Source organism: Thamnophis sirtalis, unplaced genomic scaffold (genome assembly GCF_051295495.1).
Source record: "Thamnophis sirtalis isolate CommonGarterSnake01/CBP01778 unplaced genomic scaffold, rThaSir2_p1.2 scaffold_13, whole genome shotgun sequence".
Taxonomy (NCBI): Eukaryota; Metazoa; Chordata; class Lepidosauria; order Squamata; family Natricidae; genus Thamnophis; species Thamnophis sirtalis.
Window position 1 is genome coordinate 4,950,410 of NW_028261393.1, and position 71,350 is coordinate 5,021,759.

Here is a 71,350-nt window from a genome sequence, read left to right on the forward strand (position 1 = left end):
CCTCCAGAAGTTTTGAATGCCCCAAAGTTTAAGAAGATGTTGGATAGCCATTTGTCTGAAACGGTAGAGGGTTTCCTGCCTAGGCAGGGGGTTGGACTAGAAGACCTCCAAGGTCCCTTCCAACTCTGCTATTATATTGTATTGTAAGTTTGGCACTTGACGGGTCAATAAGAAATGCTTGCCTCTAACGCCCTTTGCTTTTTTTAACTGCATTGTTTCAGTTATCAAAGTAAAAAGTTGTTTGATGTTAAAACGCCTTATTCCACCTACTTGCACCTAAGGAAATCGGAATGCCTTCCCTTCTTTTTTTTTTCTTTTTCCATTTTTCTTTCCCTCGTTTTCCCTTTTCCCTTCTCTGTTTTCCCTGCTATTTATACTTTTGTCTATTCTTTGTATGCTATATTATAAAGGATTTTTTAAAAGTATTTTTAAGTATTTTTTAAAAGTATTTTAAAGTATTTTTAAAAAGTATTTTTTAAAGTATGGGGGGGCGACTAATTGGCGACGTTGCCACCCCGCGCTCCCCCACCTCACATTCAGACCGGAGTGAGTAGGGGGCTCGTCCCTCTTTGCGCGCAAAAGCCCCCCAGCGGAAGGACAGCGAGTGAGCCCCGCGTTTCCTCCCCAAAAATCGGCCTTTTTGCAAGGCGAGTGGAGGGGTTTGGGGGGGAGAGAAGACCCGCCTGGCTTTCCCTCTTTGCACGCATCCCGCGATCCAGCCCACCTCTTCCCTCTACCCTCTCTTCTCTACTTCCCCGTCCTCTCTCCTTCTCCTCTTTCCACTCCTTCTCTCTCTCCTACTCTTTCCCTCCCTTCTGCTTCCCTCTCTCTTAACCCCTCTCTTCCTCTCTTTCCTCTCCCTTTCGCTCTTCCACTCTCTCCACTTAGCTTGCATGTTTTATTTCAGCGTCTGAGCGAGCTCCATTTAATATTGATGGTATTAATAACTACCTTACACTCCAATAAACATCTTTCATATTAATAGTTTTACAGACATTCTCCTTTTAAGTAATGGAATTGTTGTTTTTGTGTCTTTGTGCGTGTGTGTGAATTGCCTATATAACAAAAGGGGATTCACAGATGAAATGTGAAACGGCAATCTGGTTTAACTTCGAAAATGATTTAAATTAAGAGACAAAGATGAAATATTAAAGAACGGGATGGGAAATTTGGGAAACACATTTAGGGATGGAGCTGGTGTTGTTGTAAGGGGTTAGGAATTAAGGGCGATTCGAGGTGTTGTTTATGTACTAAGCAGAAAATAAATTTAAGATTAAAAATGTGGAAAGGGAATAATATGGCTGAAATTGGAAACAGAGATAGGATGTAAAATGGATTGTGTATATGAGAGGATGGGAAAGAAAAGATCCGGACAGCCCTTTGTTCGTAAAATATGTTAAAATTTGCAATAAAAAATATAAACCTTGGAGAAAGAAAAGAAAGGTCGGCAGTTCGGCGGTTCGAATCCCTAGCACAGGTCTCTTGCGTCAGCAGGGGGTTGGACTAGATGACCTCCAAGGTCCCTTCCAAATCTATTACTGCCTCCCCTCGGCTCGTCCAAGCCGGCGAGTCGTGGTAGGGCAGAGCGCCCCGGAGCCGGCTTCTTCTCCTCCTCCTCCTCCTCTCTGCCCGGGATCCTATCTGAGCTGCGTGCCCGTTCCCGGGCTGGCAAAGCGGACGGATCGGGTCCCATCGCTGTGGCTCCTCCCCCGGAAGGCGTGGCCACCGGGCTGGGTGGGGCTGGGCGCCCGGTGTGCCTCTCTCGGCCGGCGGTTGGGGGCGCAGAAACCACTAGGCGCTGCTTCCGACGGGTGGGGGTGGTGGAAGGCGAGCCGCGCGGGTGGACGGCGGAGCGGAGCATGGAGTGGCGGGCAGAAGGGGGGCGCCGCCGCCCTCGGGACCCTCGCGGATGGACGCCCTCCAGGTGGGCGGTGCACTTGGCAGGTAAATAGGGGTGGCGTGGAGGGGGTCCCGTCGGGTCGATCCTTTGAAGTTGGGAGCTCCAGATGTGGGATGGTTGGTTGGTTTTTCCCGGAAAGATCCTCTCGGGGGGGGGGGGGATTCCAGAAAACCCTTGGCTGACCGTGGAAACGCCGTCCCCGCCCCGGATAGCTGCGGCTGGATTCCAGGTCAGGAAGCCCTGGCTGGAATCTGACCAACTTTCCCGAGCTTTAACCGAGATCCCCCACCCCCCCCCACCCCGATCGTTGGTTTGGCTGGCTGCCGATCGGGAGAGTTAGGGGAAGGGAGGGGGTGTCCCAAGCACATCTGCAAACAGCTGGCTCTCAAAAGAGAGAGGGGGGGTCTTTCGTTTGCATTTGGCCCGCAGAGTCTGCTGAGAACTGAATCCTTTGGTTTTCCTGGAAATTCCCTCTCTCTTCCCCCGTTGCAAATTTTAAAACATTTTTTTATTCTTATTCCTTCTTTTCTCTGTTATCTGCTGTCTGCGCGGGGAGCGTGCTTGTTTTTTTTTACAGTATTCAATCGGGTTTCAAGGTTTGTGCAAGAACAATTATCCCAAAAATAGCGTGAGCAGCATAGAAATTCGATTCAAAGCCCAAATTTAACTGGGGGGGACCCTGAGCCTATCCTGGACCATGGCTTTTGTGGGGGAGGGCAAACGACCAATTTTTAATCCTTTCCCGAGCCCCACAAGTTGGCGAGAGAAGCAGGATGCCATGATAGAGGGCATTTGGCATTAAACACAGGTGCTAAATTCTCGTAAACTACCCTGCCTGAATATATAAATAAAAAAGGAGGCTTAAAGGCAACCTGCTAAGTTGTTGAACTAAGTGCCCACGAGATGCTGAAGGCTGCCAACACAACAGGGCTAGAAATCCACGGGGGGGGGGGATTCGAACTCTGTGCCGCCCTGTTGCTGGGCAAGCTTAGCCTGGCCTGTATGGAGCCAGCCATTCAAAGGATGAACCTAGCACCCACTTTTAGCCCTTGTTCCTGGGGGCATTTTTTTAAAAAAAGCGTTAGCAAATCCAAAGGGTATTTTTTTTCTACTCTGTAGACATAACCATCTGTTAGTTGTCTGTGGCAGAACACCGAAGTCGGGGTTTTGTTTTCGCGTGTCGGGAGTATTCGTCTTTCAAGGGAAATCCTGACCATTGCGGGGTTTGTTTTTTTAAATTTCAAAAGGTTTATTGGCTGATCAAAATATAAAATGCGGGAACACGAAGAAAAATGAAACTACAGTGGCCAAATAAGGGAGGAAAGAGAAAGAGAGAGAGAGAGAAATGTGTAGGGAAGCCAGGGAGAAAAAGAATAAAAAGGCATTGATTTCCGGATAATTTTTGTGCAGTAGAATAAGGGAATCAACCCGAAACCTCAACGTTTTACTCGGATAATAATATGTGTTAGGGACACGGTGGCTCAGTGGCGAAGACGCTGAGCTTGTTGATCAGAAAAGGTCAGCAGGTCGGCGGTTCGAATCCCTACTGCTGCATGAGCTCGCGTGACTTGTCCCAGCTTCTGCCAACCTAGCAGTTTGAAAGCATGTAAAAAATGCAAGTAGAAAAATAGGGACCACTTTTGGTGGGAAGTTAACAGCGTTCCGTGCGCCTTTGGCGTTTATTCATGCTGGCCACATGGCTACGGAGACGTCTTCAGACAGCGCTGGCTCTTCGGCTTTGAAACAGAGATGAGCACCGCCCTCTAGAGTCGGGAACGACTAGCACATATGTGCGAGGGGAACCTTTACCTTTAATAATACGTAAAGCACAAGCCAGATCTATAACAATAAACATAGAAAATCCTGAACATTCAATAGAGGATCTTCTCCACCCTGGATTAAATTTAGAACTACCACCAGTAGATCTACCAATCTCTCTTCTACGAAAACCCCCGTGTGTATGAAAGTGAGACATTTGACTAGGCTTTCTTGACAATAGTTGTCAAAGATGGATTCAAAATAGCCAGGCTACAGTCTCATTCCACCCCCCACCCCCACCCCATCCTGGTTTCAATTTCCAGAAAACTTCGCCCTGAGAATGTGATGAGGAATGCAGGAATGAAGGTCCACCATATTTGGAAAGGACCAGGAGGGAGGAATCTATTGTGAAAAGAAGAGGGGGGTGGGCAGGAGAAGGAATACACAGTGGATTTTAGATCCTTTAGCTCAACTATTTGATACACATTTGATGTGTTGTTTCTGTCCGTTTTATGCACTATGTTGCATTTGGCTAAAGTGTCTAATTTTCTTTTGACCACCACCACCCCCAAAAAATAAGCACTTGGCCTTATTCTCGGGGAGAATATTATTTTTGAGGTGCAGGACGCGGCGAGCGTGGCCACCTCATGGCTGCTGCTGTGTTGCAATATTTTTTGGGGGGGTCTGATTTTCGGGGGAGGGCTGATTTTAGCGCGTGCACTCGAAAATTGATTCGATACACATTTGATACATTGTTTCTGTGAATTTTATGCACTACCTTGTGTTTTGCTACCACGTTTCCCCAAAAATAAGACAGGTTCTTATTTTCTTTCCCCTCCTCTCCACTCCGAAATAAGCACTTGGCCTTTTTTGGGGGGGGAGGTCTTATTATTTTTGAGGTGCAGGAGGTGGCGAGCGTGGTCACCTTATGGCTGCTGCTGTGTTGCAATATTTTCGGGGAGGGCTTATTATCTGGGGAGGGCTTATTTTCAGAAAAACTGGGTACACCGGATGAAATAAGCTCCCCTGTCATTTTTTTCTTGTTTTTCTTATTTTTATATTTCATAATTTTCTAACAAGTATTGTGTTTCCTCCTTTTCTCTCCCCCCCCCTCTACTTTCTAGCTTTCATCCTCGGTTCTTCCTTCCTGTTGGCTCAGGGCCAAACAACCATCTTTTACGACATCTCGATCCTGACGAACCCACCAGAGACGTTAGAAGGGCGGACGGTCAACCTGAGCCTCAAACACAAGCCGGCCAATTTTGCGTTCTGCAATTGGTACCGAGCGCTCGATACGAAAGAACACGTGATCGTCACGCACTACCTACCGCCACTCGCTGGGAACACGACAGGGCCTTCCTACACCGGGCGTGAAGTTGCGGGCTTCGGCTGCTCTCTGCTCATTCAAAACCTAACTTTGAATGACTCCGGAGACTACGTGGTCACCATGAATGGACCTTCGGTGCAAGGGAAAGGCAATGTAAAGATACAAGTCTTAGGTATGGTTTACCTTCTCTGGTGCGGTCTAAGAGCCGAGGTGGCGCAGTGGTTAAATGCAGCACTGCAGGCTACTTCAGCTGACTGCAGTTCTGCAGTTCGGCTGTTCAAATCTCACCGGCTCAAGGTTGACTCAGCCTTCCATCCTTCCGAGGTGGGTGAAATGAGGACCCAGATTGTTGTTGGGGGCAATATGCTGACTCTGTAAACCGCTTAGAGAGGGCTGAAAGCCCTATGAAGCGGTATATAAGTCTAACTGCTATTGCTATTGCTATTGCTAAACCCTTTCTGTTTCTGCTGAACCTTGGAAGAGCTGTCGCCTAGTCTTTCCAAGTTCTGTTGGAATGCTTCTTGCCAAGGACTGGAACACTCTCCTTCCTTACTCAGCACAACAGAGTCCGAAGGGACCCTGGAGGTCTTCTAGTCCAACCCCCTGCTCAAGCAGGAGATCCTATACACGTGATGGCAAAACCTATGGCACGCGTGCCACAGATGGCACCCGGAGCCATATCTGCGGCAGTGGTGGGTTTCAAATTTTTTTAGAACCTCTTCTGTAGGTGTGGCCTGCTTTGTGGGAGTGGCCTGCCGGCCATGTGACCGGGTGGGAGTGGCTTGTCGGTCATGTGACCGGGTGGGAGTGGCTTGCCGGCCATGTGACTGGGTGGGAGTGGCTTGCCAGCCATGTGACCGGGTGAGAGTGGCTTGCCAGCCATGTGACCAGGTGAGAGTGGCTTGCCAGCCATGTGACTGGGTGGGAGTGGCCAACTTGTAAAACGTGGTAAAACTCACTTAACAACGCTCTTGCTTAGCAACCTAAACGTTGGCTCAGAAACTCTGGCATTTGAAGCACGCAAGTCTTAAAGGTGTCAAGTTACAAGACCCTCGCACCCCTAACCCTTTAGAAAAAAAAACCCAGGGGTTTTCAAACTTGACAGCTTTAAGACTTGTGAACTTCAACTCCCAGAATTCCTCTTCCAGTCATGTGGGCTCAGGAACTCTGGCATTGAAGTGTGCAAGTCTTAAAGCTGTCAAGTTCCAAGACTCTTGCACCCCTAACTCTTTAGAAAAAAAAAACCCAGGGATGTTCAAACTTGACAGCTTTAAGACTTGTGGACTTCAACTCCCAGAATTCCTCTTCTCGCTCTTCATCTTAGTGATTTTTTTTTAAAGTGATTTTATTAGAATTTATAGGCCGCCCTTTTCCCTGAGGGAACTCAGGGCGGCTTACATAAAATAAAATCTTGATGATGTGCGGACGGGCGGGGGGAGGGAGCTGGAACCGGTTCTAAACGGCACTGTAGATTTGTGGAACCTCTTCTATAGAAGAGGTTAGAACTGGCAGGAACCCACCCCTGATCTGCGGGCACGAGAGCCTCAGGTCAGGTCCACTGCACATGCGTGTGTCCCTCCCACCAGCCAGCTGATTTTCAGGTACCTGCTGGGAATCACATGCACATGTGTGGGGGGGGGTCATGCACGTATGCACGGGGTTGGGGGGATGCGGCGCAAAAATCCCAAAATTTTTGAAACCCACCACTGCCACCCCCCCACACACAGACTGACAGAGAAAGAGAGAGAGGGAGAGAGGGAGGGAGGAAGAAAGAAAGAAGAAAGAAAGAAAGAAAGAAAGAAAGAAGAAAGAAAGAAAGAAAGAAAGAAAGAAAGAAAGAAAGAAAGAAAGAAAGAAGAGTGAGAGAGAGATGAAAGAAAAAAGGGACAGAGAGACAAAAGGAAGGAGGGAGGGAGGGAGGGAGGGGGAGAGAGAGAGAGAGAGAGAGAGAGAGAGAGAGAGAGAGAGAACGAACACATGGCTGGCAAGCCACTCCCACCAGGTCACATGGCTGGCAGGCCACTCCCACAAAGGAGGCCACACCCACAGAGTAGGTTCCAAAAAATTTTGAAACCCACCACTGGCCTGCTTGCTTTTTGATTTAGCACGATAGCTGAAACCAGCCAGGCTGTTACATGTGGTTAGTTTCCACCACTGTTTGTTAACAGACACGGCCGGCTGGGTTTGTATGCTGTCCCAAACTATCATTTGCAATGACTTCCCGTGACATACTACACCAAACTAAATGAAAGAGAAGGACTGAAATGGTATAAGGCCATGATGGAGAACCTATGGCATACGTGCCAGAGGTGGCTGCACCCAGCCCTCTCTGTGGGCAAGCGCACCGTCGCCCCAGCTCAGCCAGCTGGGTTTCTAGCACTGTGGTGCGTGTATACATAAGCACATATGCGTGCACCTTCAGGTTTGGGCACCTAAAAGTTTCGCCGTCCCTGGTATAGTGTTTCTTTCCCAAGCAGGGGGTTGGACTAGAAGACCTCCAAAGCCCTTTCCAACTCTGCTATTCTGTTATTGTTGTTATGTTATTATCTATGAGAGCAGGTTTCCAGTACTTGTGGGGCAGTTACAAGGAAGAGGGGATTGACTGATTCTCTGTCCCGGAGGCAGGGCAAGTAGTAATGTGTGGAAGCTAGTTAAAGAGAGATTCTAACCTAGAACTAAAGAGAAATTTCCTGAGGGTGTGAAAAAGTTGTGAGTGCTCCATCACTGGAGGTTTTCAAGAAGAGACTGGATAACTCTTTGTCCAGAATGGTATAGGATCTCCTGCTCAGGCAGGGGGTTGGACTAGAGGACCTCCAAGGTACCTTCCAACCCTATTATTATATGTTCCAACATGTTATGGTTTTGCTAAGAGGGTGAACTCGGCTGCCGTGGCTTCAGCCGCAGAATGTGATAAAGACTAAATACGACTTCACTTAGGTCAGGGTTTCCCAACTTTAGCAACTTGAAGATGTGTCAACTTCCCAAGTCCCAGATTTCCCAGTGCCAACTGGGGAATTCTGGGAGTCGGAATCCGCCCATCTTCAAGTCGCGAAGGTTTGAGAAACGTTGGCTTAGGGCATTATACAACCCCAGTCGATCTGTACACAGAGGAAAGGAGATTCGGTTTTGGGATCTGGTTGAAACTGCTCGCTGTTCTGGAGAAATGAAGTGAATTTCAGGAATGTTGAATATGTTGTCACCTCCAGAATTGCCTCTGGGATGAGCTTAAAAATCTGTGTGATGGAGAATTGGGCAGCAAAGAGATTGAGGTGCTGTTTTTAAACCTCTTTGGTTGATTCGAGCCGAGGTGGCGCAGTGGTTAGGGTCCAGTATACTGCAGGCCACTTCAGCTGACTGTTATCTGCAGTTCAGCGGTTCTAATCTCACCGGCTCAAGGTTGACTCAGCCTTCCATCCTTCCGAGGTGGGTGAAATGAGGACCCAGACTGTGGGGGGCGATATGCTGACTCTGTAAACCGCTTAGAGAGGGCTGAAAGCCCTATGAAGCGGTATATAAGTCTAACTGCTATTGCTACTCACATGATAGATGAGTGAAAATTCAGTTGTGCTTGCCTACATAGAATATAGAACAAGAGTTGGGAGAGATCTTGGAGGTTTTCTTCACTTAGCCTTCCATCCTTCCAAGGTGGGTCAAATGAGGACCCAGATTGTTGGGGGCAATAGGCTGATACTATAAACCGCTTAGAGGGGGCTGTAAAGCACTTTGAAGTGGTATATAAGTCTATGCGCTATTGCTAATGTCTGTTAAAAGCTATCTCAAGCCACTTCACAACATGAAATTAGCGGCCTGCGTTCCGTATCAATTTTGCACGCACAGATGTGACTCCCATCCAGATACCTCTTGGTGATGAAAATCCTGGCTGGAGACCCATCTTCTACTTCCCCAACTGCAAAGCTGTGGTCCAATGGACCATACCCCAAATAACGTGTGAGTTATATTTTAAGATGTTGAGACTTTAGAAAGAGGGCAGAGAAGAGCCGCCAAAATGATTAGGGGGCCAGAGGCTGAAACATATATAAAGAGCAATTGCTCGAATTGCATATATATATATAATATATATATATATATATATATATATATATATATATATATATATATATTTGAATTGGATATAGAGCTGAGGTGGCGCAGTGGTTAGGGTGAAATACTGCAGGCCACTTCAGCTGACTGTTATCTGCAGTTCAGCGGTTCTAATCTCACCGGCTCAAGGTTGACTCAGCCTTCCATCCTTCCGAGGTGGGTAAAATGAGGACCCAGATTGTGGGGGCGATATGCTGACTCTGTAAACCGCTTAGAGAGGGCTGAAAGCCCTATGAAGCGGTATATAAGTCTAACTGCTATTGCTATATGTCTAGTTTAATGAAAAGAAGGACTAGGGGTGACATGATAGCAGTCTTCCAATATCTCAGGGGTTGCCCCAAAGAAGAGGGAGTCAAACTATTCTCCAAGGCACCTGAGGGCAGAACAAGAAGCAATGGGTGGAAACTAATCAAGGAGAGAAGCAACCTAGAACTAAGGAGAAATTTCCTGACAGTTGGAACAATTGATCAGTGGAGCAACTTGAGACTGGACAATTGCTTGTCTGAAAGCATATAGGGTCTCTGGCCTGAGCAGAGGGTTGGGCTAGAAGACCTCCAAGGTCCCTTCCAACTCCGTTGTTCTGTTACATTTCCTGGATCCAGCAGAGCCTCCAGCACTGAATGTCCACTCAAAAATAACGCACAAGATCCAGCATTGACATAATATTAAAACCAAGGCAGAAATTGGATTTCCTGCTTGGTTGTTCAATACTTGATTTCCCGCAATTAAGACACAGTGTGGGCGTCCACTGAAAAGTGTTGTGTTGGATGTGATTTAAGTGGGACACCAGACTTCTTTTCCAATCGGCTTCTTCGTGCAAGGTGTTAATTTATGTTGCTGTCCTTAAATGCATGTGTGAAAGGACACACACACATACACCCCACTCACCCCAAAACTGCCTGTTGCTGAGCAGATTCTGTGGAGAGAGCTTGCTTTGACCCGTTAAACTCTACTGGTGAATCACTGGTCGCTTCTTGGTTCAGTATTAAAGGCTGCCTTTGTTGCTCTTGAGTTTTTTTGGACTCCACAAAATGATCCTTAAAACACTAGACTTTGGGTCCTTTGGGGTGTTGAATCCGGCTTCCTGATCAATACAGAAAGCCAAATTTAGATATCCTTAATAAATGGCTGTCTAGTCCAGCATTTTCCAATTGTGGCAGCCTTTAAGATGTGGGGACTTTAAAATTCCCCAGACAGCATGCTTGGATTTCAACTCCCAGAATTCCCCAGCCAGCATGCATGGATTTCAATTCCCACAATTCCCCAGTCAGCATGTATGGAGTTCAGCTCCCAGAATTCCCCGGTCAGCATGTATGGAGTTCAACTCCCAGAATTCCCCAGCCAGCATGCATGGAGTTCAACTCCCAGAATTCCCCAGTCAGCATGCTTGGACTTCAACTCCCAGAATTCCCCAGCCAGCATGCTTGGACTTCAACTCCCAGAATTCCCCGGTCAGCATGCATGGATTTCAATTCCCACAATTCCCCAGGCAGCATGCTGGGAGTTCAACTACCAGAATTCCCCAGCCAGCATGTATGGAGTTCAACTCCCAGAATTCCCCGGTCAGCATGCATAGATTTCAATTCCCACAATTCCCCAGGCAGCATGCTGGGAGTTCAACTCCCAGAATTCTCTTGCCAACAGCTGGGACTTCAACTCCCAGAATTCCCCTAGCTACCCGTGGCCATTGTGCATTGGCATTCTAGGAGCTGAAGTCCACATTGATCTGGTCCTTACTGGAGCATATGAAACGCAGGGGAACTTCCCATCCTTGTAACTGGATCTGCTATCAAACTGCTTGGCTTGTTAGGACGTTTTGCAGCATTTATGAGGTTGAGATCCCCTCCGATCCCGTGATAATATTTCACATCCAGTTTTAACAGGAGAAAAAGAAACGTCTAAAGGAACAAAGGATGAGTGAGGCTAGGTGTCTGCCTCAACAAATGTTCTGCTGGTTTGAGGAAGGACAGGACCCAGAGATCATTGCCACTGGTAGCTTCGGGTTAATGCATAAATGTTACTTCTTTATTCCGGAGAGAAATCTTGTTTGAATATTTCCGCATGTTTGAATATTTCCAGATGGGTTGACAAGGCCACCTTGTTGTCTAACACTAATGTTTCTTGAATTGTCCGCCTGCATTTGTGAAGTTGAAATTATTGTCTTTTAACAACCCCATAATCCCTTGCGGGGTGCAGTCTGGGCAAGTGAATGGAGCTAGCAGAGCGTTTTAATGGCCGGATGCCTTTCCCTGTTGCCATTGCAGAGTTTTGTTCGGCAGATATATTCTCATCATGCCCAGAGAGAGAAATATCTGCCTCTAGCTAGGATCGAACTCACAGCCTCCTGAAGGTGAGGAGAGAGCTCCGCTTCTAGGCCCACCCCACCCCTCATTTGTGAAGTTGGAGTGTGTGGGGGGGTAATTCTGTTGAGTCTGAGATTTCTTCGGCCAAGCCTGATGCCCTAGAGGAATCCCTAAAGAACTGCAGGTTTTAAAACACTGAATGTCTCATCCATGAATCTAACAAGAGCTGAAACGTTCGGAGTTCTTGGAAGAGCCTGGAGTATTTCCTCTCTCTTTGGAAGGCCTTCTTCCTCTTTCCGCGTGGCATTGCTAAGCTCTCTTCCTTACTGTCAAGACCAGAGGTGGGGCACTATTACAGTATGTCCCTTTTATGACGTGTGGACTTCCAACTCCCAGAATTCCTGAGCAAGCATGGATGATCGGTTTTCCTGGTCATTCTGTGGCTTTTTCTCTTTGTGTTTGGCTATGGCACACTCCTGCCCAACTGGCCTCTTTTCTCTGCTTTTCCAAAAACCCTCCATGCCAGCACCAAAGGAATAGCCAGATCACAGCCCCTTCCTCATTTATATTTATGCATTTATTTATTTGTATCCCACCTTTATTGTGGTTAGAAATAACTCAAGGTTGGGCCGAGAGAAAGTGACTGGGCCAAAGTCACATTAGCCCCCTGGTGATTGGCTTAAAGGCACCTATCTAGTTTTCGTGCCTATGGTGGGACTAGAACTCCCAGTCTCCTGGTTGATTGGCTCAAAGTCACTCAGTCAGCTTTCGTGGTCTAAGGCGGGGCTAGAACTCACTGTCTCCTGGTGATTGGCCTAAAGGCATCCCATGGGCTTTCGTGCCTGTGGTGGGACTAGAACTCCCAGTCTCCTGGTGAGTGGCCCAAAAGTCACCCAGTCAGTTTTCATGCCTAAAGCAGAACTAGAATTCACTGTCTCCTGGTGTCCTGCCTGGTGCCTTAACCACTTGATCAAACTGGTCGCCCTTCCATCTTCTTCCTTTGCAGCCCCAAATCCTGCCCTCCCCTGTCTGTCATAAAGCTCTTGCAGTTTCTACCAAGGGTGGATGGTGAAGAGGAACAATAGAAGTGTGGGTGTTCCTATCAGGTGCTCATTAGACTGAGGAGTGAGTGTTTGTGTGTGTGTGAGAGAGAGAGAGGGGGGGAGGGAGGGAGAGAGGGAGGGAGAGAAAGGGAGAGACACAGAGGGGAAGAGAGACACAGAGAGAAAGAAAAGGAGAGAGATAGAGAGAGAGAGGGAGAGAGACAGAGAGAAAGGGAGAAACACACACAGAGAGGGAGAGAGACAGAGAGAAAGGGAGAAACAGAGAGGGGGAGAGAGACAGAGAGAAAGGGAGAAACAGAGAGGGGGAGAGAGAAAGGGGGAGACACAGAGAGAGGGAGAGACACACAGAGAGAAAGAAAGGGAGAGAGATAGAGAGAGGGAGAGAGACAGAGAAAAAAGGAGAAACAGAGTGAGAGGGAGAGAGGGAAAGGGAGAGACACAGAAAGAGGGAGAGAGACACACACAGAGAGAGAAAGAAAGGGAGAGAGACAGAGAGAGAGGGAGAGGGGGGCAGAGACAGAGATGGAAAGAGAGAGATGGAGAGAAAGGAAGAGAGACAGAGAAAGGGAGAGAGACAGAAAGAAATGGGGAGAGAGAGAGAGAGAGAAGGAGAGAGATGGAGAGAGAGAGATGGAGAGAAAGGAAGAGAGACAGAGAGAGGGGAGAGATGGAGAGAGAGGCAGAGACAGATGGAGAGAGAGAGAGAGATGGAAAGAGAGAGAAAGATAGATTTTATTTCTTATATTAAATAGTACAACAGATCTTCAGTTAATCACAAAGTTGCTTGGGGGGGCCTTGGGGCCAGTCAGCCTTAAGCCAGCCGATGCTGCAAGCTGGTTCTGAGAGAAACAACAGAGGCTGTTTTTCTTCTTCCAAATCTCAAGAAAAAGTGAGGGAACGATGAAAAAAAAAAAGCCCATAGCTTTGATCGCCTGCTGCTTTAGATAAAGCAACCACCTCTTCAGCATATGCTCCTCTTCAACTTGCAAGATGCTGAGTCCTTTAGTTCCATGGGCCCCATTGAGAGAGCCCCCGCCCCCTCCTTTCTCTGCATTTCTGCCTCTGTCCTTCCCCAGAAGGAATCTTTGCCGTTGTTTCGGCTGCCAACCGCAGTGTAAATATAGGAGAATTGTTTGGTTAAACAACTGATGTCCTTGCTCGATGTCCGGAATGTTCTGTCTCTTTTGAGAGAAGGAAAAATATTTGTAGAACTTTGCCTTTTTCCTTCCCACCGTCCCCCAAGATGTGATGGCTGAGAACCCACCACTTCATTCTACTTTTTCATCACTTGGTTAAATTTATGTGTGTCCGTCTCACTATCCAAAGAGTCTTTTTTAAAGAATATTTTTTTTATTCTCTTACATACCATTTTAAGTATACGTCCACATAATTGTTATTCTTCTTTACATTTATCATTCTTACACATTTATTTCACTCAATAGGTTATAATATACAGTTTGGGTTGCTTTATTCACCATTCCTTCCTCCTGTTGTAACTCCACCTTATTTTCCCTTTCTTTTCTCCCTCCCTCCCTTCTCTACTTTCTTCCTTCCTCCTCTCCTTTCCCTTCCTTCTTCCCTTACCTCTCCCTTACTCCTACTCTTCCTCTTTCCCTTCCTACCCTTCTCCTTCCTTTTCTCTCCCTTCCATCCTCCTTTCCTTTCCCTTTCCTTTCTCCCTCCCTCCCTTCTCTACTTTCCTCCTTCCTCCTCTCCTTCCCCTTCCTTCTTCCCTTACCTCTCCCTTACTCCTACTCTTCCTCTTTCCCTTCCTACCCTCTCTCCTTCCTTTTCTCTCCCTTCCATCCTCCTTTCCTTTCCCTTTCCTTTCTCCCTCCCTCCCCTCTCTACTTTCCTCCTTCCTCCTCTCCTTCCCCTTCCTTCTTCCCTTACCTCTCCCTTACTCCTATTCTTCCTCTTTCCCTTCCTACCCTCTCTCCTTCCTTTTCTCTCCCTTCCATCCTCCTTTCCCTTTCCTTTCTCTCTCCCTCCCTTCTCTACTTTCTTCCTTCCTCCTCTCCTTCCCCTTCCTTCTTCCCTTCCTGCCCTTTCTCCTTCTCTTCCTCTCCCTTCCATCCTCCTCTCCTTATCTCTTTCTTCTTTCCCCCCGTCTTCCTTTCATTCTCTCCTCCTCTCTCCCTTTCCCAAAGAGACTCTTTTAATAGTAGTGGGCAGCTTCTTACTGTACATTAGCCTTTGGTGATCTGTCAGCCTCTGGGTGCATTGAGTTCAAGTCCCATAAACCACCCACCCAATCCTCACCCAGCGTTGCTTTTACAAAATTTGGTGTGGAAGGTCTGAAGGGTAGCGTTGTTTCAAACTACTACTATAGTAATGAAAGAGCTTGTTTGGGCTAGTGGTGGAAGTGCTGGCCCAGAAGCCAGGAGTGTGAGTTCTAGTCCTGTTTCAAGCTGGCTGGGTGACTTTGGAACAATCATCAGGAGACTGGGAATTCTAGCCCCATCTTAGGCATGAAAGCCAGCTGAGTGATTTGGGGCCACTCAGCAGGAGACAGTGAGTTCTAGTCCCACCTGGGTAATTGGGACAATCACCAATCCTATCTCCCACTTAGCCCCACAGAGTTATTGTTACAGGGAAAAATTGGAGGAGGAAGGAGTATTAAGTATGTTTGCCATCTTGAATTATTTATCGAGTAACAAGGGAAGGGAAGGAGGAGAAGGGAGGGAGGAAAAGGAAGGAAGAAAGAGGAGAAGAGAGAGAAAGGGAAGAGGGAGGGAAGGAAGAAGGAAAGAGACAGGAAGGAGGGAAGAGAAAAAGGAAGGAGGGAAGGAAAAGGGAGGAACGAAAGAAGGAAGGGGAGGAAGAAGGAAGGAAAGAAAGAGGAAGGAAGGAAAAGAAAAGAAAGAGGAAGAAAGAAAAGAAAAGAAAAAGAAAGAAAGAAAGAGGAAGGAAGGAAAGAAAAGAAAAGGCATTTTAAGTGCCCGAGGAAGCATTAGTGAAATAATAAAATCAATATTGTTCCAGTATTATCTCCAGGTCCTTAAGAAAATGCCTTTGCAACATTTAGACTGTATTTTCAAGGCTAGCGATTGTATTCTGTTGACCGAGAGAAGATACTAAGGGTTGTACGAGCGAGTTCTCCTTATTTTGAATGTGAGTCCGTTAACCAAGACGTGGCAAAGGAGGAGCAGAGAAAGATCTTGCTTCCTGTTCATTTGACGAGTTCCCTTGATACTTCAAACCTGGCCTCACTCTCTTTTTCCTTCTTCTGTTCTGGAGACAGATTCCGCAGAAACAATTAGTCAAAAGTTGGGTCAGCAGTTTCGGGAAACTGGGGTCTCTCAATAGGGTTTTACACAATGGTTAGGACAGTGTTTCTCAACCTTGGTGACTTTAAGTCCTGTGGACTTCAACTCCCAGAATCCCCCAGCTGGGGGATTCTGGGAGTTGAAGTCCACAGGACTTAAAGTCACCAAGGTTGAGAAACACTGGGTTAGGGCTTTTCTTACGAAAGCCCATGGAGATTCGCGCTACATTCCCCCCCCCCCCCCGGCCTGCCGTTGCAAAGTCCTGCACATTCCTTCTCTTTCCTTGTTTTTCATTAACCCAACAGCTATTTTCTTTTTTTAATTGGCTGGCACCAGGCCTAGATAATGAGACTGCTGGCATCGGGGGCATTGCCCAAAGACGCAGACAAGAGCGTCCGTAGGGAAAAAATTAAATTGGACAGCCTTTTGAGATCCAGACGGGAACGGCACCCGTTTGGCTGGCAAGGGAGAGAATTGAGATTTTGTCCGAGTTTGTTGCATAAATTCAAATCCAGAAAGCGTGCACAGATAACTGATTCAGCTGGATTAATGAACTTCTTTATATACATAAGGCTAGATGAATAAATGTACAATACCAACAGGTGGTTCTTCCAAGTAAACGCAAGGCAGGAGAGTTACCGGCAAACGCAAACAGCTAGCTTCATTTCAGCAGACAAGCCCAGACAAACTGCTAGTTTACTTCTCAGAGCAGCTGACTGCTTAAGTTTCGGTTTCAATTCTCTGCACAGACTCAGATCTGTTTAAGTTCCCATTGGCTGACTTAGTTGCCATGCCTATTCATTGGCTGACCTTGTTCCCATGCCTCTCCCAATCATGAATCTTTTAACAGATTGATCCCAGGTGGTGCGTTGAAAATGAAACAAGGAAGAGGCGCTCATCTATTATTTATTCAGAAATGGCCCTCCAGAAGCAATTTATTCTCCTTTCTTTAACCAAATCCGTGATGAATCTATGGCACGCATACCACAGTGGCCAGCAGAGCCCTCCCTGCGGCGTGCCAGCCATCACCCCAGCCCAGCTCCACTGCGCATGCGCACACGCCCCCACCAACCAGCTGGTTTTTGTGTCTCTGCCATGCATGCATGGGGAGGCGGGGGGCATGTGGGGGGCACTTGCATTGCATTTGGGGGGCTCATGCAACCGCCCACAACTCATTTTGGGCCTCATAGGTTTCCTGCACCATCCTGGAAGCCAAAACGGGGCGCAGGGGTGCCAAGCAAGGCCTCCTGTGCCCCGTTTTGGGCCGAGAAAACCTCCTGCACTAACCTGGAGCCCAGGTGGCGCAGTGGGTAGAGTGCAGTACTGCAGGCCACTTCAGCTGACTGCTAAGCTGCAGTTTGACAGTTCAAATCTCACCGATTCAAGGTAAACTCAGCCTTCCATCCTTCCGAGGTGGGTAAAATGAGGACCCAGATTGTTGGGGGCAAGAGGCTGACTCTGTAAACTGCTTAGAGAGGGCTGTAAAAGCACTGTAAACAGAGTGTAGACACTGTAGACAGAGCTGAGGTGGTGCAGTGGTTAGGGTGCAGTACTGCAGGCCACTTTAGCTGACTGCTAAGCTGCAGTTCGGCGGTTCAAACCTCACCGGCTCAGGGTTGACTCAGCCTTCCATCCTTCCGAGGTGGGTAAAATGAGGACCCAGACTGTGGGGGCAATATGCTGACTCTGTAAACCACTTAGAGAGGGCTGAAAGCCCTATGAAGCGGTATATAAGTCTAACTGCTATTGCTATTGCTACTGCTATGGAAGCCAAAAATGAGCGAGGGGAGGCAGGGCTGATGCACAAGAAGGGGGCTCACAGTGCATTTTGGGGGTTTGTGCATGCCCTCTTTAGGCACTTGGCACCGAAAAGGTTAACCGTCACTGAACTAAACAATAACTTTTTCCTCTGTCGCTTGTTTAAAAAGCCTTTAAATTTGAACCCGTAAAATTGTCTGCAAACGTATAAAGTCACTTTTTAAAATTATTTTTGGCCTGAGTTTTCATAGCCAGCCCAGCCGTGTTTGTCAACTAGGGCAAAAAAAAATAATTAATCAGAGAGCAAGGAGTTTATTGTCGCCAGAGAAGTGCCGTATCCTGCCGTGGAATTATCACTTTTTAATCATGAACCGCGGAGCTTGGCAAAATAAACCGGAGGTTTCTGGTCGTGGTTAGAGCCCATTCCGTATGCGAAGGATGAATCGGTTTGCTCAATTTGAACGCCAGACCCAAATAGATCAGCATACAAGCTAGTCCTCTGCTTGCGACCACAACTGGGATCAGAATTTCCGTCGCTAAGCAGAGTGGCTGTTGAGGGAGTCATGCTTCATTTTGCAACCTACTTTTTATTTTTTTGCAATGCTTGTTAAGCCCTTAATAGCAGTTAGCAGTTAGACTTATATACCGCTCCATAGGGCTTTCAGCCCTCTCTAAGCGGTTTACAGAGTCAGCATATCGCCCCCCCACAGTCTGGGTCCTCATTTCACCCACCTCGGAAGGATGGAAGGCTGAGTCAACCTTGAACCGGTGAGATTTGAACCGCCGAACTAGCAGTCAGCTGAAGTGGCCTGCAGTACTGCACTCTACCCACTGCGCCACCTCGGCTCCTCTTAAGTGAACCCAGCTTCCCTCGTTGACTTTGGCTGACTCATCTGGAAAGGTTGCAAATTGTGACCTTGGGACATTGTCACTGTAGCAAATACATCTCAATTACATCTCAATTACATGGACTAGGACCTGGATATCTCCGTGATCACCTCCTGCAACATACTTGCAACATACAAGAGCCGAGGTGGCGCAGTGGTTAAATGCAGCACTGCAGGCTACTTCAGCTGACTGCAGTTCTGCAGTTCGGCTGTTCAAATCTCACTGGCTCAAGGTTGACTCAGCCTTCCATCCTTCCGAGGTGGGTGAAATGAGGACCCGGATTGTTGTTGGGGGCAATATGCTGACTCTGTAAATCGCTTAGAGAGGGCTGAAAGCCTTATGAAGCGGTATATAAGTCTAACTGCTATTGCTATTGCTATTGCTACTTCCCAGCGCCCAATAAGATCTCACAGGGTGGGCCTTCTCCGGGTACCATCGACTGCACAATGTCGTCTGGTGGCTCCTCGGAAGAGGGCCTTCTCTGTAGCTGCCCCGGCCCTATGGAACGATCTACCCCCTGAGATCCGGACCCTCCCCACCCTCTCGGCCTTCCGAAAGTCTGTTAAGACCTGGCTGTTCCGGCAGGCCTGGGGCTGCTGATCTCTGATTGAGCTTCAGCCCCATTAACATCGAGCGTATGTTGTGTCCTGCTTTCAATCTGTTTTAATTTGTTTTGTCTTATATTTTAAATTTTTAACATCCTCTTTTTTAAACTGTCTTTTATGTAAGCCGCCCGGAGCCCTCCGGGATTGGGTGGCATACAAATCTATTAAAATTGACAAATTGACAAAATTACTGTGTTTCTCCAAAAAATAAGACAGGGTCTTATTTTCTTTTGACCCACAAAATAAGCACTTGGCCTTATTTTCGGGGAGGTCTTATTATTTTTGAGGTGCAGGAAGCGGCGAGCGGGGTCACCTCCTGGCTGCTGCTGTGTTGCAATATTTTTGCGGGAGGGCTTATTTTAGCGTATGCGCTCCAAAGCCCAATTGGGCTTATTATCTGTGGAGGTCTTATTTTCGGGAAAACAGGGTATCAGTTGTCCACATTTGGATCGTTGTGACCAGTGAGGGATCCTGTCACAGTCCTAAGTGCAAAGACCAGCAGTGAGTCTCTCTTTTTTCCGCAACGTTGTAACTTTGAATGTTATTTATTTATTTATTTGTTTGTTTGTTTGTTTGTTTGTTTGTCTTGTATGCCACCCACTCCCGGAGGACTCGGGGCGGCTCACAAAAGACAAGGGAAAGGGGGGAAATGAGACAAAGACAACATATTAAAAACAAAACCAACATTCACAATTTCCGTGGAGGTAAATGCTTCTCAGCCCCCACCCCCCCGGCCTGCTGGAGCAGCCAGGACTTGGTGGCTTTGCAGAAGGCCGGGAGGGTCGTAAGGGTCTGGATCTCTACAGGGAGCTCGTTCCAGAGAGCCGGAGCTGCAACAGAGAAGGCTCTCCCCCGGGGGGTCGCCAGCCAACATTGGCTGGCAGATGGAATCCAGAGGAGACCCAACCTGTGAGATCTTATCGGTCTGAGAGAGGTAATCGGCAGGAGGTGGTCTCTCAGGTACCCAGGTCTGATGCCATGTAGGGCTTTATAGGTAGCGACCAGCACCTTGAAGCGGATTCGGAGACTAATAGGTAGCCAGTGCAGCTCGCGGAGGATAGGTGTAACGTGGGTGTACCTGGGTGCACCCACAATCGCTCGCGTGGCTGCACGTTGGTTAAACGTACGGTCGTAAGACGAGGCCTGCCTGTGTGTTACGTTCGTGATGAGCGCCTTCTCAATTGTCTTGGAAGAAAGGAAGAAAGAAATATAAATGCCTTCCTGGTTGGATGTATATCAAGATTGGGTAGGCAAGATTAATGCGTGCCAAGAATTGTCTGGTGCTTTTTCCTGCACTATAAAAGGATGCAGTGTCTCTCTCTCTGTCTCTCTCTAGTCAAGGTAAATTCCTGGGGATTTTGTGGATCCAAACGGGTTTTTTTCTTGGCCACCGTACAGAAAATTATTTGCCATTGATGACTTGCAAAATGTTTTTCAACGTTCAGTCTGCTCTGTCGCTTTCTGTCCAACGCGACAGGTTGTCTGAAATGGTATAAGGCTGGGGTGTCAAACTTGATTTCACAGAAGGCCATAATCAGGGTTGTGTTTGACCTCCAGGGTCAACACTTTCTCGACGTCACTCGTGTCGGGGGTGCCTGTGGAGGCCGGAGCGCTCTGCCAGTGAAAACGTAATTTGTAATTCGTAATTTAATGATCTTATATGCCGCCCGATCCCGTAGGACTCCGGGCGGCTTACAAATACGAGATAAAATAAAACAACAAATAGGGGAGGAATGAAAACAGTTTAAAAAACACAACATACATTTGGCTTAGCTGGGGGCTGGACCTGGTTCATAGATCAACAGCCCCACGCCTGCCGGAACAGCCAGGTTTTGGTGGCTTTTTGGAAGGCCGCGAGAGTGGGAAGGGTCCGGATCTCTGCAGGCAGATTTGTATTTGTATTTTATTATTTGTATGCCGCCCTTCTCTGGGAGGACTCAAGGCGGCGAACAATTCAAGGGGGAAAAAAGGGGGAACATAAAAAGACAAAATACAAATAATAAAAGTAGACAACAGTCGCACAACCATACATGTCGAGAGGAGAGGGAACTCATCACCCCCAGGCCTGCCAGCAAAGCCAGGTTTTGACGGCTTTTCGGAAGGCCTGGAGAGAGGTGAGGGTCCGAATCCCTGCGGGGAGTTCGTTCCAGAGGGCCGGAGCTGCCATAGAGAAGGCCCTCCCCCGGGTAATAGCCAGGTGGCATTGGCTGGTAGATGGCACCCGGAGGAGGCCAACCCTGTGAGATCTAATGGGTCTGTGGGAGGTCGTTCCAGAGAGCCGGAGCAGCTACAGAAAAGGCTCTCCCCTGGGAGGTCGCCAGCCGGCATTGTCCGGTCGACGGCACCTGGAGGAGGCCTAGCCTGTGGGTTCTTATCAGCCGTTGGGAGGTATGTAGCAGGAGCTCCTGAGCTCCGTTTCCGACTGCGACAGCCTCCTGCAGCACTCTGCCGGTGAAAGTGGCGCTCGGGAGGGCTGCACGTGGTCCTCTGTTTTTGCTAGCAGAGGCACTGTGGGGCGGTCCCTCACTATTTCCAGGGCGCCCCGCGGGTCAGATCTAAGCAGTTTGACCCCCCTGGTATAAGGTTTCCAGCCTGAGCAGGGGGTTTGACTGGAAGACTTCTAAGGTCCCTTCCAACTCTGTTATTCTACGTACCAGGGGTGGGTTTCAACCGGTTCGTGGCGGTCCCTGCGAACCGGTTGGTCGCCGAACTCGGAAGTAAGTAACTTCCGGGAACGGCAAAGGGCGCGCCCGCCCGCCCGCGGTCCTTACCCGGTTTTGACGAGTTCTGTGCTTCCACGCATGCGCAGGACGCATACAGCGCCTGCGCGATCGTCCAGGAGCAGCTGGAGCGTCGTGCAGACGTTAGTACGCATGCGTGCATCGCGCGCGTGCACGAGGATGCCGCCGGCCCTATTCCAACCGAACCGGTTGGAACGGGGCAAGAAACCCACCCCTGCTACGTTCTTGTACTTAGCTTTCCTGAGCTGAAAGTTAGCCGAGGGCTGCAGCTTCCTGCACCTTTATGCAATCTGTTGTGGCACAAATCCTCCTGAGGCGGCTCATCATCTTCTAGATCCCCGGAGGATAGAAATGGTCCCATTGTGCTGCTTTATTTCATCACCTAACAAGACTTGGCAATTCCCTCGGAAAGCAAGGAGGGAGAAGATCAGCCGTGCCTGAAAATGGCGCCGGCGGGGACCAGAGGTCAAAACAAGAAGGCAGCGTAGGAAATCCTCGAATGCCAATAATTGTGTGTTTCGGTGCAGCTTTTCTGAAACACGGGGAGGTGGAAATCGTCTGCACCAGAACACAAAGCTTGCAGTGAGGGAATTTTGGAGGTTGTCGCATTTGCGGGAGCTGGGAGGGGAGGCCACGTCCCTAGCAGCCTTACACAAGTTGTCTTCAATGTACCCCAAGTGGTCGCCAGCCAGCATTGTCCGGTCGACGGCACACGGAGGAGGCCTAGCCTGTGGGTTCTTATCGGACGTTGGGAGGTGTGTAGCAGGAGACGGTCTCTCAGATATCCAGGTCCAATGCCATGTAGGGCTTTAAAGGTAATCACCAGCACTTTGTAGCGCGTCCGGAGACCAATAGGGAGCCAGTGTAGCTCGCGGAGGATAGGTGTAACATGGGTGTAGCGAGGTACACCCGATATCGCTCGCGCGGCTGCATTCTGGACCAACTGTAGTCTCCGAACACTCTTCAAGGGCAGCCCCATGTAGAGTGCTTCAACTCCTCTGGGAAGGCTGTCCACAAGGTTCAGGGGTGTGTTTATGGGACTTTTTGACCATTCTTCCAGAAGCGCATTTGTGAGGTCGCACACTGATGTTGGAGGAGTTTACGTGGCCTACCACTTCGTGGCTGAGTTGCTGTCGTTCCCAAACACTTCCGCGTTCTTATAATACAGCTGACAGTTGACGGTGGGATATTTAGGAGCGAGGAAATTTCACGACCGGATTTGTTGCACAGGTGGCATCCTATCACACTTCCACGCTGGGATTCACTGAGCTCCTGAGAGCGACCGATTCTTTCGCCAATGTTTGTAAAAACAGTCTGCATGCCTAGGTACTTGAGTTTATATACCCCTGTGGCCATGGAAGGGATTGGAGCACCCGATTCTGATTATTTGGATGGGTGAGGCAATACTTTTGGCAACATGTATAACTTGTCGAAGTTGGTCGGATGCTTTTTGGTTGAATGGGTTCACTTTTGATTCCTCTGTTTTTTAAGGTGCGCTTCATTGATCTGTTATGTGTTTTACTGGGTCCATTAAAAAAAACTGAACGAATTGAGCAATGACAAACAAAAAAGGCATTTGGGAAAGGGCTTTCCGTGCGAATGTGCGGATTCTTTAACACTGTGATGGCGAACGTATGGCACCCATGCCACGGGGGGGAGAGCGTAGAGCCCTCTCTGCGGGCAGGCAAGCTGTCGCCCCAGCTCAGCTCCACTCTGCATGTGCCCGTGTATCCCGCAGGCCAGCTTTCTGGTTTTCGGGTCTCTGCCACATATGTGGAAGATACGTGAGCATGCACGGAGGAGCATGGGGGGTTCGCACACATGTGCGGGGGTGGGCACACAGGGAGGGCATCACACATCCATTGCGTTATGGGTGTGTGCAGGCACGATCTTTCAGCATGCAGCGCCGAAAAGGTTAGCCATCATTGCTTTAACACTTCCTCTGTATTTGATGAGATCTGTTGCTTCCTTGCGTGGTCTCCCTTCCCCTCCGTAGGATTGGCATCCGCCTCATGTTGCCGCTCTATGAATGGAGGATTTTTCAACGTAATACTGATGACGGGTTCCTTGGTTATTTTGCCCCTCTTTTTAAGTCCTTAATACAGGTAATCCTCAACTTATACGATCAATACATTTTCATGGCTAAGCAAGACAGCGGTTAAGGCCATTTTTGTTCCATTTTACGACCTTTCTGGCCACCGTTGTTAAGTGGATCACCGCCGCTCTTAAGTTAGTAACATGGTTGCTAAGTGAATCTCGCTTCCCCGTTTTGACTATGCCGGTCAGAAACCACAACTCTGCAACCGTCACAAATATGAGTCGGTTGCCAAGCATCTGAATTTTGATCGCGTGGCCATGGTCGTAAGTGTGGAGAACAATCCTGAGTCACTTGTTTCAGTGTCGTCATAACTTCGGTCACTAAATGGACAGTTGTAAGTCGAGGACTACCTGTATTTCTCTGTCTCTGGACTTCTACGGCTGTGAAATGCTGTCGTCCTACAGTGTGTTTCTCTGTGATGCTCCCCAATTGATCGTCCTCGCGACTGTTGGTATCTGTGTCTGTGTGTAAGAGGTGCTTGGTTCTTTTTCCTGGACTTTGTGATCTGCTTAAAATTGGTGGTGGTGGGTGGATGACTTGATTCCCCAGCAATCTGGAGTCTCCTCTGCCCCTTTTCTATCCTCACAGGTGCTGTCCTTAAAGTCACCATCACCGGGCCTTCTCATGTGCTAGAAAACCAACCTGTCACTTTTCATTGTTCCTCTTTGGGTTTCAATGTTTCCTACTCCTGGTTGAAGGGAGGCCAACCGATTGAAGCAGGAGGGAAAGTCCTTGTGAAGAACAACAGCCAGACCCTCACGCTCCTTACAACTTCTCGAAGTGACGCAACCAGCTATACCTGTTCTGGGCAAAATAGCTTCTCGGCCAGCAGCAGTGAGCCTCACCAGCTTGACATCTTCTGTAAGTTTAGGCTGGAAGTGTCCCTTCCCATCCAGCCAATGGCTCACCGTCAGTTCATCTTCTTTACGGGTCGGAGTCTGGGCAACTGAATGGAACTGAGGGTTTCCTGGCCAGATGCCCTTCCCTGTCGCCAATGCAGAGTTTTGTTCAGCAGATATATTCTCATATCTGCCTCTACCTAGGATCGAACTCGCAGCCTCCTGATGGTGAGGCGAGAGCTCCACCTTTAGGCCACTGCACCACTCTAATGGCTCACCATCAGTTGGCCCCTTTTAATAGACCCTCGGGGGGGGGTGATGGCTCAGTGGTTAAAGACACTGAGCTTGTCAACTGGAATGCTGATAAACTGGGTCCGAGACCCGAGCACCACGAGACAGGGTGAGCTCCCGTTACTTGCTCCAGTTCCGGCCCACCTAACAGTTTGAAAGCAATTGCAAGTAGATAATTAGGTACCACTAATTAACAGTAACAGTGTTCCATGTGCCTTTGTGGAATAGCTATGCTGGCCCCATGACCACAGGAAATGTCTTTTGACAACACTGAGTCCCTCGGTCAAAAAATGATGATGAGTTGGACACAACTGGCTAGTAGACTTTTAGTAGACTCTCAATAGAAGACACAGTGGTACCTTAGTACTCATCATTAATTGATTCCAAGAGGTGTAGCAAAAACGATGAGTACTAAACACATTTTTCCCATAAGGAATAATTTTTATGAGTTCCCAAAGCAAAGACAATGCACGTTTTGAAGGCAATCTGTAAAAAGATGGGGTCGGATATCATTACTTTACATGAGAAATAAACCTAAAAATTAAGACAAGCTTGGATTTAAAAAAGTTTTAAAAATTGCCTGTACTGATGGGAGGAAAAAGCTCAAAAGTACACAAAAAAAATGACCACAAAAGCTAGTATAAGACAGCAAGGGGATGTGCACAGGGCAAGAGCTACTGTGTGAAAGGGCAACCGGCACTGACAAATTCTAGCTTGTGTGTTTAGTACTAAACAAATAACAAGTACCGGGGACGAAATTTTCTCATTGAGATGCATTGAATGCCAAATTCGATGAGTTTCAAAGCAGCTGGGTACCAAGATACCTAAATAAATGACTTTTGACAAATGTCTTTTGATGTCTTTTCTCCCCTGGCTAACTGAAGACAGCTGGCTTTAGAAGGAAGGAGAAGCAACCTCAAATTCATTTGCCACCTTCGTCATGTGTATGGTTCTAGTCTCTTATCTCTCTCTTTCCTTGGAATGGTTGATTTCAGGTTAATCTGCGTCCAAGGAAGGATGAGACTTTGCCCCTTCTATTTTGTTTATTTTTTTCCCCTGCTCTGCCCTGTGTGACAATGATTCTTTCAGCCCAAAGAGCTGAAAGACGTTCATTCTGAACCTGAAGGCAGGAAATAGTTGGTGATTTGAATCCAGGATCCAGTCCTGTTATTTATTTTCAAGTACTGCCTTGAAAACCAGCAGGGTGGTGTTAGCCTAGTAACTCTCCTTCAACCCAACCTGCCTCCAAGGACCATCAAACAAGCTCTTTGCTCTTGCTTGAAAAAAGAATAATAGGAACCAGCTTCTTCACTGAGCTTAAAACTAGCTTGAGTTAAAGCTTTGAGCGTGAAAACGAGCAAGAAATAAAAGAGGATCCAGAAAACTGGAGCTCCGTAATGTTTTGAGGTTATTGTTGGGTTTTAACCAGACATTCCCTAGTTTTCCACTCTCTGGGATTTCTCCGTATATAGAGCCAGCATATGGTTACACCCAGTGGTGGGTTGTCAATATTTTTACTACTGGTTCGGGTGCGCTCCTGCGCACACTTGCACACATGTGCGAAAGCATCTGGGTGGGTGGGCGGAGCCTTCTGCCACCTCTACTACTGGTTCGCCCGATCCAGGCCAAACTGGGAACAACCCACCTCTGGTTACACCCCAAAATTAGGATTTTATTTTCAGATGGGTTTAGGACAACTTTCCAGGCCCAATTCGCTGCAGGACAATTCAATGCTGTATTTAATCGTTTCGTTTGGGTATTTTTTTATTATCGGTGATCACGTTTTGGTCGAAATTATTGTAACTCTTTTATTTATGGAGTAGCTTCTTTCTGTTGTTGTTATTGGTCACAGATCCATCAAAATCCATGTAAAGTTTTGTATTGGTTGAATCGTCCTGAAGCGAGTTTGCCCCAGCAAAAGTTGGCTGCAGGGAGATGTCCTATTCCGTTTTGAGGGTTCCACCACAAAACCGCGGTAGACTAAAGCGCGCTCGACGAAAGCGCGTATGTGACGTCATCACAGCGCGACGAAAACAGCACGCTGTGAGCGGTAAACTTAAAATTAACGCGTAAATCTAAACCTAACCCCCCCCAAACCTAACCCTAAACCTAACCCTAAACCTAACCCTAAGCCTAACCCTTAACCTAACCCTATACCTAACCCTTAACCTAACGCTAACCCTTAACCTAACCCTAAACCTAACCCTAACCCTTAACCTAACCCTAACCTTTATGTGAATCGGCTTGCTTTAAAAGCACTTTTTAAAGCGCCCTTTTTTCTCCGCGGTTGTATTTGTCGCGCTGCTGATGACGTCAGGTACGCGCTTTAATCGGGCGCGCTTTAGTGGACCGCGGTTTTGACGGGTCACGGTTTTGAGACGTAATGCCATAATAAGACTGGTAGTTTTCCTAAGTAGCATGGTTTTCTTTCCCCCAACATATGACTTTCCTGTGTTTGATCCAGACGGGCCTGAACTCCCCGTAATCAACCCCCTACAACAAGTTTACAATGAGCATTCCACTCTCAACCTCTACTGCTCTGCCGTCTCTAATCCACCTGCAAAGTTTTCTTGGTATCTTAATGGAGAGCGTCTGGCGCGTCAGAACGAGTCTCACCTGGCCCAGCGTCTTACTCTGAAGAACGCTGGGAACTATACTTGTCAAGTTGACAATGTCGAAACTGGACTCTCCAAAGCCGTCGTACTGGAGATCAGCATCCGGGGTGAGTAGCTTGGACGGCCAAGCTCACCCAAACCTTTTGGAGGACTTGCTGTGGGGTGATTTCTCTGGCTATCTTATTTTGGTGTGACTCTTTCTTCGCTTCCTGTCATCTCGGTACGTCCGTTTCAAGAGCTCTGCATGGATTTGATTTTGGACGTTCCTGCATTTTTGGGTTTGAGTTTTGTTTATCACGGTACTCCACCGTGGGATGAAGTAGTAATGAAGCATTACTACTTCAACAGGCTGTTCCTCTTTTATTTTGAGTTCCTTCTCTTATTCTGTACCTGTGATCTGGGTAGACTAGATTCCACCTGATTCCTCTAAACGACTGAAAGTCATTCCAGTAGAAATTAGCTCCTACACGTTGTCCCTTCAACATGTCACCATCAAAGCTTCTCCTTTATGCTCAATGCAGTCCTATTTTGAGCCTGTTCTGATAGTCGAACTTAGTTCTTTTCCTTGTGTTTCTCAACACTCTGAGCTTACATTTTCTTTCCTCGCCTTGTGAGACCCCCAATAGTTAAAACAGTTGTGCAATTTTTGTTAGCCTTTCTTCTTCTTTTTTTCATTTACCTTCTCTTTAAACCCTGTTTCATTTATATCTTTGGCACTGAGAACTGGCCAGATTCTGGCTACGTTTTCAAGCCCACCCATCGATATTCACTCGGACTCTATAACTGTTCGATATTCTTTTCTTCTGTTTATTTTATCTGCTTCAAGCTTGCCTCGTTTGAAGCGTCTCTCCACCACTTTCCTTCTTGGTGGTTATGGGATATCTTAGAAATGGTTCAGAAACCAGCTATTGTTTTACAGCGAAGCCACCCAGATGATGTTCCTGAAAAGATAAACCTCGTATTTCCTTTTTTTTTTTTTTAATGGCTAAATTTTGGCCTCGTCTTTTCCCAACTTCCCATTTTAGCCATGGAACATTTGAGGTCCCTTGACAAAAATATTCCCGTCCAGGGGAAGAGAAGTGATTTATATCAAAGTTCTCCATCCTTTTCTTTTGTTTTTTGGTTCTGTTACCACTGCTTTGGACCTCAAGGGTAGCTAAGAGGTATGTTGGTCATTGATCAACATTTCCTAAATGCATAGAGGCTCACCGCTCGGCCACAGATCTGCCCCTTCTGAATGGAAAAAGCAAGATAAAATCTTGAAGTCCTGAATCAATGAACCGCGATGAAGACTCCAATGTTTACGTCAGGCGTTTGTCTTAAATAACAATGACTTCCCACTTTTATTTATTTTTTTATCTTTCCAACAGAGGCCATCAATCATATCTCCGTCAGAGACCCTGGCAAGATTGTCGAGAATAGCACAACCTATCTCAACTGCACAGCCTCTGGCTTTAATGTTTCCTACTATTGGCTTAAGGGGAAGCAGAGGCTACAGGCGGGGGCTCGCCTGTCTTTAAGCAGCAATGGCCAAAACCTTAGCTTGAGTAAAACAAGCCGTCAGGATTCGGGCCTCTACACCTGCTGGGGGATTAACAGTTTCTCTAACAACTCCTTCAACTACACCCTGAATGTCTTTTGTAAGTCTGGTTCTGCCTTGGGGAGATTGTAGAGATTTGGGGATTTGGGGAACGAGCTCCCCACGCACGCTTGTGTAAGAATCTAACTTCTAAATTAGGGATATGTGAGAGACGTTGAACAGATCCGTTCGAGGGATCCAGTGTTCTGAGTGCCTTCCCTTGATCCAGTCACTCTTCCCTCCCTTGCCACGCAACCAACCCCTACAGGTAGTCCTCAACTTACAACAGTTTGTTTAGTGACGGTTCAAAACACACAACGGCACTGGAAAAAAATGATTTATGACAGTGAGGATCTTTGCAGCCCCCTTGTGATCAAAACTCAAGACGCTTGGCCACTGGTTCGTGCTTATCACTAAGGGAGCCAGTTTCACTTAACAACCAAGTTACCAACTTATCAACTGTGCTGGGATTCACTTAACGACTGAGGCAAGAAAGGCCGTGGAAAGGGGCAAGACTTACTTAATGAAAGTCTCTGTTAACAATGGACATTTGGGGGGGGGGCGAGCTCCGTTGTGGCCGTAAGTTGAGGACTACCTGGACTGTTATCCAAACCCCTTGAGTAACTGTTTAGATAGGTCATCTTGCAAGGTTCACTTTGATTTGGAGCTGTGAAGCTTGTATCTAATACAGGGTGTCAAACTCAAGGCCCGGGGGCCGGATTCGGCCCGGAGGGTACTTAGATATGGTTCACCGACAAAAGGGCGAATGACAAAAGTGCGCCCGACTAAACCGCGGTGACAAAACTGCGAGTTCTAAAGCGCGGCGACGAATGAGCGCTGAAGCGCGGCGACAACAGCATGGCGACAGTAGCGCGCTGTAAACCTAACCCTAAACCTAACCCTAAACCTAACCCTAAACCTAACCCTAACCCTAACCCTAAACCTAACCCTAAACCTAACCCTAAACTTAACCCTATACCTAACCCTAACCCTAATCCTAAACCTAATCCTTACCTTAACTTAAATCGTGCTTCTGTCGGTGCACTGTTGTCTCCGTGTTGATGACGTCACATTGATGACGTCGTGGTTTTAGCGCCGCGGTTTTGTTGCCACGCTTTTGTCGTGCACGCATTTGTCGGGTCACGCTTAGATATGGCCCACAGGGCCACACTATCAATAGCGAAGGGCCATCCTGTGTTGCTTCTGCCTGCAAAAACGGGCTCCTGAGCTCCGTTTTCAGCTGCCAAGGCCTCCTTCAAGCCTCTGCCAGTGAAAGCCCATTTTCTCTGGCACGAGTGCTCAGTCGGCCACAGGTGCCCCCAACAGGAGTGATGTCAAGCTGGCCACATCCACCCTGGCCATGCCCACCCCACAACGTCAAACCTAATCCTCATGAGGCCCTCAATGAAATCGAGTTTGACACCCCTGATCTCTAACAAGTCAATCCGTTTGAGAAATTGCATCAACTCCCAAGTATAATCATCTGACTCGACAGGAGAAGCCTATCATTAGGATGACAGGATCACCTCGGGCTACATATAATAATATAATTGCAAACATTAATCCTGAGCAAGTGTTAAGAGTCACCTGCCAACTGTGAATTGAATGGAGAAGGACGCCGCTTCTTTGTGGGAAATTTAAAAAAAATTCCTGGGACAAACTATGTCCCTTGAACCTCGGGGTAAAACCGAGGCACTCCAGGCCTCGGTGTAGTATGAAACACACCCTCTGTTTTGGGCAGTTGGGATTTCTTCAGCCGCCTGGATAAAAACTCTTAAAATCCTTACGCAGAGTTTGGCCAGTCAATCAATCAGAATCAACCAATCAATTAAAACTTTTTCCCCACATCATAGATCAGCAAATAATACTTAAGGCAAGAGGGGGGGGGGGAACATAGTTATGCTAAACTATCTCAAAGTGGTTAGAATTAATACAGGTAGTCCTGCGGTCAAGGAAATAAAATCAGGTTGATCCGATAATAACATTTGGTGATTAAAACAAATCAGAATGAGCAGGGTTTTTAGTGCAGACTGGAAATTATAATTCCTGGTGACACACAATGACAATTGCCTGGACATGGAACCAGGAACAAGAGCCAGTTCGAAGCCCTTCAAGTTTATTACATGTTACGTCTACTACAAGAATCTGACCCACAGATGATTAAGGCAAGTAATTTTGGGAGCGTCATGATTCCAAAGGGACGCGGTGGCTCGGTGGCTAAGACGCTGAGCTTGTCGATCAGAAAGGTCGGCAGTTCGGCGGTTCAAATCCCTAGTTCCTGCGTAATGGAATGAGCTCCCGTTTCTTGTCCCAGCTTCTGCCAACCTTGCAATTCGAAGGCACGTAAAAAAATGCAAGTAGAAAAATAGGAACCACCTTTGGTGGGAAGGGAACAGCGTTCCGTGCGCCTTTGGCTTTTAGTCCTGCCGGCCACATGATCACGGAGACGTCTTCGGACAGCGCTGGCTCTTCGGCTTTGTAATGGAGTTGAGCCCCGCCCTCTAGAGTCGGGAACGACTAGCACATATGTGCGAGGGGAACCTTTACCTAATGACTAATGATTCCAAACCGATGGTACATTTGACCCCGCCTTCATCTACAGCCATAGAGAATAACATGTTCCATCAATTATTCCTTCACCGCACAACACAATCTCTCTCCAAAGGGGATTTCTTTTTCCCTTGAAGTAAGAGACGTCAGTAGACGAAATGTGAGTCCTTCTTATAAGCAAGCCACACTTTACAACATTGTGGGGCATTCTGTACACCTTTTTGCAACTTCCTGTCTATTACTTCTGTCTGCTACATGAAATAGGTAAGCCGCCATGCCGAAATGTTATTTTAGGGAAGGGTGAAAAACAATTTCTTCTTGTTTTACTCCAGTCCCTCTGCAAACTGCTGCTTAAAGTCCACACCCAAAGAACCAGAAGAAATAATTACTGCTTCTGCATATTTAAAGGGCAGTTTCGTTTTCCAGTTGCTTCAATGCCCCACCTGGGCTTATTATTCTTGAAACGCAGTTTCAGTCTTTCTGGGGGGAAGAGGTGGGTTGACTTACAAGCCATCTGTAACTCGAGAAAGTAACATCAGGCTGATGAAACTAGCATGAAGTACAATAGGAATTGGAACCCCCACCTTTTTGAGCTGTTAGCTTCTCTGTTTTGCTTCTCTGTCTGGCCAGGGTACCCCGAGGGAGGGTCCCTGGCCGCCCTGAGAATGTTGAACTGTGTACATTAGACCAGTGTTTCTCAACCTTGGCAACTTGAAGATGTCCGGACTTCAACTCCCAGAATTCCCCAGCCAGCGAATGCTGGGAGTTGAAGTCCGGACATCTTCAAGTTGCCAAGGTTGAGAAACCCTGCATTAGACGCCCCCAAGTTGAATTCTCAAAAGCCAAATCCGAGTTTTTCTACCTTCTCTCCTTTTCTTGGAAAAGAATTGGGGGTTTTGAACTCTTGGTAGGCGTGAAACTTGAGATCAAATGGATATTGAGACCTCCTCCAATACTAGAAGGTAGTCCTTGACTTACAGCCATTTGTTTAGCGACGATGCCAAGTTGCAACAGCACTGGGGGAAACCGCGACCCGTGAGTGGTCCTCGCACTTGGAACTGGCGCAGTAGCTGCCCAGTCACCTGATCAGGATTCAGGCGCTTGGCAATGGTAGTAGCAAGTCAGTTGGGAGGCTGGTTTCGCTTAACGACTGCCCAATCCCCTTAACGACTGCGCTGATTTGCTTAACAATGAAAAAGATGATAAAATCGGATGTGACTCACTTAACAACCACAAATGGAAATTCTGGTCCCAATGGTCTTCGTAAGTTGAGGGCTACTTGTATTGTTGAGGACTATATGTATATGAGCCATGGTGGCGCAGTGGTTAGAGTGCAGTACTGCAGGCTACTTCTGCTGACTGCCGGCTGCCTGCAATTTGGCAGTTCAAATCTCACCAGGCTCAAGGTTGACTCAGCCTTCCGTCCTTCCGAGGTGGGTAAAATGAGGAGCCAGATTGTTGGGGGCAAGAGGCTGACTCTGTAAACCGCTTAGAGAGGGCTGTGAAGCGCTGCGAAGCGGTATATAAGTCTAAGTGGTATTGCTATTTAGGCTGACGAGCTAAATAACTCTTGGATATGAAGGACAAACTCCATATTGGGCAGCTTCTCCCTATATAACAGGGCTCTCCAACCCTGGCAATTTTATGACTTGTGGACTTCAACTCCCAGAATTCCTCAGCCGGGTGTGCTATGCTGGCTGAGGAATTCTGGGAGTTGAAGTCCACAAGTCATAAAGTTGCCAGGGTTGGAGAGCCCTGTTATATTTTCCCCAAATGAAGAGAACATTATTGTGGACCCACGCCAACGACACAAGCATGCGTCATTCCATCTCATAGGTTTTTGATCAAATGTTCCTCCTGAAAACTTTTCTCCCCAAGTTCCCTGGCCTTCTTCAACCTGTAACTCTCCTATATTTGCTCCAGATGGGCCTGATGCCCCAGTCATCAGCCCTAGTGGGCAGTTTTATGCAGAAGGCTCCAATCTCACCCTCTCCTGTCAAGCTGACTCCAACCCACCCGCCAAGTATACATGGTCCTTCAAGAAGTCTACACATTCGGGGGGGATCTATCAGCTCTTTCGCTTGTCTTCCGCCAACAATGGGACCTATACATGTGAGGCCTCCAACAACGAGACCAAACTCTCCCAGTCTAAAATCCAGCCTGTCTGTGTCCTGGGTGAGTATATTCATGGTTGTATGGACTTCTGGTCTCCATAAATCACGTCTCTTAACTGAGTTGAATCTTTCTGGGGCGAATTAATTTATATATTTGAACAGACTCGCCTCCAGAAGTTGTGGATGCTCCATCACTGGAGATTGATGGAGATTTGACAGCCATTTGCCCAGAGTGGCACAGGGTCTTCTGCCTGAGCAGGGGGTTGGACTAGAAGACCTCCAAGGTTCCCTTCCCACTCTGTTGTTCTGTATTCTGTATTTCCTATCTCCGTGGGACTTGTCTGGAATCATCCAGATCCAGTCCCAATTGTCTCTTTTTCACGTTCCGTTCTATTTATTGTATATGTTTGGGTATTCTTGTCTCCTCGACAGCTCCTTCTCAATCTACGACTCTGTTGAATGTGTTGACAGGGGTTGTGTCCCCAAGTGACCCCGCGTGACTGGGTTTGGATTTAAACCGTCTGCCCTACGATGAAATCTTCAAAAGTCAACATTGGAACCCCAGTTTTCATTGGGGTTTCTTTTTCCCCCCCATGAAATCTCATTGCTTTAGCCAACTCCTTGAATGGTTTCTGTTTGTGACTGTTCTTCCTAAGATACATTCTTGTGCCTTGTAACTGGTTTTCAGTTTTGATGCAACTGTTCTACTGTTTCCTTCAAAGGTTTGGAGTTTGCCGCCTTCTGCTGTTGTTCTTTCTTAAGATGTTAGTTGTGAATTTGTGCGCCGAGTATTAGAAATCCCTTTGTCTCCTGTCTCTTCAAACTTCTCCGATATTGTTGCATTTCTTCATTCTGCCTAGTATGTAGTGCTATATGAAATTATGAATTAGTACTTAGGTCAGTCCAAGTAGCTATTCAGAAACTCTGGCATTGAAGCATGCAAGTCTTAAAGCTGTCAAGTTACAAGATCCTTGCACCCCTAATCCTTTAGAAAAAAAACTAGGGGTCTTCAAAGCTAACAGCTTTAAGACTTGTGGACTTCAACTCCCAGAATTCCTCCTCCAGTCACGTTGGCTCAGGAACTCTGGCATTGAAGCATGCAAGTCTTAAAGCTGTCAAGTTACAAGATCCTTGCACCCCTAATCCTTTAGAAAAAAAACTAGGGGTCTTCAAAGCTAACAGCTTTAAGACTTGTGGACTTCAACTCCCAGAATTCCTCCTCCAGTCACGTTGGCTCAGGAACTCTGGCATTGAAGCATGCAAGTCTTACAGCTGTCAAGTTACAAGATCCTTGTACCCCTAACCCTTTAGCAGTGGTGGGTTTTAAAAAAATTTGGAACCTCTTCTGTAGGTGTGGCCTGTTTTCTGGGTCCACTGGTGGAACCTCTTCTAACCGGTCCGGTAGATTTGACGAATCAGTTCTACCGAATAGGTGCGAACTGGTAGGAACCCACCTCTGATCTGTACGTCCTTGAAAAATCTCAAAGAGTAGAACTCGATTCTGGTTTCCACCAGCCTCTGGGAGGTTTTCACCAGAAGAGGAGAGCTTGGTGCTTTCTATTGTCCCTGGTGATCTTATAATGTGCCTTCTAGGACTTTGTACCATTGTGAGATTACTTCTTGGCAAGAGAAGCTAAACAGCAAATTAAACCGAAGGGAAGACGCTAATGAGAACGATGGTATCTAAAGATGATTCCTCCAAGGGTTTGGATGCTCTTTTATTTTAATTTCCTGGCATCTGTAAATGCTTGCTTGGTTTTGAAGCTGATCTGATCCACCCTTTCAACTGTGTCTCACCCCAGATCGTCCCAGTGTTTCTAAAATGGTTATGAGGGAGTTGTTTTTCCCCAGTATCATAATTTCAACACCTGGACATACATAACAGCCAGCGGTGGGATTCGGCCGCTTCACACCGGTTCGGGCAAACTGGTTGTTAAAATTCTGTCCAGTTCAGCAAACCGTCCAATCCCATCACTGGCTGGCCCCGCCCGTGCCCATTTTTCAGCTGTTTTTCGACCCTGAAAATGGCTGAAAAAATGGCCCCAGAAACAGGCAGGTGTGGGGCCAGCCAGTGGTGGGATTAGTCCAAACCGGTCACAATTGTTGAATCCCACTTCTGCCTTCGAGGCGGGAGGCAGGGCTGGGTGTGATGAGTGATGTTGAGTTGGCCACACCCAGCCAGTCACATGACCACTTGGCCATGCCTACCCCGCCAGAGAACCGCTTGTTAAATTATTTAAACCCCACCACTCATACCAGGAAAATAAGCGTCCTGAATAATATTGTAACCAACAATGCAATGTATATATCTTTTTTTTTCCTTGGGTTCCCCACCCCCCCTTCATTGGACTCATGAAATTTAATTACTAAAATATGAGATAGCGTGATGGTTTCTGGAGCCACCGGGGAACATCCTGGCTAATGCAGACATATCTGGATAGAAGCCACTGTGTTTAATTGCCCTCCTTTTTGGGAAAAAAAATATTCTGATATTATGCCCTTTTACGTTGGCAGCAGTCCACGTTGGCAATAAACTGCACTGATCACAGGAGGTCTCATCCTCAGCTTATGAAAAACAGTCTGATGCCAATGCTTACTAGAATTGTTATTTAAAAAACGAAAGAGCCACACTGCTTGGCTGAAAATATAGCTGCATAATATCCCTGTACGTGTCTCCCATGCAGGGAAATTTAGCGAAAAGAGGATTTTCCCCCCCCCTCTTCTAATAGTATTTTGTGTTGCTTTTCTTTCTCTCATTCTTTCTTTCTTTCATGATTGTTTTGAATGCGTTCAGCTCTCCAAGAAAACAAGAGCTGCGTAATTATTATTTATGTCTTCCATTGTCTCCTTCCCGTAGCAAAATAGTCTCTGGGTCCTTTTTTCAAAACAAATGAAACACTCGGTAAAAGTTAGAAAGCAGGACGCAGGAAGAGAGAATAAACTAGTAGATTACAAACACTTTCTTCTTTAAAAACCTTTTTTTTCCAGGCTTTTAAAATTCTCCATAAAATGTGCAGTCTAAAATCTAAGACCGAAAAGGGACAGTATTAGAGAGCTTGCTCGTTTAACAACCGCCTTGCTTAGAAGTGGAAATTTTGGTCCCCATTTTTGGTCGTAAGTAGAGGACTGGCTTTAAAAGCCCGATGGAGTGGGCTGGATCTGTTGAACCAATAGATGGGAGGTTGAGTTGGTCAGCTTTCACTGAGCATCAATCAAGGCATGGATTTTGGGCTACAGCCCAGTTTTGTTTTCCTCAAGAAGGCTACCAAGAAATACAGGTAGTCCTCGACTTGCAACAGTTCATGTAGTGACCGTTCAAAGCTAGAAACAGCCCTGAAAAAAGTGACTTATGTCACCTGTTCAAAATTCAGATGCAAGAACACTCTGCATTCTATGCAATTGAATTGAAAACCCTTGATATTGCATTCATATTGCACTATACAGTAGAATTCAATAGAGTTCCTTCCCTGGGATAGAAGCTGTTTTTCAGCCTCTTTGTCCTTGTTTTTATTGCCCTGTACCGGCTGCCTGGTGGTAATAGTTCAAAAAAAGGATGAGATGGATCTTTAAGGATGTTTTGAACTTTCTTAAGGCAGGTGGGAGATATAAAACTCTTCCAAAGAGGGGAGTGGGCAATGCATGATCCTCTGGGCAATGATGTTAACTCTCTGGAGTGTCCTTATCAACAAAAAAAAACCCGGACCAGAGGTGGGTTCCTACCAGTTCGCACCTATTCGGTAGAACCGGTTCGTCAAATCTACCGAACCGGTTAGAAGAGGTTCCACCAGTGGACCCGGAAAGCAGGCAACACCTAGAGAAGAGGTTCCAAAAAAATTTGAAACCCACCACTGACACACACACACACATACACACACACACACACACACACACACAGAGACAGACAGACAGAAAAACAGACTGAGAGAGAGAGAAAGAAAGGAAGAAAGAAAGAAAGAAAGAAAGAAAGAAAGAAAGAAAGAAAGAAAGAAAGAAAGAAAGAAAGAAAGAAAGAAAAAAGAAAGAAAGAAAAAGAGTAAGAGAGATGAAAGAAAAAAAGAAAAAAGGGACAGAGACAAAAGGAAGGAGAGAGAGAGAGAGGGAGAGAGGGAGAACACATGGCTGGCAAGCCACTCCCACCAGGTCACATGGCCGGCAAGCCACTCCCACAAAGGAGGCCACACCCACAGAGTAGGTTCCAAATTTTTTTGAAACCCACCACTGACACACACACACACAGAGAGAGAAAGACAGACTGAGAGAGAGAGAAAGGAAGGAAGAAAGAAAGAAAGAAAGAAAGAAAGAAAGAAAGAAAGAAAGAAAAAAGAAAGAAAAAGAGTAAGAGAGATGAAAGAAAAAAAGAAAAAAGGGACAGAGACAAAAGGAAGGAGAGAGAGAGAGAGAGAGAACATGGCTGGCAAGCCACTCCCACCAGGTCACATGGCCAGCAAGCCACACCCAGAAAGGAGGCCACACCCACAGAGTAGATTCCAAATTTTTTTGAAACCCACCACTGCCCCAGACTCTCTGAACCAGTATAAGAGAGAATGCCCAGCCTATTAAATTAAAGAGAAGGAAAGAAACCATTAAAATTCCATTTCCTGAAAGCTCGTGCTAAATGATTCCACTTAATTGTTGGTTTCAAAGTGGGCGGCAGGAGCCATTCTCAACCCAACCCAGTGTCTTCCCCGGCGCACGGCTTGCTTGTGGAGACCCAAATCTATCATTCTTGCAGGAACTTCTTAGCAGAACGTTGTTGGCGCTACCCATGGTCCCTAACTTGGTCCGTCGGCCATGTTGGCTCGAAGGGGAAGGGGGTAAGATAACACACCCACTGTTGTTGTTCTCCTTGTTGTATTTTTTGAGGCACCTGAGTCTTTGTAAGCTTCTCCAAACAGAGGAGAGCTCTCAAAAAACAACCCAACTCTGGAGGTCCTCGAGGATGACCTTACTGGACAGGCCAAGTATCGGAAGCTGTAAGTACTCAGTATGTGACCCCCTGTTGTGTTTTGTGCGCAGAAAAACTCTCAAAGCCAATCCTGCGGCCTTCGGAGTCCCTTGTGCCTGAGAACACACGTTTCACGCTGAATTGTAGCACCTCCAATAGTTCCACGGTGAGCGTCACCTGGTCCAAGGACACTAAACCTTTCCCAACAAATGTAGAATTTGACCATGGAAAACGAATCCTCACGCTGCGGGATTTCCAACAATCGGACGCAGGGAAATATACTTGTACAGCCCAGAATCTTTTCAGCGCTGCCACGAGCAACCCCAGCATACTTACACTGGCATGTGAGTAATCTTCCTTTTGACAGGGCTTCCCTCCCTGATTCATGGTGAAGATATGGCTACTAGCGTTTTCTTTCCCATCTCCAAAACGAAAAATAAGGGGATTCTTAGTTGACAAGAGGTGAGCCCTCTTCCTCCAAACCTTCTGGGAAGACAGCTGAAGAAGACCTCGCAAGGAAGGACCTCTGCAAAGACCCGAGGGAACCTTCTCAGATGCGGAGATGGAACCCCAGCACCAAAATTCGTGTTGGAATCATGATAAGCCCCATTCCTGACCGCCCCCAAACGGTGCCCTAAAAATCTTGCTGATTTGTGGGGTGGGGTACGTTCCTACCTGCTTACCAGCTGGGCCTTCTTCTCTTCCACCCCTTTGCCCTGATTCTACCTCCTTTCCTTTCTAGACGGACCCAGGTCTGCTCAGTTGAACCAGTCAGGAATCATAGTTCAACCATTGGGTTCCGAATTGGTTCTCCAGTGTTCTGCGGAATCCGTGCCTCCGGCCACGTTTGAGTGGTTCTTCAATAACACGGTCAAGAATGGGACAGATGACACGCTCAATCTTCACTTGAAGGACTGGGGAGAAGAAGGCAATTACAGCTGCCAGGCCACGAACCCCTTCACCAAGCGTACCACTTCGGCCTCTGTCTATGTGAAATTGACAGGTGAGAAGTCCCGTTTCTTGGAATCGACCACCGTGTCCATGATCCTTTCTGGTTCCTCACAAGTTTCTGGCTCATCCGAGTTCTTCGTGGGGTCAAATGATTTGGAGCTGGGGATTATATCCCGGGTAGGATAGTATGACAAGGATAGTCATGCCAAAGGGAGGTGTGAACCCAGGTTTATATTTTCTATCGTTCCAGATTACACTGTAATTAACTGAGTAAAAAGTATCTTTATGAACAGATCTTCTGGTGTAGAGTACAGAGCTCAGCAAAGAGAATCTGTTTATAAAATGTGTTTATAGTCTGAGAATGGGGGTATACGTTTCTAATCTATATGGTCTAGATCAGTGTTCTGATCTAGGTTTCCCAAGAGCACGAAGCCAACGCCTCGTCCTGTCGCCTGGCTGGGGAATTCTGGGAGTTAAAGTCCACACCGCTTAAAGTAGCCAGGGTTGAGAGAAACTGCTCTGCATTTAAGAGCAGGTTTTAGGACTGGATTAATTTTATATTGGCATGTCATGGATTTTATATTTGATTTGATTTTCTCTTTAAACTTTCCGTCCCTTAAGTTCGGCACGTTTTAATTGCTGCCACGTATTGTAAGAGGAGAGTCAGCGTAATGTCTGGTGCTAAAAGAAATCTGGAAGAATTGGGCGTCTCCTTTTCCATCTAACCATTTTCAATGCAATAAAAGGCAGAAAGAATGCCTTTTAAAAAGGATATAGTGTTTTTTAAAACGCATTCATCGGAAACGGGTGCTACTAAACCCCTCCTGTAACGTATGTCGTAGTTTCTTTATAGCGGTGTTATTGAGGTATTATTTTTGTTCTTTACACTTCACCGTGTTGCAAATAATGTGATTTTCGTGCTCTGTCGTTCAAACCTTCCCAGTTGAAAAATGCATTTAGGAGACAAGCAAACAGCAAATATATATATATATATATATATATATTCCATGCCCTGAGGGGAAAAATTAATTGTCAGAAATTCCAGATGCAGAAGTGGAATGAAACAGTGGGAGATAATGAGCATTTTTCACTTCTCTTTGCCAACTCGGCAGGCTAGTTAAAGAAAAGAAAAACAGATAAGAAAAACAAAGTAAATAAAATTGTGGTTGGGTAGTTTTTGATTTACAAAGCCACTCTGTCACTGCAACATAAAAAAAAATGACTTTCTCTGTGGGAGTTGGGACTACCAGCCGAGGCCTTTATCTTTGCTACTGAATAAAATATTGGACTTTCTCCCAAAATACCTTTTATGCACATTGGTTACTAATGTTCTGGACTGGGGCATGCATAGGGGGCTTGTGGTATGTCGTGACCCGACAAATGCGCGAACGTCAAACGCGCGCCGACAAAACCGCGGCGCTAAAACCGCGATGTCAAAAGCGCGCCGACAACAGCGCACCGACAAAAGCGCGCCGACAACAGCGCGATTTAAGTTAAGGTAAGGTTTAGGGTTACGTTTAGGGTTAGGTTTAGGGTTAGGGTTACAGCACGCTTCTGTCGGCGCGCTGTTGTCGGCGCGCTTCAGCGCTCATTCGTCGGCGCGGTTTTGTCACCGCGGTTTAGTCAGGCGCGCTTTTGTCATTCGCGCATTTGTGGTGGAACCGTGGTATGTTTGCCAGGTAGAATGTTGGTTGGGAAGGCATTAGAAAGGTGTCTTTGGGTGCATATAGTACCTGTTATATTGCATGCGTGTTTCAGATTCTCTGTGAGTTGGTCGGTCGATCTTGCTGCGACTTTAAGAATTGGGCTAACAGGTGCCACTGTGGACGTAGTGGTGTTAGAGGGGATATAATCAGATAATCCTAAGGCTGGAAGGGACCTTGGAGGTCTTCTAGTCCAACCCTCTGCCCATGGCAGGAAACCAGGACAGGAGATGCTACCATACCTCAGTGTTGTTGTTGTTGTTGTTTCATTCTTTCCTAGGATTTGCAATCTGCTATCTTAACAAGGGAATGTCAATGGAGGTTTTCAATCACCAGGTTGGGGTTATCCAAAAGGTGGTTTTTCAAGAGGCACCTGGACTTTCTTCATTTTTCCTTGAAGACCTTTCGCTTCTCATCCAAGAAGCTTCCTCATTTCCTAGAGGAAAAGCGAAACGTCTTTGAAGAAAAACAAAGAAACTGTTATGGCCCGCCAGCTGCCGGCAGAGCTGGCGGCAGACTCGGACGATGAGGAGGTTGGGGAGGATAACTTGGGTCAGTTCTGGAGTCTGGGGAAGGCTCTGATGGAGGCTCAGCATCTGACGCAGAGATAGAGCCTGGGGCATCTGACATTTCCTGGCCACTGGAGAGGCAGCTGCCTTTGGAGGTGGAGATAAGTGGGGAGGAAGATCAGCTGCGGCCTGTTCCAGATGCGTGTATGCACAAAGCAGTTAGGAGAGGAGAACAATGGAGGACAAGGAGCTGACTCAGGAAGCAAGGCACACATGGACACCGAGTGGTCCCTCCCAGGCTGGGGAATAATAGAAGGAGAGGGGAGTGGTGGTCGTAGGAGACAACAGTTCTTATTTCTGAAGATTTTGCCCATTGTGTTTTGTGCCACAAAGACTGCTTGCCAGAACTTAATGTACAGCTTTGTGCCTGGAAGCTCCTAGCCTGGCAATTATCTCAAGAAACTGATAAGGTCTCTTACTGCAGTTAACCCTTTGAAGGACTATTGCCTGGACTTTTCAGTGTGTGAATGCCATTAGTTCACAGGCAATAAATAAAGAGGGTTTTTTGGGGACAAGGAGTCTGATTCTTGTTTCTGCTAAAGCTGGGTCAGAAACAAGGAGAATGATAACACCCAGCCAACCTTGGATGATCTTGAAATACTCAGCAAGGTTTTATCTGGTTAATAACAGAATAACAGAGTTGGAAGAGACCTTGGAAGTCTTCTAGTCTGATTCCCTGCCCAAACAGGGGTTTAAGATAAGAACCAAGTTTCAAGCCCACCTTGAACCTGAATGCTTGGTGGGTGATTCTGGGCCATTGGTCAAATTTACCTCACAGGACTATTGTTATGGGGATAATGTTAAAAGAGACTAAACAACCCATGTCCTGTTCAATTATTCCTTCAGAGATATTTCATTACTAGCTTCCTCAATATCTTGACAGAACCTCTGATGCATGGTCTTTACTGGGATAGTTGTGATATGTTCAGAGACCTATTTGTCTGGAAAATAGCTCGTGTTGAATTGTATAGCGCTGCATCAGATCAGGAAATATTTTACGACATATTGTATAAGGTGTTCAGGTGTGAAATATCAGATCCAGATGTGGAGGTCCAATTAAACAGATGTTTTGCTAAACAACTTAGACACAGGAATATTCTTTTTTTTTAAAAAAAATATTTTATCAATTTCATATATACATTCACAATTATATGATCTCATAACTGTTATTAATAATATGTGTTTATAACAATTTTTCCCTACAGTTGACAATATACTTGAAGATTGCTTTCTTAACATCCCATAGATCCATCTTATCTTACAACGGTCCTACTTCTTCTTCCCTCCCTCTCTCTTTCCTTCCCTCGTTTCTTCTCTCCTACTCCCCTTCCTTCCCTCCCTCCTTCCCCTTCCCTCCTTCTCTCCTTCCCTCCTTCCTTCCCTCCTTCCTTCCTTCCTTCCTTCCCACCTTTCTTTTCTCCTTCTCTCCTTCCTTTCCCCCTTCCTTTCCTCCTTCCTTCCCCCCTTCCTTCTCTCCTACATTCCCTCCTTCCTTCCCTCCTTTCTTCTCTCCTTCCTTCTTAACTAACACTTAGCATTATCTTGGCATCAGATAAAGGTCAAAGGAATTAAAGAGAGTTAAATTAATCCATTTGTAACTGCGTACAGATACTGGGCTGATTGCTTTCTTGACTCCACCCCTTGGTCCTGCCATTCCTTCTCCTAGATTTTGCCATAAATTGTTTGGTGATCATTTTATGTCACGAAATATTTCATAATCATGGGTTCCGGAGTTTCGATGTATTCTGTAAGTTAGTTTATTTCTTTTGTCCTGCGATGCACCGTTTTGCCCAGTTAAAGCTTACCAGAAAGAGAGTTTTAGTAGTATATAGATATTAAATGCTTTTTCATTTGTACCATGGAAATCTTTGTTGTGCTGTTTTAGCACTACCAATTGATAAGAATTTGCAAATCTAGCATGACAGTAAACTTTTAAATAAGGTAGCCATCGAATTCCTTCTCCTCTTCACCTAAGTGTTCACTGGGATTCTTTTGAGCAAGTATGGCAAAAGCCATCATTCTCACATTATCTCCTGCAGTGTCACAACTTCTCCTTGTGTGTCAGCATTCAGAAGCTAAATTAGGTGTGGAAAGCAGAGGTGACAAGCTGTCTTTTGGCGTACGGGGTTGTGCCAGCATCCAAAGCTTTTAATATTATCCTTTCTCCCACCAAGGCAGAGTTTCCAAACCGTGATCATTTCTGGACTTTAACTCTCAGAATTCCACTGCCAGCACGGCTACCAGTAAGAATTCGTGCAGTTGAAGTCCATATCCCCCCAAAAAATGGCCAAGCTTGGGAAACACTGTGTAGTACTAGAGAAATGTCTATTCTTCTCATGGCTCTTCAGATGGTGTCAGGGCTACAGCCCCATTGAAATTTTCGGGACAGAGAGAACAATTAACCAGGGGAACGACTTGCCTCCAGAAGTTGTAGGTACTCCGTCACTGGAGGTTTTGAAGAAGAGAAACCTGAGATATTTTTGTTGGGCATTGCGTCAGAAAAATATGGCAAAAAGACTAGATATCTGGTTTTACATATATTAACTGCAGCTAGAATTGTATTTGCACATCAATAGAAAAAAATGATGAAATGCCATCAGATGAGAGTGTAATTAAGAAAATATTAGAATGCGCAGAAATGGACAGATTAACGCTCTTTATTAAGGATAAAGAAGAAACTGAATATTTTCTGACGTGACATGTATTCAACCAATGCAATGGTGGGATTCAGCCAGTTCGCACCTATTTGGGAGAACCGGTTGTTAACTTTCTAAGCAGTTGGGAGAACCGGTTTTTGGAAGAAATCTTATTTTGTGTTTTTTTCACTTTACAGGGCTATTCTATAAGGAAGGCAGGAAGGAAACATTCTGGTGTTGTTTTTAGCCTAATCTTTATTGTCCTGCTTACAGAAACTGCTTCTCCCAGTTAACACTTTATTACACTGTAACAGATAAGGCGAAGTGTCCATCGATATGAGTGACATTGAGTTGGCCACACCCACTGAGTCACATGACTACCAAGCCCCACTTACCCAGCTGGTCATTAGAGCAGAGAACCGGTTGTTAAATTATTTGAATCCCACCACTGAATCGATGGTTAGACAATAGAAACAGAAGTTAGAAAAAAGGACATACAAATTGAATTGAATTGAATTGAATTTATTGGTCTTGTATGCCGCCCACTCCCGAAGGACTCCGGGCGGCTTACAATAAACAAAGGAAGGGGATAAATAGACAATAGACAAAAATACACAACTTTCATAGTTCCTGTGGGGCTGACTATTTCAACAGCCCCCCCAGCCTGCCGGAGCAGCCAAGTCTTCATAGTTTATAGTTTATAGTTTATTGGAATTTGTAGGCCGCCCTTTTCCCTGAGGGGACTCAGGGCGGCTCACATAAACTAGGAAGGGGGGGGATACAGACAACAAAATAGAGACAAATACTAAAATGGTAAGCAACATACATTCATCATTCGGGAGGGGTCACTATCCTTATCATGGCTTTGCGGAAGGCCAGGAGAGTAGTAAGGGTCCGGATCTCCACAGGGAGATCGTTCCATTTACATAATATTTTTATTTCCATTTCATTCTATACAATCACATGTTTACTGTGCGTAACCGGGGCTTATAACATTGAGTAATAGACACAGCCCTCGCTTATATAGAAAATGCCCCCTACAATACAAACCCAATATACCACCTCGGCCCACCATACACCCTCTTTCAACCCCCTCCAACTTTAATTCTTCCTTCTCACATACCCCTCTACACCTACTTCCCCTCCCCCTCTATCTAACCCTAACCCTATCACTCCCTCTCTTAATCCATTCCCTCCCTTCCCTCTCCTCCTCCTCACTCTCACACTCTCCACCCTCCTTCTTCTTTCACTCAGCTCCTCCCTTCGGTATACTTCTATTACCTTCCAATATATTCAGTTTGTTCTGTTTTAACACTAACATTAAAAAGCCACAGTATACAGGTGCAGTCATATACTTTAGAATTTAACACTTATTATATTTCCCCCATCCCCCCCTCCCCCTAGATCCCTACCTCCCTTCCCTCCCCCCGACTTCCCAGAGCCCGGACACGGTATAACTTTTTGACAATCACAGTCTAAAATATCTCTACATTGAACTCAGCTTACGGGGAGCTCGTTCCAGAGGGCTGGAGCTGCAACAGAGAAGGCTCTCCCCCAGGAGAGAGAGGAAATGCTAATGTGGAGAGAATTTGATGATGAAGGTGTTATGTACTATTGTCGTTGTATTGATAGTTATATTATTAATAGTATTGTGATGAATATTATAAGAAATATGTGGATTTTGATTGTCCATAACTCAGACCCCCACACTGTTTGGTGGAAATGGAAAGTAATACAAATAAAATAAATAAAGCAGCGGGGGGGGGGGGGGGAGGGAGAAAGAAGACATTGGACAACCCTTTGTCTCAAATGGTATAGGGTCTCCTCTCCTGCCTGAGGAGAGGGTTGCATCAGAGGACCTCCAATGTCCCTTCCAACTCTGTTATTCTGTTAGGTCCCCATCTTACAGTAGCTTCGTGTTCAGAAGTTACCAGCCATAGAGTAGGACTTCCAATGAAATCTACTCGCCCTTCCCCCATTGATTTGCCCAAGAAAATAGAGAAGTCCATGGCTAGGTGCTCTCCAACCTTCATGTGTTCTTCTCTGACAGATGAGAGTGCGATTCAGCCCCGCATGTCGGTTGCAGTCATTGCTGGGACAACTATCGGTTCTGTGGCCGGCGTGATGCTTTGCGTAATCGTTGTGTACCTCCTGTGGACCAAGGCTTCCTGTTGGTAAGTCCCCCGCCGAGTCTTGGCGTTCCCAATTGGGTGATGCACCCAATTGGCGTTCCCAATTGGGTGCATCACCTTCTCGAACTTCTCGAGGTCCTTCCTCCTACGGGCTCCTGGTTTCACTTAACTTTGGACTTAACGGGGTGGTGGCACCAATGTTATCCACGGTTGTTTTCTTTCCTCCTCCTTCACCTTGGATCAAAATCTACCTTGGTGCAATCTTTTGGAAGCTCTTGAGGGGGCAAAGGGCTCTAACGAGGCTTACTAGATTCAAAAAACAGGATCCACTAAGGAGCAGAGCAGGTATCCACATCCCAGTATCCCTGGGGATCTGGGATTAGATTCAGTGCCCATTGCTGAATCTAATCATTCTCCTAGACCGAAGTACAATGGGCTCGTAAGAACAAAATAGCCTCTGCTGGACACATCAACGTTTCAATTTTTGAGTCCTTTCAGGTACGTGGAGATGTGTGTGCTGGCTGGGGATACGGGGCGTTGTAGTCCCAGTTCATCTTTGAGGGGGGGGGAAAGGGCGACATCTTTGAGGGGACATCTTTCCTGATGTCTTAAGTATTATAAAATGTTAAGGCATTGGATTTCTGGGGAGGAGGGCAACGTGCATAGGACTTGTGAATCTTTTTGTTTTAAATCATATTTGCAATTATAATATTGGAAAGAGCCTAACTGGGGAGAAAAGGGTTGAAGGTCAAATTAAGGGGAGAGATATAAGGGACAGTGCCAAAATGACAAATTTGGGGTATTAGCAAGGAAATAGCCACCAAACGTTTTACTCACACTGATCTTAGGCCATGCAGATACTGTATGTAAGGGCTGACTGTGAGAATTCTGGGAGTTTTAGTTACAGCACATCTGGAGGGCACCTAGGCGGGACTAGAATTCCCAGCCAAGATGACCATCCAACTTAACTATTGTTGATTTCTAAGATGTGGGGAGGGGTTAAAAAGTGCAGGACCTCAAATAACTTGCTGGCTGTGTCGGGAAACGGATCCCCACTTTGGGGTGGGTCACACCTGTCTGCTGTTTATTTAGGAAGGCGGAACAGCAAGTATCCAATGGAAACATACCCTCGGCACCCGGCCACAGTAAGTATTGGGCCGGGCCGGGATCTGTGTGACGCATGCCTGTATTTGTGACACGTTCTCCTCACTACTAACACGTCGCCTCACGATTTCAGGGAGCTTCTCTAACACTGGAGAAAAGGTGGAGGAGATTTCCCTGCACTCTTTTAGAGCAGTATTTCTCAACCGTCGGCATTTTAAGAGGTGTGGACTTCAACTCCCAGAATTCCCCAGCCAGCCGGCTGGCTGGGGTATTCTGGGAGTTGAAGTCCACACCTCTTAAAATGCCAACGGTTGAGAAACACCACTCCAGAGCCGGAGTGTAGGAGAACAGGTTTCTCCATCCACAGCCCAACTGCATCCTGGGAAATTCCTGCATGACTGGGTAATTTTGGGAGATGGGAGTCCACACATCTTATGTCGGTGGTTGAGAAACACTGCTGTAGAGCCAGAGCATAGGAGAGTAGGTGCCTCCATCCACAGCCCAAATGCATCCTGGGAAAATCCTGCATGCTCTTGAGGTTCGGGGTGGGCTTTTTCCCAGCTGCTCTGGCTCCTGTTTCCAAGGGAAGACTTCTTCTCTGACTTTACTCCTGGCATCTTGGGATTCACTTCTTTCTTCTCCCTTGTCCTCCTGAGGTTCTCCCTCTGTCCTCATTTGCCCCCAAACCCTGAATCACCTGGGATTCCTGCTGCTATATACCATGGTAGTTTCAAAGGGTGGGGTAGGGGGATGGAGGGATGAAACCCCACAGCTCCCCAGAGGTGGTGAGATTCGGCCGGATGATCATTTGGAGAAATGGTTCTTCATCTCCGTTGAGCTTCTGCTACATGGATACAAGCATGAAGAAGGCATGTGGGGAGGGGGGGCGGAGTTGTTGGCCTACTTTGTCTACCTCTGCATTGGCTGGGATGTTCCAGAACTGGACTCAGGTAGGAAGGGAAGGTAGGTGGGTTGAACCATGGGAGATGTGAGAAGATCCCCGATCTAGAAATCTCCAGTCCCTTTTGTCAAATCAACAATGGCCTTCCGTTGATCTTCCATGATCTGGACCTTCTTGAAATTCTTTTAAGGGTTTCACATGGAAGGACCATTCAACGGAAGCGAATCTGTAGCTTGGGATTGAATGGTGGACTTCTTGGTGCTCTCTGACCTTGATGATCTTCTTGGTTCATGACCCAACTCTACACAGAAACCACCAAGCTTAAGAGAGCATTCAAGAGGTCCACCAGAAGGAACTTTGACCATCTTGGTTCTTCCTTCCCCGACCTTTAGTCCACCTATATAAATAATTATATTTGTATAAGTTATATATAAACATATAACTTTATATGTTAACCTATATAAATAAATGAGTGGGTAGGTGTGTTCCAGCATAACTCTGAAATGCCTCAAGCAATTTCAACCAAACTTGGTACACAGATGACTTACTCTCTGGGGAAAAAATATTGTGGGGGTAAGACACCCCTAACACTCCTTTGGGGGGGGTTGTCTGTGTGTGTCTGTGTTCCAGCATAACTCTGAAAAGCCTGGGCCGCTGAAATGGAAAGGAATGAAATATACAGTATCTATAGCGTCAAATCACAGTACTTTTGACAGTGATAATGTGCATTTTGGATTCAAGTTCTGTTAAGGTACAGCCTGTTGTGCCTTAAAATGGCTTCTACTGTACAGCACAGTGGAGCTGCCATGGTAACGGCTTCATAGTACTCCACAAGGGGCTCCCCCTGGTAAGGGAGATTGGTTTGACACTATAGATATGCTAAGAGCCAAGGTGGCACAATGGTTAGAGTGCAGTACTGCAGGCCACTTCAGCTGACTGCTATCTGCAGTTCAGTGGTTCAAATCTCACTGGCTCAAGGTTGACTCAGCCTTCCATCCTTCCGAGGTGGGTAAAATGAGGACCCAGATTGTTGGGGGCAATATGCTGACTCTGTAAACCGCTTAGAGAGGGCTGAAAGCCCTATGAAGCGGTATATAAGTCTAACTGCTGTTGCTATTGCTATATAATTCATTCCTTTTCCTGTTTAATACATGATAAATAAATAAATACCTTGGCAATGCCAGTTTATCAGCTAGGAAAAAAAATGAATTTAGTTGGAGATAACCTTGCCACGGAGAGAAGAAACTTGATGTTTTCCCCATACCCTGCCACATCTCTTAAAATCAGGAGGGATTTCCTTGCCAGCGTATACGATTTCAGACAAGAGTCCACACCTGTGGGTGTTACTTACAGGCATGGATGCAATTTCGTTTGTTCTAGTTCCCTGATTTTTTTTCCCCTCTCTCTCTCTCTCTCTCTCTCTCTCTCTGTCCTGTCCGTCTCTGTCATTTCAGACCAGGCCACTGATACCAAGTCCAAAACGGTAAGAATGGAAGTCTTAATAGTTTCTATCTTGTCCAGATTTCAAGGTGGAAAGAAAGTCAAATTGGAAAACTGGAAATGTTGGGGGTCTAACTTTAGAATCCGTTTTCAGTGTTGAGAAAGAGAGAGATGAAGGGCCCGCTATTTCATTCATGCTGCCCAGGGGTGTGTTACTACCGGTTCGGTGCCCCAAAAAATGTTGTCCGTGTGCAATCGCTTCGCTCGTGCGGACACATGCGCATTTGCACTTTCAAAGATCTGCACATCCGCGCACCATTAAAAAAAGGAGGGGAAATTACATATTTTCAATGAAGATTGTTCTGCGCATGTGCAGAATGGAAAATAAAGATGGCGGCGCCCAGGGTAGAAACGGTACATTCATGTATCCACCTGAGTTACTACCTATTCGGCTGAACCGGTCCATACCGGTAGGAACCCACCTCTGATGCCGCCTTCGTTCCATGGCCGTTTATTCTACGGACTTCGGCAAGCGGTCATACAGGGAGTCCTCGACTTATCACCATTTGTTTAACGATGGTTCGAAGTCGTTACAACGTCCTTGAGAAAAGTTAACGACAGCTCATAAACACGATCATTAAAAAACCGGTCTGGTTCAACTGAAGGGCCGCAAACGACTTACGACTTGGAAGTCTAGTGGTGGTTGTAAGTCGAGGACTTCCTGTCCATTTCTCCAGATGATTTGAAAACGGGGGTTGGGTGAGGGGGGGGAGCCAAATAAGAACTTGCTGTATTCCGTAAGACCGAGTTGCTACGAAGGTGCATCATATTATGGTCATTGTTGTTATGTTATCAATATCAATTATTTCCTGGGTCATCATAACCTTAATGCAGTGGTTCCCAAACTTGGCCACTTTAAGACTTGTGGACTTCAACTCCCAGAATTCTCCAGCCAGAGCTGGCTGGAGAATTCTGGGAGTTGAAGTCCACAAGTCTTAAAGTGGCCAAGTTTGGGAACCACTGCCTTAATGGATTCTAAACACTCAGGAATCTAAGCAGCTCTCTTCAAGGTGAGTGATGTATAGTCCCAGTTCAGACAATCAAGAAGGCGGGTTTTTGTTTTTCCACTCTTGGGTAAGTTTGGGTAAGTTAAATATTTCTTTAGTACAGTCGATTGCTGGCCACGGACATCTAAGAAGAGTTTGAAGAAAACCAGATTCAGCCTTGCAGATAACTAGAGAATTACCAAAGCTGCTGGGAGGGGTGGGGGGAAAAAAACCTGTTCGGAAACTATATAGTTATTTCTAGTGCCAGTTTTCTGGGCCTCGACAAATTCAGGGAGAGTTGCCACTTTACTACTAGAGCCGAGGTGGCGCAGCGGTTAAATGCAGCACTGCAGGCTACTTCAGCTGACTGCAGTTCTGCAGTTCGGCTGTTCAAATCTCACCGGCTCAGGGTTGACTCAGCCTTCCATCCTTCCGAGGTGGGTAAAATGAGGACCCGGATTGTTGTTGGGGGCAATATGCTGACTCTGTAAAACCGCTTAGAGAGGGCTGAAAGCCCTATGAAGCGGTATATAAGTCTAACTGCTATTGCTATTGCTATTGCTACTTTCTTTTGTGCTCCAGTGCCTTTAACAGGGCACAACAATATCGGGCATTAATACAGTTGAGCGAGTCCAGAGATATTTCACGAGAAGAGTCCACCGCTCCTCTGCTCGCAACAGAATCCCTTATGCCACCAGACTTGAAATTTTGGGCTTAGACAACTTAGTACTACCCCTCCTTCAGTCTGACTTAAGCGTGGTACATCAAAGTATCCGCTACAACGTCCTACCTCTCAGTGAATACTTCAGCTTCAACCACAACAACACGCGAGCACACAATACATGCAAACTTAAGGTAAACCGCTCCAAACTCGATTGCAGAAAATGCGACTTCAGCAACAGAGTGGTCAACGCCTGGAATGCTCTATCCAACTCCATTGTTACATCCTCAACCCCCCCCCCCCACAGCTTCAACCTTAAACTGTCTACTGTTGATCTCACCCCATTCCTAAGAGGTCCGTAAAGGGGGCGTGCGTAAGCGCACCAGCGGGCCCACCATCCCTGTCCTAATGTTTATTCCTATCCATTTCATGTACCCAATCATATGTATACTTGATATATGTTGTCTAATACATGCCTGACAAAATAAATAAAATAAAATAATAAAACTATTGGAGGGGGATTCCCAAAATGAACAGAATAGAATAGAATAGAATTTTATTATTTGTATGCCGCCCTTCTCTGGGAGGACTCAGGGCGGTGAACAATTCAAAGGGGAAAAAAAGGGGGAACATAAAAGACAAAATACAAATAATAAAAGTCGACAACAGTCGCACAACCATACATGTCGAGAGGGGAGGGGAACTCATCAACCCCAGGCCTGCCGGCAAAGCCAGGTTTTGACGGCTTTTCGGAAGGCCTGGAGAGAGGTGAGGGTCCGAATCTCCGCGGGGAGTTCGTTCCAAAGGGCCGGAGCTGCCACAGAGAAGGCCCTCCCCCGGGTAATACCCAGGTGGCATTGGCTGGTAGATGGCACCCGGAGGAGGCCAACCCTGTGAGATCTAATGGGTCTGTGGGAGGTAATTGGCAGCAGGCGGTCTCTCAAGTACCCAGAATCCAAGCAGAACGACCCTAACCCCTCTAGAGAAAACAGGAGCAAGATGCAAAAAGAATTAAGATAGAAAAGCACGAGTATTTAAATCACAGCTTGACAAATTACATGTTTTTGTGTGCGTAGTTTAAAATGGGCTTCTCGTGCTTCCCAAGTCATTCACCGTTTGGAAGGGAAGACCGTGGTTGCTGTGAAAACACTGAACTAATGTTTGTGTGCCTTGTTTGATATCTTGTCTCCAAATGCGCATGTTGTTGTATCCTCATTGCTATTCCTGTTTCTCGTTTCTTCCTTCGTGGACAGCTGACGATGCAAGAGGAGGACCAATCCTGCACAGATTTGCCCCCTGAGGATTGAAAAAGAGAGGGAGGGAGGGAGAGAGAGAGAGAGAGAGGGGTGTCTGTTTCTCCTATTGTTGTACGTTCTGTGTTCTAATCTCTCCATCTCTTCCCCTTCCCTCCTCCGCCTTCCTCTTTTACAGGTTGAAGAAGACATACAATATTCAACACTAGCTTTTGACACAAAAAACACTTCGCAGCCACTCTCGAAACCTCCCCGGCCTTTGGACAGTGGTATTGTTTATTCCGAAATCAAGAAAAAATGATTGTGGATCGATCTTTGCCTGGTGGGGGACGGGGGCAGGTTATTTAACCCAGGAGCTCCCCCCCCTCCCCTTCTGCTTCCTTCCTCTTTCGGCTGGATTCTGGTGGCGAGCTTTTATAGGGAAGAAGAAGGGAGGATAAATAATGATCTTCTCCAAAAAAACAGGAAGGGCAAGAAGCCCCTTGATCCCGTGATCAATTAATGTCCAGATTGCCGCCGAGCCTTTCAAGTTGGATGCAAAACAACAGCCACAGCGCAGTGTCTCTCCCCAGGATGTAATGAAAGGGTTAGCAGCCTTGTGCAAGAGACAACACGTACATTTTTATCATGTTAAGACTTCCACGCGTGCGGCCGGGAGGCTGTTTCATTTCCCCCCCTCAACAGGGCAGGAAGCAAAAAAAAACAAGAGGTTGCCTTTTTGTTCTCTGCCTTTCCCTCCCATTCTCGTCGCCTCGCTGTGATTCCTGAGTTGTGCCAAACGGTTCTCCGTTGTGTTTTTTTGCAACTTGAGTTTGGTGTTGCCAGCCAGCTGTGGCTCCTACCCTCCAGGGCTTTTTCGTGCCACGTGAAAAATAAAAAATAAAAAAAATAAATGAAAAGGTCTCCTTTCCTCGGAAAAGCATCCGACGTGCTGCTGGTCCTCGCTGGTTTTCAGAAGACGGAGGAGCTGGTGTCCCGTCCTTCCTCCCGGCCAGATTCCTGCCCCTTCTAGGTCCTCAAATATCCCTTTTTCGTTTTATTTTTTTAATCGATAGGTAGATCAATTGGGCTTCTCTGATCTGGAGGTTGCGGTGGGAAGTGGTGACGACAAAAGGGCAATTTGATTTTCCGTCTGGAACCGTCCCTTGTTTTCTCCAGATCAGCTAGACAAATTAGAAGACGCAAACAAACGAAGAACAATCAGCAGCCAGAGGGTGACGTGAGCGATGAGGTCCCTATTTAAAAAAAATAACTTTCCCAAGTTTAATTTGTTTATTTATTTTTTTGTCCAGCAAACTGGCATTTGCTGAGCCAGGAGAGAAAGCAAAGGGTGAGCACTAGGACCGACTTGTTGATATCTCAGTGAGGAGATTTTCCATAATTCTCCAGCACCAGATGAAAACGTCTTTTGGGGATTTTTACTGACAATTCCCGAACTTTGGAGGAAACTCCCTGCAAAAAGCTTGGGAGACCATCTCTTCTGGGCCTCTCCCAGCTCTTCAGGTGGACTCCTTCCCTCTGGTAGGAGAGTTGGGGGAGATTGCACGGAGCTACAATGAGGGGGAGCTTTTAAATGACCTGCCAGCGTAGGAGAATTGTAAATACAGGGCCCAAACGTCCCCCACTGCAGAAAAATGCTCGAGCTTTGCAGAAAGGAAGCCCGCCTCATTGAAGGCATCCAAGCATGGAGAGAAGGCGTGTTTACCCAAGGGTATCTCCTCATTTTGGGGAAAAAAGCAACCGTCTTTTAACAGTTGAGCAGCCTGTCTCCTTCAACTTAATGATATTAGAATTAGCTGGTCTGTTTTGTCTCCAAGACAGGCTGCTGAGCTTGCCAATCATAAAAGTTGGCAGTTCAGGGGTTCAAATCCCTAGCACTGCCTAATGGAGTGAGCTCCCGTTCCTGGTCCCAGCTTCTGCCATCCTAGCAGTTCGAAAGCATGTAAAAAAAATGCAAGTAGAAAAATAGGGGCCACCTTTGGTGGGAAGGGAACAGCATTCCGTGGGCCTTCGGCGTTGAGTCATGCCGGCCCCATGACCACGGAGACGTCTTCGGACAGCGCTGGCTCTTCGGCTTTGAAACAGAGATGAGCACCGCCCCCTAGAGTCAGGAACGACTAGCACACATGCGCAAAGGGAACCTTTACCTTGTCTCCAATTGCAGGCCATTTAAGGTCTGGAAGAGGAGAGAAGAAAAAATTATTTTTTAATATCTGCTGCTTGGTGTTAGGATAGCCAGTTTAAGCTCTCTCCCTCCCTCCCCCTTCCCAGTTTCTTTCCTTTGGTCAACCCCTCCCTCCCCCCCCACTCAGCCTCTCCCTACCTGGCGTGATAGCATCTCGTACAACCTGGGCCTCACAATTAATTGTCAGGTGTGGGCTGCACAGCCTGTGATCGCACGAAGCTTTGGAGCAAGAGGACAATGGCGCAGTGTTTTGGGATAAGGACATCGCATTGAACATGCCTGCTCTCCAATTTGAAACCATCTGTCATCCTATTTTTCTGGGAAGAGCAGAATCTGCGAAGGACCAGCCATCCAGAGACCTTGTGTTAATTGTCACTTTCGGCTTGGCAGGTTGTCTCACCGTGGTTTGAAGCTGATTTTCGATGGATGTGTCTGGATATCTTTTTTTAAAAATTTAAATAAAAAAATAAATAAAGTGGGTGGAAAAAGAGGTGGATTTGTATATCATCGGCCCTTAAAAGGAAAAAATCAGAATTGCTCTGTGTTGTGGGGAAATCGACAACTGTTCACATCCAGGTTGTTTCCTTGTAGATTTGGGAAAGGTAGCAACAAAGGAGAATATTGTCATTTAGGGTTAAAATGAGGGGGTCCTTGGTGGTCTCTGAGATTGTTTTCCTGCAGGCGTTTCATGACCCAGCTGGGTAACGTCATCACTGCTAGAAGGGAGTGGGGTTTCGGAGGAGAATGAGGTCCTTGGTGCTCTCTGAGCTTGGCTGTTTTCCTGCAGGCGTTTCACTACCAAGCTAGGTAACTTCATCAGTGCTAGAAGGGAGTGGGGTTTCGGAGGAGAATGAGGTCCTTGGTGCTCTCTGAGCTTGGCTGTTTTCTTCCAGACATTTCACTACCAAGCTAGGTAACTTCATCAGTGCTAGAAGGGAGTAGGGTTTCGGAGGAGAATGGGGTCCTTGGTGCTCTCTGAGCTTGGCTGTTTTCTTCCAGGCGTTTCACTACCAAGCTAGGTAACTTCATCAGTGCTAGAAGGGAGTGGGGTTTCGGAGGAGAATGAGGTCCTTGGTGCTCTCTGAGCTTAGCTGTTTTCCTGCAGGCGTTTCATCACCCAACTGGGTAACGTCATCAGTGTCACTAGTAATGAAACGCCTGCAAGAAAACCACCAAGCTCAGAGAGCATCAAGGACCCCTTCAGATTGGGGGGAGGGCAGATTATTTTCCCCCCTCCTAAATTCACAGCCTCTTCCTCTCTTTGGATTGCATGCGTGGGGGTGCTTGCAAAAAAACATTGCAAGGAGGAAATCGTTATCGGAGGTTACCAAGGGACCAGAAATGTTAATGTGTATATATTGGCTTGCATTCAACTTGATAAGTCAAAAATCCTTGAGGGTGGATTGGGGGGGGGGAGGGACAGTTCTAAACCTTCAGCAGACACAAGTTTTGACAGGGTTATTTAAAAGACCACGGGTTCTTTCCGATAACAGTAGCTCCTTACATACCTAAACACTTATACGGTACTCCATAATTATCCTGCAGCGTATAATTAAGCGGTTTCTCTGCCCGTCGGGTGTGATGCACAGAATGTTTGCGAGCCTTGTGCGTTTAGTTGATTTCTTTATTTGTATCCCATCTTTGTTACCTTTACAAGTAATTCAAGGCATTGGATATATCCAACCCACTTCTCCCTCCCCCCCCCGCACTCCTATTTCCCCCACAACAACAGCGCTGTGAGGTGGGTTTGGGCTGAGAGGGAGGAACTGGCTCGAAGTCACCCGCTTGGCTTTCGTGGCCAAGGCAGAACTAGAACTCCCTGTTTCCTGGTGATTGGCCTAAAGCCAATCTGGGTTGACAAAATCGGCAAGTTTGCGTTTGAGACCCGGTGGCTGCTGTGGGATGGGGCGAGCTCCTGTCATTTACGCCAACTCAAGATTTTGAAAGCCGGTGACCACGACTACAAAGATTACAGATTAGGGGTCTTGTAGGTCATCTAGTTCAACCCCCCCACCCAAGCAGGAGACCCTATGCCATTTCTGACCAATGGCAGTCCAGTCTCTGACCAAAAGTGACTTCTGACCGCTTTTCACACTTACAACCGCTGCAGCATCCCACAGCCTTATGCTCAAAATTCAGGCACTTGGCAACTGACTCATATTTATGACGGTTGTAGCATCCCAGGGTCATACGATCCTCTGTCCAGGGGGAAGCCGGATTCACTTTACAACCGTGTCACTAACTTAAAACAAACGGAGTGGTTTGCATAACGAGTGTGGCAAGAAAGGTCGTAAAATTGGGGGGGGGGTTCATTTAACAGCCTTCTTGCTTAGCAACAGAGATTTTTGGATACGATGGAGGTTGTATCTCAAGGACGACCTGTCCTATGGAAGGACAGATTGTGGGTCCTGCTTGTGCCATCCGTGTCAACAAAAGGAGCCTGAAGAGGAATGTATTAAAATCTGGATGCTGAACAGGTTGGCGATGAGACACAGGGAATTATTATCCAATCATGGATCATACAAAGCAGAACACGTTTCAGAGTTGGTTGCACAAATTCAAATCCAGAAAGCACACACAGGGTACCGATTCAGCTGGATTCATTAACTTCTTTATATACGTAACAATAAATGAATAAATGTACAATACCAACAGGTGGTTCTTCCAAGTAAACGCAAGGGAGGAGAGTTACCGGCAAACACAAACAGCTAGTTTCATTTCAGCAGAAAAGCCCAGACAGACTGCTAGTTTACTTTTCAGAGCAGCTGACTGCTTAAGTTTCGGTTTCAATTCTCTGCACAGACTCAGATCTGTTTAAGCTCCCGTTGGCTGACTTAGTTGCTGTGCCTATTCATTGGCTGACTTTGCTCCCATGTCTCTCCCAGTCATGAATATTTTAACAACAAGCTCATCGGGGCATTTTTTAATCCCCTGAGGGCAGAGGTGGGCTCCTACCAGTTCGCACCTATTCGGTAGAACCGGTTCGTCAAATCTACCGAACCGGTTAGAAGAGGTTCCACCAGTGGACCCGGAAAGCAGGCCACACCTACAGAAGAGGTTCCAAACTTTTTTGAAACCCACCACTGGTCCTTGGATATGATTATTCTACACTATCATGCTCCTATTTATAAAACTCAGTGCCTCTGGGAAAGGTAAGGATGACTACTGCGTTTGTGGTGCAATCAGAACATTGCGTGTGTCGAAGTTGTTTTAACGCAAACCAAAGATGCCTTTTAAAAAACAAGTTTACATCCTATTCTCATGCATGCCAGTGCTGTGTGTGAGGTAATTTAAGGTGGTTCTGACAAGTGTCGTCGGCATCTTCATATCCGGTCACATGGGCGGCAAGCCACTCCCATCTGGTCACATGGGTGGCAAGCCACTCCCACAAAGGAGGCCACACCCAGAGAGTAGGTTCGAACAATTTTTGAAACCCACCACTGGACTGAGGACAATTAGCCAAATGGAACAGTTTGCCTCCAGACGTTATGGGCCCTCCCATCACTGGAGGTTTTTAAGAAAAGACTGAACACCCATCTCTCTGAAATGGTATAGGGAAGTGAATCTTTTCGGCACTGCCACATGGGCCGAAAACCATAAGCACAGCCGCCTGGGGGGCAAGCGTGCCAGGAAGATGATCTTCCGGTTTCCAACACATGCCTGCACACCAGCCACCTGGTCTTCTGCTTTGTGGGATGCATGCCCGCACGAAGACCGCACGCCAGAAACTGGAAGATCATCTTACCAGTGGGTGCATGCCGACCGGCGGCCTGGCCCACCGGAAGCGAGAAGAGCAAAAAGTGACAGCTCTCGTGCCCAGAGAGATGGCTCCATGTGCCATTTCTGGCACGCGTGTCATAGGTTTGCCATCACGGATATAGGGCTTTCTGCTTGAGCAGAGGGTTGGACTAGAAGACCTCAAAGGTCCCTTCCAGCTCTCTCCTGGTTGATTTATCTGCCCCACCCCCCAATTAGGGAGACGTGAAAATTAGTCCTCTGCACCTTTTCTGCCATTTTTTTTCCACGCCTGGCCAAAGTTGGAGGAAATATTGCCGGCTGGGGACGACGGGCGTTGTAGTCCAAGGCAGCTGGCTGGGCCTCTACGTGACTCAAACCCCAGGGCAGAAAAAGGGATAGAAACAGGGATATTTGCGTCCTCAACATCGCTAGGAATGGAGAGACTTTCTGCCATAAATCTCCCACGGTTCTAAGACATCATCCGTTGCCAACACGATGTGCAAATCAGCAGGTGGCTCGTGGCGGACGCAGTGGGCAGTGGCGGCAGGGCATCTTTCGAAAATAGCGGTGGCAATGCCTCCCACTCGGAAATTTAACTTCTGGATGGACCCCCCACCCCACACGCACACCCACACACCCACACACCCACACACACATATAACCCCATGGAATCTGAACTCTGCATTTGGAAACCATTCACGTTAAGCGTTTGGCAAGGCGAGGCAATCAAACCAAGCAGAGAGAGAGAGAGAAGGGATGAGGAAAATTGAAACTCTACTCGATAAATTGGGACAAGAAAGCATATGCATGTTTCTCCCCCCCACCCCATCCACCCTTCCCTGGTTTGAGGGAGGAGGGGGGGGGCAGCAGACTTCGGATTTCTAAAATAGTTTAGCTCCGAAGGCGGCCTCTGCGTTGAATGTAAATAAAGAGGGAGAGAAGGAGATAATTTTAGAAAGTGCTACCTGACCTCTGGCCCCTTCATCTGTCGTGTTCGGAGGACCTATTTAAAGAGAGGGTGGGCGGGCTTTGGGGCTTTGGGGTCAGTGTGGGTGTTGGCGGGTATATGTGTGTGTTTTTTAAACGGACCACCCACCCCAATTCCCCCCCTAAAGAAGCAGGAAAGAGAGGTGTTTTAGACGAACAGGATGGCCATGACGAATTTCTGTCTCCGAGGGGCTGAATTTTTCTTTGTAAAGGTAAAGGTTGCCCCCGCACATCTGTGCTAGTCGTTCCCGACTCTAGGGGGCGCTGCTCATCTCCGTTTCAAAGCCGAAGAGCCAGCACTGTCCGAAGACGTCTCCGTGGTCACATAACTCAACGCCGAAGGGGCACGAAACGCTGTTACCTTCCCACCAAACGTGGCTCCTATTTTTCTACTTGCATTTTTACCTGCTTTCGAACTGCTAGGTTGGCCGAAGCTGGGACAAGTAATGGGAGCTCTCTCCATTACGCAGTGATAGGGATTCGAACCACCGAGCTAGCGACCTTTTTGATCGACAAAGCTCACCTCAAAACTCTGCTCCGGAGTACATACATATAATCCTTGACTTATAACCTAAATTTCCATCGCCAAACAATTGTTAAGTGAGTCACACCCAGTTTTACAACCTTTCTGTTACAGCGAGGAAGCAAATTGTTGCAAGTCAAGTGAATCCTGAGATGGTTAAGTGAATGCTGCTTCTTCCATTGACCTGATCGGTTGGAAGCTGGCTGGGAAGATCCCACAAATGGGGATCATGTGACCCCAGAAGAGACTGGACTGCCACTTGTCCAAAATGGTGTAGTCTCTCCTGCTTCGGCAAGGGGTTGGACTAGATGACCTTCCAACTCTTAATCTGTTAAAGAACCAAGTTTGGGGGGGGGGGGTGGAGGACCGCTGCTCCAGGCAAAAAATCAATTGGTTCAGTGGTGGGTTTCAAAAAATTTTAGAACCTTTTCTGTAGGTGTGGCCTGCTTTGTGGGAGTGGCTTGCCGGCCATGTGACCAAGTGGGAGTGGCTTGCCGGCCATATGATCTGATGGGAATGGCTTGGCAGTCATGTGACTGGGTGGGCATGGCCAACTTGTAAAATGTGGTGAAACTCACTTAACAACGCTCTTGCTTAGCAACCAAAATGTTGGCTCAGAAACTGGCATTTGAAGCACGCAAGTCTTAAAGCTGTCAAGTTACAAGACCTTTGCACCCCTAACCCTTTAGGAAAAAAAACCCCAGGGGTGTTCAAACTTGACAGCTTTAAGACTTGTGGACTTCAACTCCCAGAATTCCTCCTCCAGTCATATTGGCTCAGGAACTCTGGCATTGAAGTGTGCAAGTCTTAAAGCTGTCAAGTTACAAGACCCTCGCACCCCTAACCCTTTAGAAAAAAAAACCCAGGGGTGTTCAAACTTGACAGCTTTAAGACTTGTGGACTTCAACTCCCAGAATTCCTCCTCCAGTCATGTTGGCTCAGAAACTCTGGCATTTGAAGCCCGCAAGTCTTAAAGCTGTCAAGTTACAAGACCCTCGCACCCCTAACCCTTTAGGGGGAAAAAAACCCAGGGGTGTTCAAACTTGACAGCTTTAAGACTTGTGGACTTCAACTCCCAGAATTCCTCCTCTGGCTCTTCATCTTGATGATGTGCGGACGGGCGGGGGGGAGGGAGCTGGAACTGGTTGTAAACGGCACTGTAGATTTGTGGAATCTCTTCTATAGAAGAGCTTAGAACTGGCAGGAACCCATCCCTGCTGTGGTTGCTATGAGCCACGGTGGCACAGTGGTTAGAGTGCAGTACTGCAGGCTACTTCTGCTAATCATGGGCCGCCACCAGTTTGCCAGATCAAATCTCACCAGGCTCAAGGCTGACTCAGCCTTCCGTCCTTCCGAGGGAGGTAAAATGAGGACCCAGATTGTTGGGGGGCAGGAGGCTGACTCTGTAAACCGCTTAGAGAGGGCTGTAAAAGCACTGTGAAGCGGTATATAAGTCTAAGCGCTATTGCTTGCTGTTAGTGTAAGTGTCATGCCTACAAGCCATCTTTTCTTTTTGGGTTTCAGTCCTGCCACACTTTCTACTGTGGGAAAAGGGGAGCGGGATTTGTATGGAGTTGGGCGATACGTAGCCATAACAACATTCTTCTTAGAAAGTCAAGGTCATCTTTGCCTCTGCCCTTGGCCGGAACTGGATGGGAGGAATCTGTCTTCGAGGCCGTGGAAGATTGGACCATGGGATGAACTTGTGGGTGCTGGGACAGAGTCTTGAACTTCCCCCATGGTGCCATGCAGGAGGCTACTCTCTAGGCTGTGATGAGTTCTTAGATGCCTTGTGGTCAGTTGAGTAATATCCCTTCCCCCTACAGCTGCAGTGAGGAGAAGTCTTTATTATGTAAAGTGGGCTAGCCGGGCCATCTTAATGGCCCATTAGTTGGGGGTGGGCAGAAAGCTATAGGCAACTATTCTGTCTTTTGAAACATGTTTCTTTTCACATCCAGAGAAATATTCTGCCTTTTCAATATTTCCTAGGATATTTCATTTTTCTGGGAGAGGCTGGATGATAACTTCCCACAATTTCCTTGGGGGTGTTTTTTGGAACCCTGAGAAAAAAAACCCCATGATGGCACATCACTTTATCCAGTTAAATCTGGCAAGTAACTCTGACACCAACCTAAAAATTGGCTTTTCCAGCAAGCCAGCCTGGCCTGAACAAAATGAAATAAATGATTGATTTAATTGTTAAGTTTAATCTCATTTTTAAAATGTTATTGTTAATATCAATTGGGCTTGTTTCTGGATGCTCCATCTAATTTCCTTTTTTAGCTTTTGTAATATGTGTTGTTGTTGTTTTTAATGTTGTACGCTGCCCTGAGTCCTTTGGGAGAAGGGCGGCATATAAATCCAATAAACAAACAAACAAATAAACAAACCAACAGAGCTTTTAAGAATGAGGATTTTAGGGCAAGGAGGAGATTTACAATGTTTGTCTAAGGCAGGCCATCCTTTTATAATTCCTATAAATTGGGGCCTTGCCTTGTCGGAATGCACACTTGATTGTGTTGCTGAAACAGTAGTAAAGCCAAACACCTCCAACCCTATTTGTTGAGGAAGAGATTGATTAAAGAAATGTCCTTCTGGGTTCGGCTCCAAGTGGGGAAAAAGACACTGGAGACATGGAGGCTGCTTGGAAAGATGGTTTTAATGGTGGACAGGGCCACATGGCTTGAGCCCTGAACAGAAAAGGGGACCACATGCTTCAATGTTGGTGGAGAAGAAGAGAAGGGCTGAAGGAGGGGCTTGCTAGACTTTTTATACCCTGTTTAGTCCCACCTCTCTGTTTCCTGTTCCTGTGTAAGAAATGTGTTCTGATTGGTTGTCAGACTCCCATGGGGCCATGCAGGGGCAACTCTCTAGGCTGTGTTTTGAATCCAGGTTTGGTTGTGTTCTCAGATGCCATGTGGTCGGTTGGGGCCAATATTATCATGCTTTAACCCCATCCCTCCCTGGGGCTGAAGTGGAGAAGTCTTTATTATGTAAAGTGGACTAGCTCGGCCTTCTTAATGGCCCATTGACAAAGGGGGGGATGGGCAGGAAGCGACAGGCAGCTATTCTGTCTTTTAAAACATGTTTCTTTCTTTTCACATCCAGAGAAATATTCTGCCTTCTCCATGTTTCCTAGGATATTTCATTTTTCTGGGAGAGGTCTGGGTGATAACTTCCTACAGTGACTTTTTTTCAAATCACCCAGCCTGCAGAGAGAAGTTAAGCCCTGGACTTTTTGAACCTTCTGCGGACTGTTTTGGCTACAAGGCAGCGCAGTGGCCTCATTCCAGACTGGGAGGCAACAGGTTGCTGATTATGCATTAACCTGACCTTGTGCGGGAAGCATTCTGTGTGAAAAGCAAGCGCATAAATTCCTTTTTCTCCTCCACTGGTTCCTTCCTAAGGCTAATTCAGCAGCACATCCTTCGCTTCTCCTTCGCTTTCTCTCTCTTCTTCTCCTCCTCTCCTTCTCTTTTCTCTTCTCCTCTTTCTCCTCTTTTCCCTTTTGTCGATGAGCCATTAAAGACTGAGCTAGTTTACTTTGCATAATAAAGAGAGGATTAGCCTTCCAGAGAAACTCACCATATAGCATCTAGAAGAGTGTTTCTCAACCTTGGTCACTTGAAGATGTCTGGATTTCAACTCCCAGAATTCCCCAGCCAGCATTCGCTGGCTGGGGAATTCTGGGAGTTGAAGTCCAGACATCTTCAAGTGGCCAAGGTTGAGAAACACTGATCTAGAAACTCAAACTTGGCCCCATGGGAATCTGACAACCAATCAGAATACATTCCTTACACAGGAACAGGAAACAGAGAGGTGGGGCTGGACAGATTATAAAAAGCCCACCAAGCCCCTTCCTCCACTCTCTCTCCTCTGCTCTCTTCTTCTTCACCCAACATTGAAGCATGTGGGCCTGTTCAGGGGTCAAGCCATGTGGCCCTGTCCAACAATAAACCATCTTTCCAAGCAGCCTCCATGTCTCCAGTGTCTTCTTCCCCACTTGGAGCTGAACCCAGAAGGACATTTCTTTCAACATCTCCTTCTCTTCTCTTCTCTCCTTCTCTTTTCTCTCCTTTCTTTTCTCTTTTCACTTCTCTTTTCTCTCCTCCTCTCCTCCTCATCTTTTTCCTTCCCTTCTCCCTTCTCTTCTCCTCTTTTCTCTTTCTCTTCCCCTCTCCCTTCTCTCCTCTTCTCCCTTCTCCTCTCCTCTTTTCTCTTCTTTCTCTTCTCTTTCACTTCTCTTTCTTATCTCCCCCCCCTCTTTTTCTTGCCCTCTTTTTCCCCTTCCCTTCCTCTCCCCTCCCCTTCTCTTCCCCACCTTCTCACCTGCTTTCCATTTCTGCCTGAGATGCATAGCAAGGAAGTGACTTCACGAAACCTGATTATATTTAGAACAGACTTAATGAATAATGCCAGTCATAAAAATCTACGAGGAAGCATATACACAGTCGTGAACTCCACTCCACCGATGATATCTCACCCTCCAAATGTTTTATTTGAATCATGGGATCTAAAGGATTCCAAAGCTGCCAGATTTTTGTGATTCATGCTTCCTGCACTCAATACGAAAAAGGGCTCATCAGATGGTCTCATCTGGCCAAATTAAAACACACTTAGATAGAGGGTTTAAACTTAAGAATTAAAGACTCAGTTTGAACTAGCAATGAAGGTGCAGGCCTGGGAATCGGGAGATGGTGAGTTCTAGTCCCATCTTAGACGTGAAAGCCAGCTGGGTGATTTTGAGTCAAACACTAGGAAACTGTGAGTTCTAGTTCCATCTTAGCCATGAAAGCCACCTGGGGGACTTTGGGCCAAACACCAGGTGATTATGAGTTCTAGTCCTTTCTTAAATATGAAAGCCAGGTGGGTGATCTTGGGCCAATCACTAGAAGAAAGTGAGTTCTAGTTCCACCTTAGCCATGAAAGGCGGCTGGGGGACTTTGGGCCAAACACCAGGTGACTGTGAGTTCTAGTCCTTCCTTAAACATGAAAGCCAATTGGGTGATCTTGGACCAATCACCAGGAGACAGTGAATTCTAGTTCCACCTTAGCCATGAAAGGCGCCTGGGGGACTTTGGGCCAATCACCAGGAGACGGTGAGTTCTAGTCCTTCCTTAAACATGAAAGCCAATTGGGTGATCTTGGGCCAACCACTAGGAGAAAGTGAGTTCTAGTTCCACCTTAGCCATGAAAGCCACCTGGGGGACTTTGGGCCAAACACCAGGTGACTGTGAGTTCTAGTTCTTTCTTAAACATGAAAGCCAGCTGGGTGACTTTGAGCCAATCACTAGGAGACAGTGAGTTCTAGTTCCTCCTTAGACATGAAAGCCAGCTGGATGACTTTGGGCCAGTCCCTTTCGCTCAGCCCAACCCACCTCACAGGGTTGTTGTTTTAGCAATAGCAATAGCAGTTAGACTTATATACCGCTTCATAGGGCTTTCAGCCCTCTCTAAGCGGTTTACAGAGTCAGCATATCGCCCCCAACAACAATCCGTGTCCTCATTTTACCCACCTCGGAAGGATGGAAGGCTGAGTCAACCCTGAGCCGGTGAGATTTGAACAGCCGAACTGCGGAACTGCAGTCAGCTGAAGTAGCCTGCAGTGCTGCGTTTAACCACTGCGCCACCTCGGCTCTTTGGGGGGGAAATAGGGGGGAAAGTGTGTTTGGATATGTCCACCACCTTGAGTAATTTGTAAAAATAATAAAGGTGAGATACAAATAATGGATCGTTAAATAAGGCAGCAGCGCCCCCTTCAGGTTAAGAGCCCAACCTTCGCAAGTTTGTCTTTTCCAATTACTGTAAATAAATTTTAGGGCTGTTTAGAAGGAGAAGAAGTGGAGAAATTGGTGGCTTTGAGGCCAAGAGAAACGTCCCTATTTTTTTTTCCAGGAACGTCACATCTACATTTCCATCCATCATTTTCCATGGACGTTGATGGTTTCCTTTGGTACACATGAAGCAGTAAATTTCAATCAAAAGCATTCCCTCTTGTCTCTTTGGGTTCCACCAAAAACCGCGCTCGACTAAACCGCGTCCGACTAAACCACGTCGCTGACGTCATCAACAGGGCGACAACAGGGCGGAGACAGAAGCACGCTGTAAACCCTAAACCTAAAATTAACCCCTAAACCTAAACCTAACCCCCCTAAACCTAATCCTAAACCTAACCCTTAACCTAATCCTAAACCTAACCCTTAACCTAACCCTTAACCTAACCCTTAACCTAACCCTAAACCTTAACCTAACCCTAAACCTTAACCTAACCCTAAACCTAACCCTAAATCTAACCCTAAACCTAACCCTAAACCTAACCCTAAACCTAACCCTTAACCTAACCCTTAACCTAACCCTTAACCTAACCCTTAACCTAACCCTAAACCTAACCCTAAACCTTAACCTAACCCTAAACCTTAACCTAACCCTAAACCTAACCCTAACCCTAACCCTAACCCTAACCCTAACCCTAACCCTAACCCTAACCCTAACCCTTACCTTAAGTTGAATCGGCTTGCTTTCAAAGCGCTATTTAAAGTGCCCTTCTTTTTCCGCGCTGGCTGTTGTCACCCTGTTGATGATGTCAGCGACGCGGTTTAATCGGGCGCGGCTTAGTCGAGCGCGGTTTTGACGGGTCACGGTCTCTATGCAGGTGAAGGATGGCAGGATGTGTACTCCACCTTTCTGTTAGCCATTTTTCCCCAACTTCCTGTTTCCTTCTCTTTCCTTCTCACCGAATGGCGCAAGGACTTGGCGTTCTGTCCTTCCATCTTGGTGAATTCCTTAGTGGTCCCCTTTTCTGGAGCTTTTAACTTTCTTTTATTCCAAGATCGATTCAGATCGGAATCGGGAGGAAGCTTCCCTCTCTCGGATCCAAAGTTGGAAACCAAAGACAGGAAAGTTAATATTACTTAAGAGTAACTCAATCTTGCGAGTCTAAATGTGCTTCCCCCCCCCCACTCTATCCCTTACTTTTCTGAGAATTAGAGAGAGCCTTATCAGAGATACCTTCTCGTATTACAGTACTGGGCCTGACTCGGGTTTCTATTATCTACTGTTATTTTTTCCAGTTGCAATGGATGGCTGTGGAAGTTGGACCATAAGGAAGGCTGAGCACCAACGAATGGAGGCCTTTGAACTCTGGTGCTGGAGAAGAAGACTCCTGCATTGAGTCCCTTGGACTGCAAGGCCATCCAACCGGTCAGTCCTAGAGGAGATCAACCCTGACTGCCCTTTAGAAGGCCAGATCCTGAAGAGGAAACTCAAACACTTTGGCCACCTAATGAGAAGGAAGATGGACTCCCTGGAGAAGAGCCTCATGCTGGGAACGATGGAGAGCAAAAGAAGAAGGGGACGACAGAGAAGGAGGTGGATGGATGGAGTCACTGAAGCAGTCGGCGTGAGCTTAAATGGACTCCAGAGGATGGTAGAAGACAAGAATGCCTGGAGGAACATTGTCCATGGGGTTGCGATGGGTCGGACACGACTTCACAACTAACAACCACAACAACTGTTATCTTACAGAAGGATACTGTGGCTCTTGCACAAGACAAGAAATTTTATTTCTATTGCTATTTATATTACTTATTCTATTCTATTCTAAATTCCCACACAGCCACACAAACACTTTTCTAAATTCATTTTTGCATCCGAATTCAGCCGGGGGGTAGTTTCCAACTAACTTGATACAGAACATAATTGCAGAGTAACTTCCCTGTCATCAAGAGCCAAGGTGGCGCAGTGGTTAAAATGCAGCACTGCAGGCTACTGCTAGATCAGCAGGTCAGCGGTTCAAATCTCACCGGCTCAGGGTTGACTCAGCCTTCCATCCTTCCGAGGTGGGTAAAATGAGGACCCAGATTGTTGGGGGCAATATGCTGACTCTCTGTAAACCGCTTAGAGAGGCCTGAAAGGCCTATGAAGCGGTATATAAGTCTACTGCTATTATTGCTATTGCAAACAAGCCGAAGACCCACACAGAGTAAGCTGATCCCGTAGTTAGAAGCCAACTCAATAGAGGACTCTCTCCATTTACGGAATTGTTTTAGCAACTGGGAGTATTTTATGGCTCTCTAGACAAGTGCCACTCCTTCTGGGCAATTATGGAGAGATGCCATGGGAGAACCAGCAGTTCACTCACTGATTGTGTAACATCTCACCTATATGGAATTCAAGGCGTTTTTTTTTTTTAAGGGACAATCCAAACCAGCAAGTTTCTAGATCTCATGAGTCCAAGGCAAAAGGGTGAGGACTATATTTGGAGTGCAGGTTGCATTCTTCGAACAAAACAAACATCTGGGCTGATTATGTGTAAAATCCGTCCCAGTTTCTCTAGCTTTTACAATACAGGCAGTCCTCGACTTATGACCACAATTGAGCCCCAAATTAACGTCGCTAAGTGAGTTTTGCCCCATTTTACGATCTTTCCTGCCACCATTGTTAAGCGAATCATTGCAGTGGCTGAGTTAGCAACACAGTCGTTAAACGAGCCTGACTTTGTCAGAAGGTCGCAAAAGATGGTCGTATGACTCCGGGACACTGCAACCGTCATAAATGCGAACCAGTGGCCAAGCGTCTGAATTTGGCTCACGTGACCATGGGGAATGCCGTAAGTGTCATGTTAGTCTGCCTCCTAGTGGCCATACCCGGATCTGCAACCTTTGAAAAAAAATGGCCATAAGTCCCTTGTTGTAACTTTGAACCGTCACTAAACAAACGGTTGCAAATCAAGGACTACTGGTAGTTGTTATAACCATTGATAGAGTCGATAGAAATATCTGGATTCGGGGGGGAAAAACTGATTAGGGATTAGGTGGTCCCTTTAAAATTTAAATCAACGGGACTACATAGAAATATAGAAATAATCGCCATATTTTTTTGTATGTGATGTTAGTCTGCCTCCTAGTGGCCATACCCGGATCTGCAGCCTTTGGGGAAAAAAAACCTTCCTTTCTTAAGAGTTTCATTTTTCTCTTTTCAATTCAGAGTAAATCGTTCTGAAACTCCCTTTTTAGGACTCTCTAATCCCTTAATCTGAGGAGAGAGGGAGGGAGAGAGGGAGGGAGGGAGGGAGAGAGAGAGAGAGAGGGAGGGAGAAATTTTGGGGGATTTTGGGAAGGTCGTCACTGTGAAAAATGCTCATGAGTCACTTTGGCCATTGTCACTTTGAACAGTCATTAAATGAACTGTTGTAACACGAGGACTACTGCTCTTAAGGCAGGGTGTGCCTTATTCGTCAACTATTTCTTTGGGCTAAAGAATGGGAATAAAAAGGCCTCCGATAATGAAAATAATTATATGTGAAGAATGAGGACATTCCCACAGGCGAAAATATAATTAGAAAAATACTAGAATGTTTGGAGATGGATAGGTTGACATTAAAAATAAAAGACAAGGAAAAATCTGATTATTTTTTTTAACATGGGACTTGTGTTACCAGTGGTTAGATAAAAGAGGTGGAAATGAGAAGATAAAAGATGATTGCTATGTGTAAGTAAATGATGAAAGATTACTACTACATATAAGTAAACATTATTACTATTATAATGTAAAATGATATTATGTGATATGATATATGATACATGATATGGTATGGTATAGTATTAGTTATAGTGTGGTATGGTATGATTATAATGTAAAATTATAATGTAAAAATAAGGAACGTGGTGGCTCAATGGCTAAGATCCTGAGCTTGTCGATCAGAAAGGTCGGCAGTTTGGCAGTTCAAATCCCTAGCGCCACATAACGGAGTGAGCTCCCGTGACTTGTCCCAGCTTCTGCCAACCTAGCAGTTCGAAAGCATGTAAAAATGCAAGTAGAAACATAGGAGCCACCTTTGGTGGGAAGGTAACAGCGTTCCATACGCCTTTGGCATTTAGTCATGCCGACCACATGACCACGGAGATGTCTTCGGACACCGATGGCTCTTCGGCTTTGAAACGGAGATGAGCACCGCCCCCTAGAGTCGGGAACGACGAGCACGTATGTGCAAGGGAAACCTTTACCTTTTTAATAATGTAAAATAATATTAGTAGTAGTAGTACTTTGTATAAGCAATTGACTCAGACAATACACTGTTCATTAAGCACTTATGTATATTAAAGAAAAACTGTATAAATAAAAAATATTTTTTTAAAAAAGAAATAATTATATGGATGCACTCTTTTTCCGCTTCCTTTTACTGGGGGAAATAAAACCTGGCATGGCTGTGCCACACCAGGACAAAGAATTAGGACTTCCGGCAGAGAAACTTAGCAGAAGGAGGGAGTAGGTTTATTTCAGGGGTGGGTTCCTCCCGGTTCGCACCAGTTTGTGCGAACCGGTTCGTCGGTGAACCCGGAAGTAATTAACTTCTGGAACGCCGGTACCACTCCTGGCCCCTGTCGCTGGGTGCCTGCAGGGTTTTTCTTTTTAAAAAACGCCTCTCCGGATGCGTGGCACAACAAAACCGCGGTCGTCTAAAGTGCGCCCGATTAAAGCGCGTCACTGACATCATCAGCAGCGCGACGACAAGGACCGCAGAGAAAAAAGGGCGCTTTAAAAAGCGCTTTTAAAGCAAGCCGATTCACGTAAAGGTAAGAGTTAGGGTTAGGGTTAGGGTTAGGGTTAGGGTTAGGGTTAGGGTTAGGGTTAGGGTTAGGGTTAGGGTTAGGGTTAGGGTTAGGGTTAGGGTTAGGGTTAGGGTTAGGGTTAGGGTTAGGGTTAGGGTTAGGGTTACGTTAAGCGTTAGGGTTAGGGTTAGGGTTAGGGTTAGGGTTAGGGTTAGGGTTAGGGTTA

At 46.6% G+C, this 71,350-nt stretch overlaps 1 protein-coding gene across 1 annotated transcript; it reads left to right on the forward strand.

The window, feature by feature from the left end:
- Nucleotides 1-1,748: 1,748 nt before the first annotated feature.
- On the forward strand, nucleotides 1,749-55,814 carry LOC106552704 (cell adhesion molecule CEACAM5). Its single transcript, XM_087727961.1, has 12 exons — nucleotides 1,749-1,944; nucleotides 4,783-5,157; nucleotides 24,401-24,754; nucleotides 27,305-27,664; nucleotides 28,928-29,197; nucleotides 33,610-33,861; nucleotides 38,817-39,089; nucleotides 39,488-39,748; nucleotides 46,655-46,778; nucleotides 47,829-47,881; nucleotides 50,196-50,224; nucleotides 53,320-55,814. Exons 1-12 carry the CDS (start codon nucleotides 1,860-1,862, stop codon nucleotides 53,440-53,442), a joined length of 2,559 nt encoding a protein of 852 aa, XP_087584087.1. The 5' UTR covers nucleotides 1,749-1,859; the 3' UTR covers nucleotides 53,443-55,814.
- The last annotated feature ends 15,536 nt before the right edge of the window (nucleotides 55,815-71,350 follow it).

Coding starts and splice junctions, on each gene's coding strand:
- LOC106552704 (XM_087727961.1), top strand. CDS start 1,860: ATGGAGTGGCGGGCAGAAGGGGGGCGCCGCCGCCCTCGGGACCCTCGC. Junction 5,158..24,400: donor TGTAAAGATACAAGTCTTAG/GTATGGTTTACC, acceptor CTATCCTCACAG/GTGCTGTCCTTAAAGTCACC. Junction 39,090..39,487: donor CAGCATACTTACACTGGCAT/GTGAGTAATCTT, acceptor TTTCCTTTCTAG/ACGGACCCAGGTCTGCTCAG.